This window comes from Staurois parvus, unplaced genomic scaffold (genome assembly GCF_062004578.1).
Source record: "Staurois parvus isolate SC_StPar_1 unplaced genomic scaffold, SC_StPar_1.0 ptg000104l, whole genome shotgun sequence".
In the NCBI taxonomy this organism is placed as follows: domain Eukaryota; kingdom Metazoa; phylum Chordata; class Amphibia; order Anura; family Ranidae; genus Staurois; species Staurois parvus.
The window spans coordinates 1,225,522-1,297,610 of NW_028317900.1; the positions used below are offsets into that span (position 1 = coordinate 1,225,522).

The window sequence follows — 72,089 nt, forward strand, 5'->3', positions numbered from 1 at the left end:
ATGCATGTATTGGTATATTTTCATAGCTTCCCAAGATTAAAGTGATTATAAAGTCTTACATTTTATTTTTGTAAAATAACAAACAGGTTTATATTTACTGTACCTGCCCTGTGCAATGGAATTTCACATAGTGGCCCTAAACCTCCTCGTCCTTGCTGGCTCACCTAACTCTTCCTCTTCTCAAGGTGTGTTCGATCCCAAGCCCCACTGCCTGTGTCCATTGACACAAACAGAGAGGCTTGACTCCACCCCACCATCAAAAGATTTGACTGACAGTAGCTGGAACCAATGGCTCCCGTTGCTCTCAGCAAAGCTTATGAGAGTGGAGAGAAGAGGAGAGAGACACTTAGATAGGCACAGCACTGGATGGAGTGAGGACTCAGGAAAGTATTGGGGAAGTGAGAGAGCAATACTTTAACCTAAAATGTTTTTCCCTAATGCAAAGAATGCATTAAGGTAAAAAATGTTTAGTCTTTAGAACCATTTTAACAGATTGAAGATTTTCCAAGTAAAGGTAGCTTGAAGGCACCCTGCCCTTTTAAATCACAGAATAATATTATTGGCTTGGCTATAGCAGGTGTGCCTCCTTTACCCTGTATTGGCTGATAAAGTTATTCATCTTGAAATTTTCAGGAAAGGGAAGACATGACTGTTTACACATTGAGAATTTCTTTTTAAAATATTAATTTGATATTATTGATTGGAGGGTATAAAGTGTCAGGGCAGAATGTAGCAAGTGGAAAGGTTTGGGAACCTATTTGGTATTTGTCTGATACTAGCCTTCTTTAACATGCTTCCATCTTCTTGGTCTTTGTTACCCTTATATATTTTATTTGATTGTTTGTACAGAGGATTATTACGACCACCAGTGCAAAAACTCAAAACTTCAGAATTGTCTTTATTACCTTCCATGGACATGGAAAACAAGCTTCTCAACTGTATCTACAATAACTTTTAGAGATAGTGTTGATGGGCTTTTGTTCATGTCAGAATTGCTTCTCTCCCTATACAAATCTATGGGAATGCAAAAGCAGCTTGATGCAGGTCAAATTCTACTGCAATTCATGTTGAATAATCTCAGAATTGTCTCAAACAGATGTCAAAAGCAAGCTGCATTTGCCCATTGAAGCCCAAAGCCTCCAGCATTTATTATGGTGGACACAACTGGTTTTTCAGATGTTGGATGGGGTTTGATTATCCTGTAAATATTTCCACCCCTATATAATTTAGATTTGTGTTTTCTTGTGCAGTATTTTTTTATTGAGTTATCAATATGAGAAAAAACAGGGGTCTCTTGGTACAAACATTATCATCATAGGGAGACATCATATAATGTAAGTACAATGACACACAGCAATCATATGTAAAACATAATATGGCAAAAAGAGTTAGAAAACAGGTCCTGCAACCATATCAAGAAAATAGTAACAATAACTCCCAACTGGGTTGGGACAGTAGACATGGGTCGGGAAACAAGGAAGAGAAAGATGTTGCTGTAGATTGATTATGCTTGTTATGTCATTAGGGGATAGATGAAGAGTCTCTATCACTTACCTTACATCCCATTCCAGCCAGCTCCTGGGATTTCCTTCTTCACTAATAGTTCCAGTCGGTATGCTCAGCCTTAGCATCATCATGCAAATACAGGGGCATTAACCCTTTATGGTATCCTGAGGCATCTGGACTGCGGCCATAGCCAATTGCAGCTTACAGAGCAGCTTCGGCAGGGATGGTCACAGTACTGGAGGGAACCTGCTGGAATGAGGAGTAAAGGTAAGTATTTACTCCTCAATCCCCTGCCCCTAGAATAAATGGGCAGTGCCCCCACCACTACACTGCAAGGGGGAATTTTTTAATTTTACTGCAGATTGAACAGCTTCTCATCAAACTCCAATATGTGGCCACATGTATTCTTTAGTGATTGTAGAATAACAAAGAAAGATTTGTATATTGCGATCACATTCTCCAGGGGAATATGTTTACTATGTTTAATTTTTGTAGTCATTCCTAATAACTGAGGCCCCCCCCACCAGCCCCTTTTAAAGCTTTGATGCCCTTCTATGGACTCTCTCCTTCCTGCGGACTGGTGACCAGAACTGGACGGCATACTCAAGATGTGACCAAAGCAGAGTCTTGTAAAGCAGTAGAATTGAAACATTATCTCTGGAATAAATACCATTTTTTAATACATATTTGTAATTTGGTAGTCTTGGTTGCTGCAGCTTGCTGTGCTGAGACTATGATCTACAAGGACCCCAGATCTTTTTCCATTCTTTATTCCCCCAGAGGTCCCCCGCCCCAGTGAGCATTTTTCATGCAGATCTAGAAGCTGGGCTTCCTTTTTGTATGTTGATGAGAGGTAACTCAGTGAGGGGTATTTACTAAAACTGGAGAGCGCAAAATTTGGTGCAGCTCTGCATAGAAATTAATCAGCTTCCAGGTTTTATTGTCAAAGCTTAACCAAATAAGCTGCTCTGCATAGAAACCAATCAGCTTCCAGGTTTTATTGTCAAAGCTTAATTGAACAAGCTGAAGTTAGAAGCTGATTGGTTACCATGCAAAGCTGCACCAGATGCTGAGTGCACCAGTTTTAGTAAATCTCCTTCAGTGTGCCCCTTTTTGTTAGTGGAGACAGAGTTTCCTTTTCTTTCATGCTGTTCAGTGTGACTTGCAGTTTGCCTGAGGCCTGCTTCAAGAAAAAAAAAATAAAAAGGTAAGAATTTTTTTTGTAAATATGCTATATGAATGCGAGAGGCAATCGGTTATTTCCTGGATCAACTTTACCTATAAATGTTAGTATCCAGTTATATTCTGTGTATCTAAGAAACAATCCAGGCCTTTTTTAAAGCAATCCACTGAGCTGGCCAGAACCAACTCTTGAGGGAGTTTATTCCACAAGTTCTTATTCACGATTTTTTGGGGCAATGCATCCAAAAATTGGTACTTCCTGCCATTTGCCATGCAGAGAGGGGAGGGCAATGAAATGAGCGGCTGTACAGTAAGCATTCTTTTAAAAAATGGAGCACTGTTGGGGGCTGCGTTCCCCTTGTCTGCATAGAAATGTACCTACTATGTTATTATGATTACTGATTTCTGACTGCCAATACTCTTTTATCCCATATTCCCTGTTTGACAAAAAAAAGAAAATATGTGAACAAGAAAGAAAAAAGGAGAACTGCATACAGGGGCATATTTACCGCGAGGCAAACAAGGGGTTTGTCTTAGGTGGCATTTTTCTGGGGGCCAGGGGATGTCAGGAGCTGTGGAGTTCAGTCTGTCTCTCTCTTTCGGGCCGAGTGGGTGGGTGATTGGTGCTGGAGGGGGACATCCGATTTTTGTGTTGCCTAGGGCAGCACAAAACCTTAATACACCACTGTATGAATGGGAACACATAACACACATATAGTGAGGGGGTTTTCTCAAAGCTGACTTCAAAAGTTGAAATACACTTTAGGAAATGGCACTTATTAAAAAAAAATACTGTCAGTGTTTTGCCAACTTCTAGATTTCCAGGTTTCTTTCACAAAGCTCGAGGTGATTGTAGCCGTATTAGTGCACTTGCGACAGAAACAAGTACTGACGTGATACTTTTTTTATTTGCACTAACATACAATTTTGAGGACAAGCTTTCAGGGTATGTCCCCTTCTTCGTGGTCCAGGCAGTACTGCTACAAAGTTTTAAACTTTGTAGTAGTACTGCCTGGACCTTGAAGAAGGGGACATACCCCGAAAGCTTGTCCTCAAAATTGTATGTTAGTGCAAATAAAAAAAGTATCACATCAGTACTCAATTGTTTCTTTCACAAAGCTCATAAGACAATGTCAACGTTTGTGCACAAGAGCCAGACTGCCACTGCAGGTAAGATAGATGCAAAGAGAATATGATTAGATACTAAGGAGTCACGCAATGATTTTCTGTTCTTAAAGTGCATGTTAAGCCAAAATATATGCATTCCTACTTACATCCTTAGAAATATATTGTTGCTATTTATTACATCCATATCTGCTACAACTGCAGGACAGTGAGGACATTACTGAAACCGGAGAGTACAAAATCTGGTGCAGCTCTGCATAGAAACCAATCAGCTTCCAGTTTTTTTTGTCAAAGATTAACTGAAAGCGGAGTTCCACTCACGCTGTCAAAAAATAAAAGCCAGCAGCTACAAAAACTGTAGCTGCTGACTTTTAAAAAACAGACACTTACCTGTCCCTCGGTCCCGTGATATGTCCCCCACAGCCCATCTCACCGGCCTGTATTCCAGGAGGCCAGCATCTTCAGTGTGGGTATCCGGGTGTGATAACTTGCGGCTTCATAGCCGGGTACCCACTGCGCATGCACGAGTAGCACTGCGCTTCATGAATGGTTCTTTAGTCTTTTGGAACCTGTCACGTGTCCCAAAAGACTACAGGGAGGCAGAGAAGGAGGACACCTTCCGCTTCTGGTCGCCTAGGCGATCTGACCGGAAGTGGGAGCAGGTACCTGTGAAATTTGGCTACTTGCTCCCCCCTGGCCCCCCAAAGGTGCGAATCCTTAATGGGGAGCGGGGGAGCAGTCCTTAAAGCGGAACTTTCCCTTTTGGGTGGAGCTCCGCTTGAACAAGCTGAAGTTAGAAGCTGATTGACTACCATGCACAGCTGCACCAGATTTTGCACTTTCAAGTTTTAGTAAATCAACCTCCATGTTCGTTTGAAAAACAACAGACTGACTAGCCAGATCACCAGGTGAAAGGAAAGACAGCCTAAACAAGAAAAATACAGCCATCACATCTATGAATTGATAAGTTGCAATATAATAAATGTTTGCTTTTGAGTTTAGCGCTGTTAGGGTAAGTCCAACCTTTAGGGTTGATAAAAGGGGGACGTCAAGGACTAAGTTAGGGGTCGTGTTTTACAGTACTATAATTGTTTGGTTTGTTTAGGTTAGTTAGGTTGAAATGTAAGTGAATAGGTTGATAGGTAAGAAAAATGTTAAACTATCAAGTTTAGCTGGAAGAGGAGAAAGAAGTAAAAGAAAAGATAAGTATGATAGTTGATACCACGTGTGGTAAGAGTGAAAGTCACATTTGATTTCAGCACTGAAAGTTCTGCACCCAAATGTCCTTCGGCAAGCTGACAACGCCAGCGAGTAACATACTGTGCTGATTAACCTTTGAACAACCAACAATCACAGATCTGTGCCCTGATGAGCTAGACCTTGAAATATTAGAAGCATGCTATATTTAAAGAGATGTATATTTACTTCGAGCTCAGTATCTAGGCATGTCTGGTAACGTGCATGTGAAAGAACAATGTCCAGGAATGTGCATATGATCACAGACTCCATTCTCGTGGATTACAGTGTGCCCATGGTCAGCCTGTTTCTGACATTTATGGCCATGGTGTAGAATATAACCTACTCACAGTCCAAAAAAAAAAATCACATTGGCCTTACACAAATAAATTCTTTATTTCAAGCCGAAACTTGATTATAAGATGTAAGCGTTCTTCGAGGAAAACAATAATAATACTGGTGATCGGTCTGCAGCTACATGACTTTCTGATTTGTATGTTTCTGGGGTTTGGAGGGTTGTTATTGTCACTACACCTAATAAAATAGCAGAAATAAAAGTCTATAATGCTTGCCACTCAAATGTTTTCAGTTAGCCGATGAAAGGGATCACCTATAATTTCACCTTTCTGTTTCTACCAATGGCTAGCACAATACAGCTCTTTACCGCACCAGTACTTTATTAACTATGGACAATGAGGAATGGTTATAGTAACATCAGTAACTGCATTATTTTCTCTCACATTAATAAGGTGATGTTGCAAAGCATGCTGTGTGGTTGCTGAATCGTTTCTCATTTCCTTGTGAATTAACAAAGCTTGCGCAGCTCTAGGAGAGCAGGAGAAATAAATTTTACTATGTCAGCTGTGAACACCTCTCTCTCACGCTTCTTTTAAAAAAAAAGAGATGCCATTTATATCTGCGATGGTTGCTCGCCTTCATCATTAATGAATGGATGGAGGTTGGAGAACCGTTAAGAATAAATTTTCTCCTTACCCACATTTGATAAACGGATGAAATATCTTATGCCTCACACTTCTATAAAAACTCTGTGAAGCTGTTGAGGCAAAGCCGCCAGAGGAAGCATAAAGACTGTAGGCGGAGACAAAGCAGGAAGTGTCTGCCAGATGTCACTTCCTGTTCTATTCACAAAATGGGAATCCAATTATTTTTATGAAATGGTTCTAGAGAAAATTACAAAATACCCATTCGTTCCATTTTTAAAGCATGGTGGTATTTTTGTAAGCCGCAGCTTGAGACTGCGAGCTTGCAGAACTTTTGCCGAGTGTTTCCAGTTGAACATCATGCTCGTGTCATACTGAGCGCGAAACTCAGCTTGATCATTTAGATTTGTTTGTTTGTTTTTTGCTTGGCGCCTGCAAAATGTCATTGAGAAAATAATAATTCATGAGGCAGCTGTGGTGAATTAGAATTTCTGATGTTGGAAAGGACCCGTAGGCTGCTTACTTAACGCATGCACGTGTAGCACGAAAACACGGTTTTACAATGAGCAACGCTGGATCCCAGTTTTCCCCTCAATTTGCCTCTACGCTGAGTTTAGCTTCTCCGTATTTCTACACCTCTGTCAATTAGTCCCTTAAAAACACAGGCGTCTTTTCACTTTACTTGGAACATCAAACTAAATTGTGTATTTAGTACTAATGATGAGAGCTGTTGCTTCGTGATCATGTATATAGCTGTCTAATGACCTGAACAGGAGTCTGTAGGGCTGCAGGCTTCTCCTATAAGGGGAATTCCCCCAAGAAATGCAATGTTTGAATAAATATGAATTATTTTACTTTGAATATATGGAATGTCTATACTTGCTGGAACAGGTCAGGTCCATTGTCTCTCACCTGGGCCAACTGTCCTGTTATACTCAAAAGACCACTGATCCAAACATACATATTGTTTCAATGAGAAAAGTTATTTATATATATGTGAATGTGTAAAGTTCTTGGAATAACCTTGGAATAAGGTTACCCAACGCCTTGGAATTCTGCAACCAATCATCTGGAGTTCCAGAGTGGCCTAATTAATTTATTTTACCTAAAGTTAGATAAACAATAATCACGGCATGTTGGTACAAAGATAATTTGTCACATCTGATAGGTCATAATATCAGTAAAGTGTCTTTTAATGATTCCTTGAAATTAGTTTACAATATACAATACAAGGTTACATGGGAGCCATTGCAGTTGACCTTGCAAGGTGTAATTGGTTCTCTATTGCAAGTTTTCTAAAAACTGTGATACAAAGAACAACAATTGTTCTCAGCAAATCACTACTTTATCTATATAATGTTTTTTTCAAATTCATGAAAAGTAATCCCCAATATACAAAAGTCAGCTTTTAGCTGCAGAACAAGATCCTGGTCCCATTAGAGCATTCATGGCAGTGGGAAATGTCAGCAGTGCACAAATATTGCTGTGCTTTAACAATGGCATGTGCATGGAGAGGGCATGAAGGAAGTAGGATCCTTCATCTTTTTTTCCATAAAACGTGCGTAGACCATTACTCTAAATTTAGTTTAAATTTGGATGTTTTTTTTTAACCTTGAGCTTCGTGAAGTAAAAGACAAAAGATGTTTTTTAGAAGATCTGACCAATAAGCAATCATTCTGAGCAGAGATTATGGTACACCCAAGTTAGTTTCAATGCAGTTTACATGCTGTAGACTCAGCTTTGATGAAGGCCTTATCTTAGAAAGAAAATGTATAGACCAAGAAAACCTTGTCATATCGACCAATTCTACACAAGACTGAAATGTCTATAAATGTATTATCTGGCCATAACAAGCATGAAAATCTCCATGCCAGGCATTTCTGTTGGGCAAATGTTCATTCAGCTGGAGCCATTAGCACAAAACCTACAATACAGTCAATGAAGAGACTAGAGCCCAGAATGTTATATCTGATGCTATATTTGCCACCACTCAGCCTTCATTCATTCTTTTTTCTAGATCCATATTCATTAGAATCAGGTGAAGACCATCTCTTTTCTATAGGTAGCCTTATAGTTAGCATATCTGTAAATGCATGTTATCAAAAAGCAGAATGATTATGAATGCTGGACACAATGGAGCCTTAAAGAAGAACTATAGGTAAAACTTTTTTTTTTCATTTTGGATAGAGTTGGAGAGGGGGTTATAGGCCTTGTCAGATTTTTTTCCAATGATAATGGTAAACAGGACAAATAGAGAGGGTGCATCTCCTTAATGGAGACACAGACAGCAATAAAAACTGACCAGTGTTCTAATCCATCTCCATTCTATCCAAAACTAAACAAAAAGTGTTGCTTTTAGTTATACTTTATTGCATTTAAGTTTTTGTGCTATACATATAACTACTAAGCTAAGCACCATCGGTGCAAGGCACCAAAAGGCAATTGTAAAATCTGTTCCTCTCAGATATGGTGCGTAGACTTGACTCCCTCCATGTGACAACGCTTAGTAACTGAGCAACCTATTAACAGACCTGAGAACCATTACATAAAGGTGGAGGCGTTGAGCTCTATGCACATATTGACAATCAGAAAATCAGTATTTGATCTTGTGGGTTACAGGAGCGTTTGACAGAGGAGACATTATATAAATATGCTTTCTTGTACATTATGAAGCCTTGCAGGGCCTAGTTTATTAGCTATAGTAATAGTAAACGCTTACATAAATATGGACAAATAGCACAAAATATTGTAAAGTATAATGTATGTATAATTCAACAGGATTTTTCTTTTTCATCTTCTGTAATGTGACAGAGACCTTTATTGAAATAATTAAGCCTGAATGCATAGATTTTTTGGGCAGTTGTGCTCCTTATGACTTCTTGTATAGACATTCCCATTTGTTGGCACTGTCAGCAGTGAGGTATGACTAAGAGGGGGAACTATAAATATAGACACCAAGCAGACCATTCATAGCTATTTCTATCACTGGGGCTGTTCACATAGTTAAAGCTATGGAATGAAATGCAACCCATACAGGTTTTTATACAAAGACATTGAGTGAGACATAATGACTATACCATACACATTTACCAGATTGTGAGCAGAGGATCTTTTGCAAATAAATCCACCTGCAATGACTCATACAACGAGGTGATGTAGAGATTATTTTCAGTATAAAAATGATGACATGTAACTCCTCTTATCATTTTATATCTCTTATTTAGGAATTCAGAGAAGCCATTATGACATTAAGAGAAGACATTATGACCTGGATATGTTTTGCTGTATTTTCTTAACAATCTGAACTGATATAAAAAAAACAATAGAAAATGGACTGCCTTCCCCATAAATTTTAATTTTCAACAGCAAGAAAAAATTTTGTAGAGTAACAAAGTGAGGGCAGCCTGCTTCTACATATAAAGCTGTATTTCAAGCAGCTGAATATATAGAATACTGTACATATACATAAACTGTTTTACCTGCTTATAAATTAGTTATTCTGTTCAGCCAGTCTGGTGATCCATACATTAATGCCAGAAGACACCACCAAATCTTAAACCTCCTTGCATGCTACACTACAGATAAGTAATCCAGCCCGGTCCAGGACCTTTCCCAGGCTAAGATTGCACAATTAAGAAGCAGCATTATACTGAATGTTGCTTTAAACCAACAGAATCACAGCACTATGCAACACAATGGAGTCCTGAGTGGCTCAGAGTGCTGTCACTTTAGAATCAGCTATGCATGGACGATATGAATGGATTTACAAAATTATATCGAGACATTTATATGTTTAGACTAGTTCTGTAGATAACTTTATTGATCTTCCCTAAAGTGGTGGTAAACTCTTACCTATAACCAGTGAATTGACTATCCTCAGGTGATACACAGAGATGCAAAATATCCTCCTACATAAGATGTACCTGTTTATTTGCAGCCATTTGTCCTGTATATCCTTGTACAACTCAGAGATGAAAAAGTTTTTTTCACAGACTCACAAAGCCTCAGAGATAGACTCCGGTTTGCTTGGCATGCCTCATGGACCGGGCCCCTATGTAACGTATGTAGTGACGTCACGCGCATGTGCAGTACAGCAGGCACCATCTAAAGACAAAAAAATGCCCAGAGATAACAAAAGATAACACTGTTCAACAAATGTTTATTTTTTGCCAGTTTTGGAAACAAAAGGATCCATTTCTTAATGAATTTCACATTCTGAGTTCAAAAATAACAATGAAATTTGTCAATTGGCTCTAGTTTTTCTGTAAACGGAAAGTTTTCTACTATAAGCGTAATGACTACATAATGCACAATAATTATATAGATAGATGTCTTTCCACAAATATAAAGCAAGTGATATTGACTACATAACAAAGCCTAAATGGCATAATATATTGCATAGGATTACCAAGAAAAATTATAGCCATAAGCTAAGTTGAATCATTTTAATACTTAGGATTCTCACTAGTTTTGTCTTCAGTTTGTGTCGGTTTTGCTTCTCTTGGCTTTTCTCTTGTATTCGAGGAAAGGGCTATCTCTTACAACTGCACGTGACTACACGCTTCAGGTTCTTCCTCACTTGACTCAACCACGAAGGATTCTGGTGCTTTAGGAATTGGTAGCCCCTCTCCATGAGGAACTGGACGTATTGCCGATGGAATATTTGGATAGTGCACAGATAACTTTTTCTTCTTATTTAGCCCTTTTACAATTGGAGGCACCATACAAAAGTAACAATTACTAACATGATCTGTTGGCTCTCTCCAAATCATTGGCACAGCGAAAGTTCAACCATTGCTCCAGTGCCGTCCCACAAGAATTGCAGCATATATGTGGTCTTGTGGACCAGCTCTTGTCCTGGTCTCCTATCTTGCAGCCAAAATACAAGTTGTAGGCTTTCTTAATCATTCCTGTTATCCTCCTTTTTTGTGAGATAAAAGTTATTTCACCGCAGATATAGCAGAAATTATCTGCTTTATTCACACAAGTTCGAGGCATTACTGAGTAGCCTATATAAGCATAAAACGAAATGTAAAGACGCTGTCGAACTACAATCAGCTACAGATACTGCAGCTTTTATGCAGTGAAGTGATGCAATTAAAGGCTAATATTGCATCATCTCAGTATACATGCAATTTTCTATTGGTCACCAGTATCAATTGCGCAATATGCAGCTGAAGTTGCATCATAATTTTGAATGGCTTACGTCATTAGATGGGTGAATATATCATGGAAACTAGAGCCAATCAACATTTTTTAGGGTCATTTTCGTTTTCAGCACCCCAAAATTATGTAAGATTAGCTAATTTTATGCCCAAAACTTTTTACCTGTTAAACAGTGAAGCTAAAGTAGCAAAAACCTCTCGGGTTCCATCTAGTGGCCGCTACAATATCCACATTTATAATTACTATAAAACATAGAACATTTCACATTATAGGACCTATTCAATTATGGAATGTAATGAGTGTCAATTATTGGGCCCCAATTCATGGCAAGCCAATCAAAGAACTAAAATCAGTCATAAGGAACAAACAAGGGTAGTTCCAAATATGTGAAAAGACCTATTAACTTTATATTACACTTAATCCAAACCATATGTATACAAAAAAAAGAAAACATAAACCCCATTGGACTAAGCCATGGGTAACCCACATATTATAAATGTTAGAGAAAAAAATATTGAAATAATAAAAATAAATAAATAAAAAATTAAAAAAGAGGAGGATAAAGACACATCAAGTTGTTAAGAATGGGACAAAGCTTAGGCTATCATTAAGCCCGAGGGGTTTGGTGGCTTCGAGCTCCCATATCCACCTTGCTTCATGTTGGAGTACAAATTTATTGAACCCCCCCTCCCCCCTCAAGTGTCTTGGGGGATAACTTCCAAAACCCAGAATTTAAGGGATTTGGGGCTTCTATTATGTTCCAGACATACATGTATTGCCAATGGAAACTTAAAGTGGTTGTAAACCTTGCACAGCAGCAGAAGTCTTATGTTCCTACGAAAGGAGGCCAGGAAAGGAGCAGCCAGTCATCCTCTCTGCATTCCTACAGTGAAAAAACCCAACACATGAAAAACAATTGTGTCGCCACACCCCCTCTCCTGTGACTGACGGACTAATTAGGAGTCTGATGCATGAACATGAGAGAAGGGGGCGTGTGTCCTTCAGCCATCCACACAGATTGCTCCCAAATTAACTGGGCACTCTTACTGTATAACTAGTAGGCACTACTTGAAAGTAGGGCATTACAGTATGTGTCCGGCTCTTGAGGGGTTAATTGTGATCCTCCTGCTTGGCTCTCTTCCCGGCAGCTGTGGGGTTAAATCTGTGTGAAGCTATTTGGCTCCCCTCCATTGATAATGATGACCTGATGTATCCCCCTCCTCTTTTCTTCTCTGAATAATTCCCAACAGTTGCTCAGCTCCCTCCAGCCTATGAAAGTTTGCAGTCTCCTGTGCCTAAAATGCCGCCCAGTGCTTAAGGAGTTAACTGCTTTCAAAATCTCCTCAGGCTGGAGCTGAGCTTGACTGTTTCAGGAGTGATCTGTGTGGATGGCTGCTGGACACACGCCCCCTTCTCTCATGTTCATGCATGAGACTCCTAATTCATCTGTCAGTCACAGGAGAGGGGCAACACAATTTTTTTTCATGTTTCCAGTTTTTTCACTGTAGGAAAGCAGAGAGGATTTCAGATGACTGGCTGCTCCTTTCCTGGCCAGACTAGGGACAGATTACTTCTGCTGCTATGCTGTGTGAGGTAGACTGGTCATTTAAATTTTGATTGTTTTGGGTGTACAACCACTTTAAGATGATATGTGGAGATCTTATATAAATGATCCTGAAATCTCTTCCAGATTGTTTGAATGGTCTTGCCGATGTAGAAGGACCTGCAGGCTCAGAGGATAACATATGCGACCCCTGCTGTGCTGCATTTGGCTCTCTCTCTGCACCTGAGGGTCCTTCCCGTTAGCAAGACCAGTCTTTCCCCCTCAACCAAAAAGGGGCCAAAGACGTGGTCTTTCTATAGATTATATTGGGGTAATCCCTCACATACTTTTTAAGGGTCTTCCTTTAGTAAATGCCAATGTTCGGCACAAATATTTTTTACACTTTCTGACATTTCGGTATACTGTATATTCAGCGTAATCACCTCCTGAGATTCAAAAGTTCTTTCCTTGTGGCCAAAAATTAATTTCTCACTGTCGGGATTCCTTGCTCTTTGATATGCCTTAGTAAGCCATTTCTTTTTATATCCCCATTGTGAAAATCTCTCACATAATTTAGATGCCTCTTCTTCAAAAATCTGAGGGATCCAAGCAATTTCTTCGCGCCCTCAGATATTAACCAACCAGGATATCCTAGACTAACAGGAGGGGATGAAAACTCATGGCATCCAATAAATTGTTTGTAGCTGTGGGCTTCATGTACAGTTTTGTTTTGACACCTCCATTGCCATCCAGTTCAACCTCAAAATCCAAAAATTGCACTTCCTTGATGTTATACTCATTAGTGAGTTTTGGATTATAAGGATTGAGGATGAGCCCACTCACAAACTGTTGGGCCTGTTCCACTGTCCCAGTCCAAAGTATAAGAACGTCGTCAATGTACCTGTGCCAGGATAAAATTCTGGACAGGCACACCGATGATAACCCCCCTCCAAAAAGCCATGATTCCCAGTCCCCCAGATATATATTTGCATATGCTGGGGCACATTTAGTGCCCATAGCCATGCCTTGGGCCTGGAAGAATGCTTTATCGCCAAATTGGATCTTATTATGGGTCAACAAAATTCCAAAAAATCAATGATAAACTGACTTTGTTTCTGTTTGTCCATTGCTCTACTGCCCAGCGTCTTTTTAATGACATGGAGTCCCTTAGAGTGTGGAATTGAAGAATAAAGGGCTTCAATATCAAGGGTAAGAAGAATGGTATCCAAGGGAATGGTCAAGTCATGTAAAAGTGTCAAGAGGTGCAACGTGTCCCTCACGTAGGAAAGTGGATTTATTACAAAGGGCTGGATAGTTTTATCTATATATTCACAAGATTTTTTTAGTCAAGGATCCTATCCCTGAATTTGTAGGACAGCTGTGGTGGGTCTTTAATTGAATTATGAATCTTTGGGAGGGCATAAAACACTAGAATTCAGGGATGCATAACCCTCAAACCTTTTCCTTATTAATAATATGATGTGATAGGCCTGATCTATACTGGCAAATAGACGTGCATTCTCTCTTTCTAAATTTATACCAGGGATGGGAATATACCAATCTTTGTTATTTAAAATGCATTTACACATTCCCATATATTTAATCCTATCCATGATTACAATATCCTCCCACCCCTGTAGCAGAAGTAGACAGCAGAGAGAAATGGCACTTAGTGCTTTGGAGAGAGGCGGGTAAACACTACAGAAATGCGTGCTTTGTTCAGATTACATGTCCGAGATTTACAACCACTTTGATGTAAAATACATAACTGGTTGAATTTGCATTTTATATTTGCCTGGAGATCTGTTTTAAATTATGCTTCTGTAGACCAGGGCAGAGCCTAATTAAAGACAAATAGGGATACAGGCAAAGTATCAGCTTCGAACCCCTTTAGTTCAACCATTGATTTCAATGTTACTTGGGCACATGACCGACTCAAATATCACTTTTTCAGACTAGCAATAACTCTTAAAGCAGGCACTAAAGATGCTGAAAGTCCATTTATATATTAGCTGCCCTGAAACACCACGGTGTCCTCTTAAATCCTGCACTTCAATACGGTGCTCCAGCTTTCCTAACAGGTGAGACTACTCACAAGACCCAGGGAATGCCATGGAAACCCACCAGAAAATGATAGGAAGTTTGGGACAAAAGAATTGGGACCAATATACAACATAGTCATATATGTGAATCACTGTTTAACCTTCCAGAAATGCCAATTCTTCTTCATTTCAAATATAAAAGAATTAAAGATTCAATTTAGGGAAAAATAAATTTTAGCTCTACAGATCTAACTTACCTGTAATGAAGTTTGTCGCACATTATGCAGGCAGCTGGATGGAAATCCTCAATGTAGAGATGCCCCACCCTCTTCTTGTCTCTGAACTTCCAGAACACAGAAAAGATGTTTCATTATTTTCTATATATTGCAGAGAGTTTGATGAGTCACAAAATTCTCCCCCCTATTCACAGATCATGTTGCAGGCAGTAAAAGCAATGAAAGAACATTTCTCAATAGAGGAGGAGGTCGTTGTCAGGAACTATTTTTTATTGAATTTAGCCCAGATCCCAAAGCTAATAACTATATTTTTATTCAGAGCTGTCAGTCTGTGTGCATGTGTTTTACACAACCCCCAGGCACAATTGAACTCTGAATGGTCTAGGGTTGTTAATGGTCTACCTCAAGGTTTAGTGCTGGGACCCTTACTTTTTAATATATTTATAAATGATATAGGGTCTGGGATTAAAAGTAATATTTCAGTCTTTGCAAATGACACCAAGCTGTGCAGTTGAATAATGTACTTACAAGATGTCTCCAACTTACAAGCCAACCCCAATACACTGTTTAATTGGGCAACTATGTGGTAAAAGAGGTTTAATGTTGGGAAATGTATAGTTATGCAATCGGGGGTTAAGAATATGCATGCATCATACATACTAGGGGAAGTACACATGGGGGAATCAATGGTGGAGAAGGATCTGGGTATTCTGGTAGATCATAAACATAGCCTCCCTAGCGGTCTGATTATGTCAGTATTTCTGTTCTCAAAGCGGTACATTTTTTTGCATGGAAATATGTATTTTTTTTATTGTAGGCCTGTAATTTTTAGGAATAACTTACTGAAATCTGTCCGAACAAGAGTCTAGTAAACATCCCGGGTATGTTAAAATTTGAAACACGAAATCATAAATTATATTTTAATAAATAATCATAAAAATAATAATTTAATAATAATAAATGTAATTAAATAATATAATCAAATCAAAAACACTGAAATTTGAAATATAGCTCAAAGTTCGCACATCACTGAGCAAAGTCACAAAATCGTTTTCAGTGTCCGATGACAAATTTCCCCACGAATCATTATCACTCAATTCTGCAAGTGGTTCTAATTTACTATCGCTGTTCTCTAGCTGGTCTAAAACTGCTTTTGACTTAAAGGGACGCTTTTTGGATGCCATGGACTTTTCTCAGTTTCCAGGCAGAAAGAACAGTAAAAATGCAGCCAGGACACAGGACAAAGCACTAGGGACAAAATATATGTGAAATGGTTTGCTACAGTAATGTTTAACTATGTGATCTTAGTGAAATTAGTGAATGTCAGTTTTACAACTTTCAAATTTCCCGCCAGTTCTGTCCCCCTTACGTCCTGACGTTACAGGGGACAGAACCCAGAAGACAGATGCCGGCATCCGCCGGAGGACATTACAGGGGACACTGCAAGAGGGACATCGTGGGAGCGCAGGACAAGGTAAGTGAAGAACAGATCCTGGAGCAGCACTGCAGGGTATTCCTGAGTGTAGCTAGAGGTTACCGCTTGTGGTACTGAAACTTTACCCCAAGCTACACTCAGGAATACCGCCAGGGAGGTTAATAATGGCATGCAATGCCAAGCTGCGTCTTCTAAAGCAAGCAAAATCCCCTTTTGTTTTAAAAGAGGTATAGACTCCAGAGAGCAAGATACATTATATTGCCAAAAGTATTGGGACACCCCTCCAAATCATTAAATTCAAGTGTTCTAATCACCTCCATGGCAACAGGTGTATAAAATAAAGCACTTAGGCATGCAGACCACTTCTACAAACATTTGTGAAAGAATGGGTTGCTCTCTAGAGCTCAGTGAACTCAAGCATGGTACCAAGATAGGTTGCCACCTGTGCAATAAGCCCATCAGTGACATTTCCTGGCTACTAAATATTCCAAGGTCAACTGTTAGTGTTATTATAACAAAGTGGAAGTAACCAGGAACAATAGCAAATCATCCACGAAGTGGTAGGCCACGTAAAATGACAGAGCGGGGTCAGCACCTGCTGAAGCGCAAAGTGCGCAGAAGTCGCCAACTGTCTGCAGATTCAATAGCTAAAAACCTCTAAACTTTGTGTGGCCTTCAAATTAGCACAACAACAGTGCACAGAGAGCTTAATGGAATGGGTTTCCATGGTCGAGCAGCTGCATCCAAGCCTTACATCACCAAGTTCAACGCAAAGCGTCAGAGGCAGTGGTGTAAAGCATGCTGCCACTGGACTCTAGAGCAGTGGAGACATGTTCTCTGGAGTGATGAATCACACTTCTCTGTCTGGTAATCCGATAGACGTGTCTGGGTTTGGCGGTTGTAGGAGAACAGTACTTGCCTGACTGGATTGTGCCAAGTTTAAAGTTTGGTGGAGTTGGGATTATGATGTGGTGTTGCTTTTCAGGGGTTGGGCTTGGCCCCTTAGTTCCAGTGAAGGTAACTCTTAAGGCATCAACATTCCAAGACATTTTGGACAATTTCATGCTCTCAACTTTGTGGCAACAGTTTGGGGATGGCCCCTTCCTGTTCCAACATGGCTGTACACCGGTGCACAAAGCAAGGCACCACAAAGCGGTACATAAATACATGGATGAGCGGGTTTGGGGTGCAGGAACTTGACTGGCCTGCACAGAGTCCTGACCTCAACCCAATAGAACACCTTTGGGATGAATTAGAGCGGAGACTGCGAGTCAGGCCTTCTCGCCCGACATCGGTGCCTGACTTCACAAATGCGCTTCTGGAAGAATGGTCAGACATTCCCATAGACACACTCCTAAACCTTGTGGACATCTTTCCCAGAAGAGTTGAAGTTGTTATATTTGCAAAGGGTGGGCCAACTCAATACTGAACACTATGGACTAAGACTGGGATGTCATTAAAATTCATGTGTGTGTAAAAGAAGGCATCCCAATACTTTTGGCAAAAGAGTATATACCTGTAATTTTACCCCTAATGTACAAATCATTAGTAATACCTCATCTGGAATATGCAGTTCAGCTTTGGGCAACAATTCCCAAAAAGCATACTGGGGAACTGGAGAAAATGCAGAGAAGGGCAACCAAACTGATAAGAGGCATGTAGGAGCTCAGCAGGAAAGATTAGAGGAACTGAATTTATTCTCTCTTGAGAAGAGGAGATTAAGGGGGGATATGATCAACATGTATAAATTCATAAGTGGTCCATATAGTGAACTCGATGTAGAGTTATTCACCTTAAGGTCATCACAGAGGACAAGGGGGCACTCTTTATGCCTGAAGGAAAAGAGATTTAATCTCCAAATACAGAAATGTTTCTTCATAGTAAGAACTGTGAAAATGTGGAATAGATTGACTCTAAAGCTGGTTCTGGCCAGGTCAGTAGATTGCTTTAAAAAAATGCCTGGATTCTTTCCTAGATACACATAATATAACTGGATACTAGCATTTATAGGTAAAGTTAATCCAGGGAATATCCGATTGAATCTTGGGGGATCATGAAGGATTTTTTTCCCCTGCAGAGGCAAATTGGACCATTTTTTGCTGGGTTTTTTTTGCCTTCCTCTGGATCAACTGTGGGTATAGGATATAAATTTCCTTTCCCCTTTTACGGTTGAACCAAATGTACTTGAGTCTTTTTTTTCAGCCAGACTTACTATGTAACTGTATATTGCTGCATCTTCTATGTTGGCAACACCCTTGACCTTGTATTCACCCACCTATGCACTCCCTATAACCTCTCTAACACCCCTTTTCCTCTCTCTGATCACAACTTTATCAGCTTCACACTCTCCCTGCCTCCTACCTCCCATGCCTCCAACCAGCAAACCGTTACCTGTAGAAACCTCCATCACCTTAGCACCAACCTTCTTCACTCTGCTACTGAGTGCCTCTATGATGAAATTGCACCCCTGTCCTGCCCAGAACTGGCCACATCTGCCTACAACAATTAACTATCATCCTCCCTGGACGCTCTTGCTCCTCTTTCTACACGCAGAATCAGGCCTTACCTGTCACAACCCTGGCAAACAGATGACACCAGAAGTCTCAAGGGAAGCAGCAGCACTCTTGAGCGAGCATGGCGAAAAACTAAATCCCTGAAAGACTTTACCCTCTACAAATCCTCTCTTCTCAAATACAACTCCAGCCTCCACGCTGCTAAGCAAAAATACTATAACAATCTCATCAAGACCCTCTCATCTAATCCTCGTCAACTCTTCTCTACCCTTAATTCCTTACTCCACCCTCCACTGCCTCCACCCACCAACTTACTTACTGCACAGGAGATTGCCAGTCACTTCAAGAATATCGATACAATTCGTGATGAGATCTCCAGTGTCAAGCTTCCTCCTCTAACCAACATACCAGGCCCAACACCAAACTCAACACTCTCCTCCTTTGACCCTGTTACCACCAAGGAAGTTACCGAACTCCTTTCCAAGGCCCACTTCACCACCTGTCCCCTGGATCCTGTCCCCTCACGACTGTTGCAGCCTCCGTCCTGCTCTATCCTAAACTCTCTAACCCACATCTTCAATCTCTCACTCTCCATGGGCACCTTTCCCTCCCCACTCAAACATGCACTGGTTAGCCCCATCCTCAAAAAAGCCTCACTGGACCCCACCTGTTTGAATAACTTAAGACCCCTCTCCCTGCTCCCGTTTGCCTCCAAGCTTCTCGAGCGCCTTGTTCACAACCGTATGAACTGCTACCTCACTGACAACAACCTTCTTGATCCCCGACAGTCTGGCTTCTGCCCACAGCATTCCACAGAAACTGCCCTACTAAAACTCACTAATGACCTACTAACTGCTAAAACCAACGGCCATTACTCTATACTCCTTGACCTTTCCGCTGCCTTTGATACAGTTGACCACCCGCTCCTCCTCAGCAAAATTTACTCCATCGGCCTCCGTGACTCTGCTCTCTCCTGGTTCTCCTCTTACCTTTCTCAGCGCACTTTCAGTGTCACATACAACGCCTCCTCCTCCGCTCCACTTCCTCTTTCTGTTGGGGTACCCCAAGGTTCTGTTCTTGGGCCCCTCCTTTTCTCTCTCTATACCTCCTCCCTGGGCCAACTGATAACCTCCCATGGCTTCCAATACCACCTCTATGCTGATGACACCCAGATCTATCTCTCCACTCCCAAGCTCACCCTGACAATCTCCTCACATATCACAAATCTACTAAGCGACATATCAGCATGGATGTCACATCACTACCTTAAACTCAATCTTTCAAAAACTGAGCTTGTAATATTTCCTCCTCCTCGGTCCCCCACTCATGACTTGACCATTAAGATCAACAGCACAAACATTGGTCCTTCCCCTCATGCCAGGGTGCTAGGCGTAATCCTAGACTCTGATCTCTCCTTTGGGCCTTACATCCACTCACTGGCTAAATCCTGCCGCCTCAACCTCCGGAACATTTCCAAAATCCGCCCCTTCCTGACCAATTACACTAGCAAACAACTTATCCACACCTTGGTTATATCCCGCCTCGATTACTGCAACTCCCTCCTCACTGGTCTACCGTTACACAGGCTATCCCCCCTTCAGTCTTATGAATGCTGCTGTTAGACTCATACACCTTACCAACCGATCAGTGACTGCTGCCCCTCTCTGCCAATCCCTTCACTGGCTTCCACTAACCCAATGTATAAAATTCAAAATATTAACCACAGCTTACAAAGCCATCCACAATACTGCCCCTAGCTACATCGCCAACCTCATCCACAGATACCGCCCAAATTGCCCACTCCGTTCCTCCCATGATTTCCTCCTCTCTAGCTCCCTCATCACCTCCTCCCACACTCGCCTCCAGGACTACTCCAGAGCCTCTCCCATCCTCTGGAACTCTCTACCATAGCATGTACGGTCAGCCCTCACCCTGTCTGCCTTTAGGCAATCTTTGAAAACTCACTTCTTCAGGGAAGCCTACCCCACCTCCACCTAAGAACTGTACTTGAATCACCTCCACCAGATCATCCCCTGCAGCTATCACCTTTTGTATCACCTCCCCTAGATTGTAAGCTCCAAGAGTAGGGCCCTCACATTCCTTCTGTACTGAAAGTATTGTAATTGTACTGTCTCCCTTATATTGTAAAGCGCTGCACAAACTGTTGGCACTATGTAAATCCTGTATAATAATAATAATGTTATCTCAATTGACAGCTGTCTAGGGGCTCCGGGTTCCAGGAGAGAAAATATGCAGGCTCTGCACACTGTATGACTTCCAGGCTCTGCACACTGTATGACTTCTGTATGGCCATGTGCATGAAGCCTATTAGCTCCATTTACAAATTGGCATTATGGATGCCCTAAACTCAAAAAGAATTACCTCCAGTTTGTGGAAAAATTTGGAGATAGCTGAGACCCACTCTAGGTTGGTATTCATAAACAGTCAGAGTGCCTGTCTCTGCTTGATATATAGCAGAGCAGCATATTTGCTGCCACTACCCCCTACCCTGCCCAAGTGCCACTGGTTTTCAAGGATCTTGTTGGTTTGACTGCTGACAGACTGCTAGCAACCATGCTGACTGTTCATGGAGCCTAATAGTGAAACTGAGGGACTAGTTCCCCATCAGGTCCATTATCTGCCTGTGATTGAAAGCAAATTCTCTATTGGCTGAGGAATTCACCCACTGCCTGATGTCAGTCACAAAGGGAGTGGACCTGATAGGGATCTAAATCTTCATTAGGCTCTACCCACCCAGCTACAAAACTCCTGGTCCCCTGTGCTGTCTGCGAGACAGGTACAGCAGTGGGAGAGAGCTCACTGGACTGAGGATGGAGTGTCCAATAGGTATACAAATCTACATTTGTTGTGTTGAGGCAAGATGGAATTCTAGTGTTCTGGACATTTTCTTTATAAAAAAAAAGGAACAAAATTAATAAGACAAAAAAGATATCGCTTTCTGAATTAAATTTTCAACTTCCAAGGGAGAGTATATTGTACTATTTCCAGTAAATCAAGGACATTTCGAGTAAATCGAGGACATTTCCAAAATTCTAAAACCAAGAAATATCTTGAAATCTTTAAAGTAAAAAGGGTGAAAACTAGTCATTGGCATACAATATATGAGAACTTAAAGTGTAAGTTCAGCTTTTTATCAAAAATTAAAAGGTAAACTAATGCCCTACACCGTCCCCACCCCTCCATTCCTCACTCCATGGGTAATGAGCTGTCATTGCTCATGCAGCTGGTTCAGTGGTTCGGGGATTTTTGAAAGAAGGGGGAGAAGAGTGGGGACTTCAAATCACTGGACTGCTGCACTGGCTGCGTGGACACTGGCAGCTCATCAGCCACAGAGATGGGACTGGGGGGGGGGGAGTTTAGGCTGTTTAGCATTGAACCTTCTTTTTTTTCTTCCTGCAGCAGATTTATGGCATCATCTCAACCTAGGAATAGTGACAAAGTCACTTGCCTGGAGCTCAAGGTTAGCACTTGAAACTTGGATTTCGGAATTTGGAACCCAAAATTCAGAACCTGGAATTTGGAATTTTTGATTCAGGACTCCAAACTCAAAATTTGTAATTCAAAGTCAGAATTTGGAATGTAGAACTCAGAATTTGGAATTTGAAACACTGAATTAATTATTCAGCAATCAGAACCTAAAATTTGGAATTCTGAACTCAGAATTTGGAACTTGGAAATTAGATTTCAGAACTTTAAACTTGCAATTTGAAATTTAGAATTTGAAAATCCAAACTCAGGAATTCTGGACTTGCAATTTTGAAATCAGAATTTGGAATTCAAAACTCTAAATTTGAAATGTGGAACTCAGCTTCTGGAATTTGGAATTCAGAATTCAGAATTTGGAATTCAGAATTCCGAACTCTGTATTTAGAATTTGAAATTTAAAATGTGGAAATCAAAATTCAGAACTTGGAATTTGGAAACAGGAACTTGAAATTCAGAGCTTTTAATTTATGAACTAGAACTTGGAATTCAGAGCTTGGAAATTAAGAACTGGAACTCGGAATTAGGAATTCATAGCAGTGAATTTGGAACTGAATTCAGAATTTGGAACTTTGAATTTGGAATATGAAACTCAGAATTCAAAACTTGGGATTTTAGACCTCGCATCTTGGAATTCAGAATTTAGAATTTGGAACTTGAAATGTGGAGTTTAGACCGTGGAATTCCGAGATTGGAATTTGAAATTCTGAACTCAGAACTCAGAATCATGGAATTGAAAACTCAGAATTTGGAACTCAGAACTGGGAACATGGAATTTTGAACTTGAACTCACAATTTAAAATGCTGACCTGGAATTTGAAACTCTGAATTTTGAATGATGATATCAGAATTTGAAATTTGTAACTCAGAATTTGAGAATCAGAACCAGGAAAATGGAATTTGGAGCTCTGAACTTGAAATTTGGAGCAGTGAATTTGTAAATTGGTATTCTTAATTTGAAATCTGGAATTCGATATTCATAAAGAGGATTTTGAATTCAAAATTCAGAACTTATATTTGGAACACAGCATTTGGCATTCTGAACTCAGAATTTGGATCTGAAAACTCAGCTTTTGGAGTTTAGAACTTAGAACTTGGAATTTGGAATTGGGGAACTTTGAATTTGAATTAGGAAACTGAATTTTGGAACTTGGAATTTGGAACTCAAAATTTGGAATTCAGAATTTGGAACTTTGAATTGGGAATTTATAAATGGGAATTTGGTGTTTAGAATCTGAAATCTGGAACTTAGTGTTTGGAACACGGCATTTGGATTTCTAAACTGAAAATTTGGAAGTTGAATTGAGAACTTTGAAATTGGGAACTGCAGTAAAAAAATTTAAAGAAGGACTTTTAAGGGGAACCCCACCTCCCAAAAATGGGGGGGAGTGCGTGGGGTTCCCCCTAAAAGCCTTACCAGCCTGGTAGGAGTTTTAAGGAAAACTCCACCTCCAAAAATGGGGAAAAAAGCGTGGGGTCCCCCTAAATTACTACCAAACCCTTGATCCGAGTACAAGCCTCGCAGGGCCTCCCTTCGGCTTACCAGGCCATGTGCCTTCGGCATGGGGATGGTATCCCCATGCCAAAGGGGACAAAGGCCTCTTCCCCACAACCCTGTTTGTGGGGGTCTGTGGGCAGGGGGTTATCAGTGTACCCCTTTAAAAAAGGGGGAACCCTGATGCTGCTCCCTTTGTGAATGAGTAAGGGGTTAAAAAAAAAGCAAAAAAAAGGGTAACATCGAGTAATCCATTGTCAATCATGGCGTCCAGTGTTGTCCCCACGATGTCGACTCACCAAAAATAAAAACCTGTGCCCGCTGACTCCTCTGCACCTGTCGCAATATGACAGGTCTGACAGTTGCTGGTCACATGTAAACAATTGGGCGGAGCAAGCGGTGGCATGGGCCTGTTCTCAGATCTAGGATCCAGTAGGAATTTGGAGGGAACCCCACGTTTTTGCCCCCCATTTTTTGGTGGAGCAATTCACCTTAAAAGCCCTATCAGGCCTAAAGGCGGTCCCTCCTAACTTTCCTACCATACCTAAAGGGTGTGGTAAGGATTAAGGGGGATCCCACACTGCAGCAGGTTCTATACATTGCAAAAATGTGCAACTTTGCAGTTGTTTAAGGGGGCACCCCAGGCATGATATTTAAAGAAATGTTTCATATTTTTTTACTTTAAGCAATGAAAAATGACTAACAGAAGATAATTGCGAGCGCACTTAAAAGTATAAATAGCCACTGAGCACTTAAGGTAACCAATAAACCTCAAACAGACAAGATAAAATAAAGTGCAGCACTAAAAATAGATACATAAACGTATCAAAATCAATCAAATATAAATTAAATTAAATTAAAATATATAAATAGTTCATAAAGTGACTGTTGGTACAAATAGGAATCCTGCGTTCATCTAGAATTCTGTGCTTGTGTAATCAGGTATGGGAGAAATGCGTACTCACCGGAACGCATAATGAAATGCGCATTTGTATATTAAAATCCTGATGTCATCAAGGTCATCCAAATCTGGGCAGGAATAGGGTTAAATCCCTCACTGGATAGGTATGGATCCTAGGGCTTCTGATGTGAACCGGAAGGGTGCCAGAGATCCCTTTAAGGGATTGGCGGGTCAGCTCACCAGGTATACAGGGGCTCCCTCTCTGGAGACTGGATGCTGGGTTATCTGTAAATTAATCCTCCCCAGGGGAGTTAAAGTAGAGAAATCCTCATAGTGTAGTAAGGCTTGTTTATTTAGGGTAAAAGCATCCAGGTAATGATAACAGGTATCCAGGTAAAATAACATACATCCAAAGTAAAGTGACTGTGTGTAGCATAGGTATTGGGACTAACCGTCCTGAATTAAAGATGGCCGCCGGAGCTCCACGTTGCTCCGGCGGCGTGACGTCACGGCGTTATTGGAGGAGCCATACTTGATTACACAAGCACCGAATTCTAGATGAACGCAGCATTCCTATTTGTACTAACAATGAAAAATGACTGCTGCTTTAAAACCAGTACTTTTCTAAAACATTTTTTCACTGATTCATGTCCCTCAGAGCAGTACCCGAGTCCCCATACCCCTTTTATGGCCAATAACTTAAAAGCAGAGTTTTGCACTAAGAATATAAAGTGCAAATAAATGTAGCAGCTGAACACTAATACCCTGATGTTAGGCAGTTCAAAAATACTGTGCATAAAGAGCAGCACGTACATAAATTCTGAAATACATAAATAGTGGTAATACAAAAAAATGTCCAAAGTGGAAAACGAATCAGAAGAAGATAGTTCCCAAAGGCTGTGATGAAACAGAAATTTCCAAGGATAGCTGATTTGTCACCAACCACTCGCATGCAAGGTTTACCAAAAAGACATGACCCCCTGTGAAGAATGGTCAATCTCGTTTTTGTTGTATAACAACCAGGATTCCTCTGAATCCCCCAAGAGAGATAAGTAGAAGGTCCTCCTACAGCAATCCCCTATTGGTTTGACTTTATCCACTACAGATAGGTATAGGGCCAAGACTCGTATTAATAATAGGAGTAAATTGCTCCACATAGTGTAAAATCCTTAATAAAAGATCCTTTATTCAAATAAAATGAACCGAGCAGTTGGAAAGCTGGTGTGTTTCGGGGATGACCCCCTTTCTCAGAGCTAACCACTCAGTTCATGAATAGATGACGTTACCTACGGCAGGAGTTGTAGTTCGATACACCTGTTTTTACATGTGCTTGTGAGTATGCAATTGTTTTAGATCCAATAAATGCTGATGGTGGTTTGCACCCTTCTGTGTGTGTTTTTTTTTTTTAAGATTAGCCCATCTGATGAGGGCTTCAATGCACTAAGCATTACTTGCAAGGTATTGCATCTTTGAGCACTAGAATTTCGGATATCTTCTATTCAATACTGGTAACTTGTTTTTTGCCCCATGCCTGCTTTTTTAGGAACAGCTTTCAGAGTTCCATTCCTTTTCATAAGGTACAGCTTGTTTTGAAAATGTTTACTATATTGTGGCATGCCAGGAACATATCCATGCACATTTGTAAAGTTGCTAAAACATCTACTTTTAGTACTGTATCAAAAATACATTTTAATGATGTATATTTTATTTTCATCTGAGGCTTTACTCTAATTCCCTTGAATCAGGTTGTTTTCGACCTTACATAAAACCCAGCAATTCCAACTGCATAATACATGTAGTTTAATTGGAGAGGTTTTTATTAATCCATATACTTACTGAACAATCGCTCCAAATTACAACTTCACAAAATTTGAAATCTTTTTTTTTTGGCACCAGTGTATCAGAAACTCTTTAATTATATTTGCAGCTCATCTTGGGCACTGATCCCTACCCAAGTGGGTTTAATCAAAGAAAAAGACAAGGTGAAATGGCTACAGGTTTTTGTAACCACTCTGCAAAACACAAGTGGCTCTAGCGGAAATTGGCTGCGTTTTGCCTCACTTCTAATGAAGTATATTTTTGGTTGCTTGCTGTATTACAATATATTCATAATGCCTGTACGTTGCTGGGTTGCTGGGAAGACTGGTGGCACAGAAAAGATGCTGGGAAAGAATAAGACATTTCACACTCACCTGGAAGCTACGATGTCCATTCAACACAGATGCAGAGGCACAAAGCTATTCTGAAAGGCGAAAATTCATAATCTGTAAGAAGGGAGGGTGCTTTCTGAAATTTTGCTTGATTAGGACAAAATTTTCTTGACATGATTAGCTTAGTTTGCAGCAGGAAAAGGGAGATGTAATCAGATACAATCACTGGAAATCATTAAACCCCCTATTTTATGGGACCTAGTCTACCAAATGGTTGTTTAAAACAGAAGAAAAGGGAAATTATTTTATTCAAGCATAGTAATGACTATGGTCTTTTGCCCCTCCTGCAATTCACACTCACTTTGTATGCATCAGTGGAAACTGTGTGATAATTATTGTAAATGAACATTAGATTCTTTATAGCTTTGTTTCTTACTATTATATGTTGTTGGTGCTGAAAAAAAGTAACAGTTTTTAATTCTGAAGTTTTTGAGAAGGTACAATGGGATTACTTCTCGAAAATTCCACAATGCAATAGCAGTTCTTTATGTAAATAAGACATATTTAAATATAAGTGGCACCTGTGCATATGAAAGGGATACACAATTATTACATAATACTGTAATAATACATACTTGCCCCAACGATTAATCTCACTAGGGGTCGAAACGCGTCTGAGGGACTTCTGTGGGTGGAGAGCAGAGCTGAAGCCATCTTACATTACTGGTTTAGTCTTGGTCGCAGTGAGCTGCTATCGGTTGCCATTTTTCTGTAGCATAATGTAGCCTGACAAGCTGTCTAATACGATCTGCACCAGTTCCTTACATGTCATGTTGATATCAGTAATAGGAGCATTAGAGTGTTTTTTTTTTCTTTTTAAAGAAAGAGCAAGGCTTACTTATGCGCTATCACCCAATTGATCTAAAATTAGTATCTAGGAAACAACTGCCAACACTCTATGTGTCCCCACATTTAATTAATGTATATCAGTGTGGTGCTATTATTCCAATTAAAAAAAACAAAAAACAATATTATATGAATAATGTTTGTGTGTATTCATATTACCTTCATAAAATGTACACAAATTGTGTAAGTATTAAAATAGTATCCCTTTACATCAACTAATGTGTAGCGCCACACTAATTTACATTAATATTATTTTTTTTTTGTTTACATAATGTTACAACATTTAAAGTAGAACTTTAGCCACAGCTTTTTTACCTAGTGTTTGACAGAATAGTGAAAGGATAAAGCCACTAAAACATTTTTATTGTAAATGAAAAGAAGAAAACGATGCAAATGTATCCAAAAATAAAATACTGAAAAAACCGAAGCTGCAGACACAAAGGGAGAGATCAACCTAAATACTAAAGTTACATTATACTGTGATGTATAGTTACATAGTTAGTCTGGCTGAAAAAAGACAAAAGTCCATTTAGCTCTTTTTTTATTATATCTTTTATTTAGTTTTCCAGTACAAAAAGAAGAAAAATGTATTTACAGAAAATATTTCACATATTTATACTTCCATTTTACTTCAACATCAACCTCCTCTCCCTCCCCCCAAAAACCTACCCACCTTCCTCCCAAGTCCATCTAGTTCAAGCACGCTAAAAAAATAATAAGTCAAATGTGCAATAATTAACTAATTCATAAATAACATAATTGATTAATAAATAAATCTATATATATTTCACAATCAATACACATAAATATAAAACCCCTAACCCTAACCAGACTATCAATGCAGTTGCGGCATAAAGGCTTCTCATATCCTGCGCCTAACTTGGCCGCACACACTGCACATCTCATCTTTGGGGCCTGTACCGGGGTCCTGTCCTGTGTTTTAGTCTAAAAAAAGAAATAACAAAACAAAACTAGGCACCTGAGAGGAACAATATCCCAGGACCCCCACTGCACCCAGGATGGGGAAAAAACTGCAGCGTGCCTTAACACCCGCAACCTTGGGGACTTAGGGGACCTCCTAAACCCCCCCCCTGGGATATAGCATAAAGGGGGGCCTCCCCAAGCTTACCTGGGAGGAGCCGGTACCGGGACCGGGGTCAGCCTGCGAAGGACCCGCGTCCATTGCCCCCCTGGCGTGGAGACAGCGCCGCCGCTCCGCACGCCCACCAGCTTTTAATTCCCCTGGTGGTGCCTCTGGAGATTGGAGACACGTCTGACGTCACTGGCGGACTTCCGGCCTGTGGAGCGCATCCCAGGACCCCCACTGCACCCAGGATGGGGAAAAAACTGCAGCGTGCCTTAACACCCGCAACCTTGGGGACTTAGGGGACCTCCTAAACCCCCCCCAGGGATATAACATAAAGGGGGGCCTCCCCAAGCTTACCTGGGAGGAGCCGGTACCGGGACCGGGGTCAGCCTGCGAAGGACCCGCTTCCATTGTCCCCCTGGTGTGGAGACAGCGCCGCCGCTCCGCACGCCCACCAGCTTTTAATTCCCCTGGTGGTGCCTCTGGAGATTGGAGACACGCCTGATGTCACTGGCGGACTTCCGGCCTGTGGAGCGCATCCGCCCTACTACTTCCGGTCCCTGGAACGCAAGGCCGCGCCCAAACGGAAGTCCCTCCTCTCCCCTGCACATTCCACTGAATGCCGGGTCAGAGGAGAGGAAACAATCGGGGCAAGCCCCAGTGACACGCGGCAGCGCTGGTTACCCACCTGGGCCTGAAGGACACCACCAGATGCCAGCCCCACCACGTGGAAGGCACCGGGGACGGAGGTACAGACCAACAACACCCTTCCAGGCCAGCCTTCCTGAGGGTGCGAGGATCACCCTGGCTCCTACGGCGTGCATCCTTCCGGCTCAGGAAACACAAAAAACTGGATGTGAGGCCTGGAGGCCCGCCTTTTAAAGGCATGGGGGATGGTGTGTTTCCTGATCCGGAGGGAGGAGCCCTAGGTCTCAGATGGCTGTCCTGGAAGACGTAGGGAGAAAGTGTTCATACAGTGCGTGTGCAAGAAAGACTCTAAAATGTGCAATAATAACTAATTCATAAATAACATCATTGATTAATAAATAAATATATATATACATTTCACAATCAATACACATAAATATTAAAAAAGTGTTCATACAGTGCTTGTGCAAGAAAGACTCTAAACTGTCCCGAATCCCAAAGACAGAAGAAGTCCCTTTTAATGTGCAAATAAATGTTTTGGATTTCTTCCTCAAGGTGGTGCCAGATATATCCAACCATCACCTGGGTAGTGGCAAAATGCAGACTTACCAGACATCACCCCCTTAATAAAGAGCAGTCATGAAAAGCATAGCTAGTACATTCAGGCATCAATTGCGTCCCTTTATCTATTCGGCAGAGCCATCACCAAACATAAAAGTTATAGCTGGTACACTCAGGTATCAATGGCTTTCCTCTATCTATCCAGCAGAGCCATCACCAAACATAAAAGTTATAGCTGGTACTAGAGATGAGCGAATCGAACCAGGCGAACCGGAATTCGAGTCGAATTTCAGGAAATATTCGATTCGCGGCGAAACCGAAATTTTGCCTACTTCGGGTGCGCGAATCGAACATTTCCCGATCAGCCGGCAAACGTGTCCCTGCAGTGAGCTCCGCTATTTCTGACAGTTCTCTGACAGAAGGAACACATGTTTAGCGGTTGAAACATTGTATCTATTAGTTTACATTTAGGATACAGATGTTTCAACCACTGTACATGTGAAGAAGCTGTGAGAGAACTGTCAGAAATAGAGGAACTCTGCACATACACTTTTTGCCGGCTTGGAATTATTCTTCTTTTCATCCTACTTCTTCTTCTTCTTCATCTTCATCCTCAGAAGAAGAGGATGAGGATGAGGATGAGGATGAAGAAGAAGAAGAAGAAGAAGTAGGATGAAAAGAAGAATAATTCCAAGCCGGCAAAAAGTGTATGTGCAGAGTTCCTCTATTTCTGACAGTTCTCTCACAGCTTCTTCACATGTACAGCGGTTGAAACATCTGTATCCTAAATGGAAACTAATAGATACAATTTGTATCTATTAGTTTCCATTTAGGATACAGATGTTTCAACCGCTGTACATGTGAAGAAGCTGTGAGAGAACTGTCAGAAATAGAGGAACTCTGCACATACACTTTTTGCCGGCTTGGAATTATTCTTCTTTTCATCCTACTTCTTCTTCTTCTTCTTCTTCTTCATCCTCATCCTCATCCTCTTCTTCTGAGGATGAGGATGAAGAAGAAGAAGAAGAAGTAGGATGAAAATAAGAATAATTCCAAGCCGGCAAAAAGTGTATGTGCAGAGTTCCTCTATTCTGCAGATACACTTAGAGGAGCTCTGCAGATACACTTAGAGGAGCTCTGCACATACACTTTTTGCCTGTTTGGAATTAATCTTATTTTCATCCTACTTCTTCTTCTTCTTCTTTATCCTCATCCTCAGAAGAAGAAGAAGAGGATGAAGAAGAAGAAGAAGAAGAAGAAGTAGGATGAAAATAAGAATAATTGCAAGCCGGCAAAAAGTGTATGTGCAGAGTTCCTCTATTCTGCAGATACACTTAGAGGAGCTCTGCAGATACACTTAGAGGAGCTCTGCACATACACTTTTTGCCGGCTTGGAATTAATCTTATTTTCATCCTACTTCTTCTTCTTCTTCATCCTCATCCTCATCCTCAGAAGAAGAAGAAGAGGATGAGGATGAGGATGAAGAAGAAGAAGAAGAAGAAGAAGAAGTAGGATGAAAATAAGAATAATTCCAAGCCGGCAAAAAGTGTATGTGCAGAGCTCCTCTAAGTGTATCTGCAGAGCTCCTCTAAGTGTATCTGCAGAATAGAGGAACTCTGCACATACACTTTTTGCCGGAAACCGCTGTATGGAGGGAATGTCCCAGAACTGTCATAAATAGACTATTTCTGACAGTTCTGGGACAATCACTCCATACAGCTGTTTCAACCGCTGTATGGAGGGAATGTCATGGAACTGTCAGAAATAGACTATTAATGACAGTTCTGGGACTGTCCTTCCATACAGCGGTTGAAACATTGTATGTATTTGTTTCCATAAATGGATCCATTTATGGAAACAAATACATACAATGTTTCAACCGCTGTATGGAAGGACAGTCCCAGAACTGTCATAAATAGTCTATTTCTGACAGTTCTGGGACATTCACTCCATACAGCTGTTTCAACCGCTGTATGGAGGGAATGTCATAGAACTGTCAGAAATAGACTATTAATGACAGTTCTGGGACTGTCCTTCCATACAGCGGTTGAAACATTGTATCTATTTGTTTCCATAAATGGATCCATTTATGGAAACAAATAGATACAATGTTTCAACCGCTGTATGGAAGGACAGTCCCAGAACTGTCATTAATAGTCTATTTCTGACAGTTCTATGACATTCCCTCCATACAGCGGTTGAAACAGCTGTATGGAGTGAATGTCCCAGAACTGTCAGAAATAGACTATTTATGGCAGTTCTGGGACATTCACTCCATACAGCGGTTGAAACATTGTATCTATTTTTTTCCATAAATGACATTCTGCAAATACACTTAGAGGAGCGCTGCAGATACACTTTTTGCCGGCTTGGAATTAATCTTATTTTCATCCTACTTCTTCTTCTTCATCCTCATCCTCATCCTCATAAGAAGAAAAAGAAGAAGTAGGATGAAAATAAGAATAATTCCAAGCCGGCAAAAAGTGTATCTGCAGCGCTCCTCTAAGTGTATCTGCAGAATGTCATTTATGGAAAAAAAATAGATACAATGTTTCAACCGCTGTATGGAGTGAATGTCCCAGAACTGTCAGAAATAGACAGAAACTGTCACAGAACTGTCCTTCTTCTCATCCTTCTCCTTCTTCTCATCCTTCTTCTCATCCTTCTTCTCATCCTTCTTCTCATCCTTCTCCTTCTTCTCATCCTTCTCCTTCTTCTCATCCTTCTCCTTCTCCTTCTTCTCATCCTTCTCCTTCTTCTCATCCTTCTTCTCATCCTTCTCCTTCTTCTCATCCTTCTCCTTCTCCTTCTTCTCATCCTTCTCCTTCTCCTTCTTCTCATCCTTCTCCTTCTCCTTCTTCTCATCCTTCTCCTTCTCCTTCTTCTCATCCTTCTCTTTCTCCATCTTCTCATCCTTCTCCTTTTCCTTCTTCTCATCCTTCTCCTTCTGCTTCTCCTTCTCCTTCTCCTTCTTCTCATCCTTCTCCTTCTTCTCATCCTTCTCCTTCTTCTCATCCTTCTCCTTCTTCTCATCCTTCTCCTTCTTCTCATCCTTCTCCTTCTCCTCATCCTTCTCCTTCTTCTCATCCTTCTTCTTCTCCTTCTTCTCATCCTTCTCCTTCTCCTTCTTCTCATCCTTCTCCTTCTCCATCTTCTCATCCTTCTCCTTCTCCTTCTTCTCATCCTTCTCCTTCTTCTCATCCTTCTCCTTCTCCTTCTTCTCATCCTTCTCCTTCTTCTCATCCTTCTCCTTCTCCTCATCCTTCTCCTTCTCCTTCTTCTCATCCTTCTCCTTCTCCTTCTTCTCATCCTTCTCCTTCTTCTCATCCTTCTCCTTCTCCTCATCCTTCTCCTTCTCCTTCTTCTCATCCTTCTCCTTCTCCTCATCCTTCTCCTTCTCCTTCTTCTCATCCTTCTCCTTCTCCTTCTTCTCATCCTTCTCCTTCTTCTCATCCTTCTCCTTCTTCTCATCCTTCTCCTTCTCCTTCTTCTCATCCTTCTCCTTCTTCTCATCCTTCTCCTTCTTCTCATCCTTCTCCTTCTTCTCATCCTTCTCCTTCTTCTTCTCATCCTTCTCCTTCTTCTCATCCTTCTCCTTCTTCTCATCCTTCTTCTCATCCTTCTCCTTCTTCTCATCCTTCTCCTTCTCCTTCTTCTCATCCTTCTCCTTCTTCTCATCCTTCTCCTTCTCCTTCTTCTCATCCTTCTCCTTCTCCATCTTCTCATCCTTCTCCTTTTCCTTCTTCTCATCCTTCTCCTTCTGCTTCTCCTTCTCCTTCTTCTCATCCTTCTCCTTCTCATCCTTCTCCTTCTTCTCATCCTTCTCCTTCTTCTCATCCTTCTCATCCTTCTTCTCATCCTTCTCCTTCTTCTCATCCTTCTCCTTCTTCTCATCCTTCTCCTTCTCCTTCTTCTCATCCTTCTCCTTCTTCTCATCCTTCTTCTCATCCTTCTCCTTCTTCTCATCCTTCTCCTTCTCCTTCTTCTCATCCTTCTCCTTCTCCTTCTTCTCATCCTTCTCCTTCTCCTTCTTCTCATCCTTCTCCTTCTTCTCATCCTTCTTCTCCTCATCCTTCTCCTTCTCCTTCTTCTCATCCTTCTCCTTCTCCTTCTTCTCATCCTTCTCCTTCTCCTTCTTCTCATCCTTCTCCTTCTCATCCTTCTCTTTCTTCTCATCCTTCTCCTTCTTCTCATCCTTCTCCTTCTCCTTCTTCTCATCCTTCTTCTCCTCATCCTTCTCCTTCTCCTTCTTCTCATCCTTCTCCTTCTCCTTCTTCTCATCCTTCTCCTTCTCATCCTTCTCCTTCTCCTTCTTCTCATCCTTCTCCTTCTCCTTCTTCTCATCCTTCTCCTTCTCCTTCTTCTCATCCTTCTCCTTCTTCTCATCCTTCTCCTTCTCCTTCTTCTCATCCTTCTCCTTCTCCTTCTTCTCATCCTTCTCCTTCTCATCCTTCTCCTTCTCCTTCTTCTCATCCTTCTCCTTCTCCTTCTTCTCATCCTTCTCCTTCTCCTTCTTCTCATCCTTCTCCTTCTTCTCATCCTTCTCCTTCTCCTTCTCCTTCTCCTTCTCTTTCCTCATCTCCAAGGGCATTTAAATTAAAGGTACAGTGTTCTGCACTAATTTAAAGGCTCTCTGAAGCCTAGAAACCCTTTTTATAAGTCATCTTTGTAGCGAAGAAATTCGCATCGAATCGAATTTCACACTGGAATTCGCCGAATCAGCCGAATCGAATTTTTGAGAAATTCGCTCATCTCTAGCTGGTACACTCAGGCATCAATGGCTTTCCTCCATCTATTTGGCAGAGCCATCACCAAACATAAAAGTTATAGCTGGTACACTCAGGCATCAATGGCTTTCCTCCATCTATTTGGCAGAGCCATCACCAAACATAAAAGTTATAGCTGGTACACTCAGGTATCAATGGCGTCCCTCTATCTATTCAGCAGAACCATCACCAAACATAAACAGCATAGCCAGTACACTCAGGCATCAATGGCTTCCCTCCATCTATTCCTTAGAGCCATCACCAAATACATTAATACATTTTTATTGTTTCCTGTGTCTCCATTGGGAAGATTTACCTTTGTTTCCTGGTCTGTAAAGCTGAAGTGTAACGTACCTGGTGGTAGAACCTGAAGTGCAGAGGAAGGCCTCCCATACAGCTCTGGCTCAGGGGCCCTTGTAGAGTAACAGGGAGTGCCAGAGCATAGGGGTGCACGAGTGCCTGGTAGGACTTTTGCAGATGGATGTTGATGTGCATTTGGGATGCAGAAGCAGACTGGCAGGTGGTATGCTGGCAGAGTGTAGAAGCAGATGGCAGATGGCATGCTGGCAGTGCAGGAGCTGGATACTGGCAAGGATCAGCTGGTTCAGGTGCAGGAGGCAGAGTAAGGCAATGTCAGAGACTCCGGGTCATCAACTAGCAGACAGGGCAAATATAAACAGAAGGCAGAAGAATAGTCAAAGGGCAGGCCAGGGGTCGGTACAGGCAGCATTCAGGCAGGGTCAATAGCATATCAGATCGGCAACAGAATCACAGATAACAGCATGCATGGGTGTTGAAATGTAATAGACCAACCGGCACTAATGGCTTAAATAGCCCATTGGCACCAATGCGCTGTCGCGCATGTGTGCTCACACCTGCATTTGCTAATCGGCCATGAGCAGGGCTTACAAGGGTTCTGCGCCTACACATAGACATGCACATTCCCTGACACAAAGGGAAGTAGTGTTGTCAATGGAACTGGTGTCTTCTCAGGGAATTTTATTCTTGCCTGCTGTTCTGGCGATAGCTGTCAAAGTTTAGAATTCTGTTCACCTTCTATTCTTGTTTGGAACAATCATCAGAACAAATTGGGCTGTTAATTTTTCTGGCTAGGATCTCTTTTGGGAAGACAAGATACAACCAAAGGTGGCAGCCTGTGTCTCTAAATGACAAGTGATCTAAAGATGAGTGTGGAAGAGAAACTTGTTGATGGAGAGTGTGTTCAAGCTGAGACATTATGGGTGGAGTTAAAAATAACTTTAACAAATTCAATACTATTCACATGTAGTGCCGCCATGTGTACATTTAAAAGTGAGAACAAAAAGAAACAAGTCCTGCTACAATTAAAGTGTTTTTGTGTAAATCTTTTGTTTTCCATTAACTCTTCAATATCAGATGATTGCCTCCCCATCTGCATCCACCACCAATTACACTAAACTCTGACTTTGTCCTTGGACTTATGACCGCGATAGGTCAAGTATGCACCTTCCCCTTTAATTAGGTATTACATACATATTTGGTTGTGTGTGGGAACAGATAATATTGCAATTAACATTAGTGGTTATACAAGGATATTGTACAAACATTGTGCAAGGGTTTTTCATTTTATTATAGGTGGAATTGCAAAGGAATGCAAATGCTGCATAATTTTTTGAGTTTTTTACAGCCCCCGGAAGAGGTAGTGTTACAGCTCCTAACACAGGTCTAAAGGGCTGCAAGGGCTGGGACAGTGGTAATAATTGGAGATTTTAAAGCAATATGAAACCCCAAACCAGAAATGTATTATATTACAGCTTACCAATCATTAGATGTGGTGCTGCATCCATCTTATTTTCTTTGGTCTTGTCCCCTCTGTTTTTCACCTGGTAATCTGGCCAATAACACAGCTCCTGTATTAGTGACACACAACTCTGGATGAATGGGCACTGGAGGCACAGCAAACAGCAGCATTGTCAGTCTGAGGGGAGGGTAGTGTCATATATATTAGCATGTTTAAATACACTGACAAATTGAAGCCATACTCCAGCTCACACTTTATAATCAGTTACAGCAAACATTTTTTTTTCCTTTTGGGATAAAAGTTTTACATGAATAAATAAAAGCTGATTATTCAATGTTGTGTTAAATGGTATGTCTCATCCATATAACATTCTGCTGTAGAGCTTGTGCTTTTGAAAGCTGCAATATAATAATGTTTTGCTTTTGGGTTTAATACCACTTGCAAAGCAGGCAAGCGAGAATTAGAAGGAGGTGAACAATGTCCCCTGATGAAATAACATATCTTTGTGTGTTGCTGTTATCCATTCCTGTTGGATTTTCTCTTTAAGAATGCAAAACTCCATACCACTGAATTGTGATGTCACATCAAATCTATGGGGGAATGTTGAAGTGATACCAAGTTTGCTATTGGTCTAGATTTTTTTTATGTCTATGTGGAAGTGATAGGTCTTTTGTGGATGATTCACAAATCACATGCTTTCCTGACTTGTGTGGGTGTTGAAAGAGAAACATTCCATCACTATATTAGCTTTGATTCCTGACACCATGAAGAAAGATTACGATTGCAATTTTTTTTACAGAAACTAGAAAAATTAGTTTTTCAAAGGTTTTGGTATTTTTTTGCTTTTATAGCAAAAAATGAAAAACCCAGTGGTGATTAATTACCACCAAATGAAAGTGCTATCTCAAAAAATGATAACAATTTCATTTGGCTACAGTGTCGCATGACTGAATAATTGCCATTCAAAGTGTGACAGCGCTGAAAGATGAAAATTGGCCTGGGAAGGAAGGGTGTGAAAGTGTCCAGTCAGTACTGAAGTGGTTAAAAGACTCACTGTGCCCTGGAGCGTTTTCTTGTCAAAATGTGGTCATCTTGTGGGTGCTTCTCCAGTCCTTTTACTTCTGGGACTCAAGAAATACGATAGGTAGTCAGGAAATTAGACAAGTATGTTATGTTCCTTGAAAGCCAAAAGGCGCTCCTTATATTTTGGGCCCCTCTATGCATCTATTCTGTGAAAAGGTATCACACATGTGGTATCCCCATACTCAAGAGGCATAACGGAATGTCCTTTAGGTTGTAATTGTAAGTATTCCTATGCTGTGTGTGAGAAATATCTCTTTAATTGACAACTTATTTAAATTCTTAATTTTCCATAAAATTGTGACAAAAAATTACAACTCCAAAAACCTCACCCTTCACACTGATATTATTTTACCAAAGAAATGTATTAGAATACATCTTGACCTAAATTTATGAAAAAATAATTATTTATTTGCAAAATTGTATAACAAGAACAAATAAAAAGGTTTTTTATTTTCAGAGATTCAGTCTTTTTTCCTTTATATAACAAAATTTAAAAAACCCAGTGGTGATTAAATACCAGCAAAATAAGACTCTATTTGTTTCAAAAAAATAATGTAAGATTTCTTTAGGCACAGTGTTGCATAACTGAGTAATCCTATTAAAAATGTGCAGCACTTTAAATTATTACATCATATTTTCCATAAGAGTGCAGAAATCAAAAAAAGTAAAAGATTAAAAAAAATGATTCTCATAAGTGTCCAAATGTGCTAAAAAAATATATAAACATAGATATTCGCATGTGCCAATCAGTCTATTGTGATATCTTAATCATCATATAGTGTCCCAAAAGAGTCCACATAGAAAAGACCTAATGCATATCATTTCAATCTTCCAAACAGTAACCACCTGTGTGCAGATTAAAAGCAAAACAGTGCACCCAGAACTAAAACCACAGTCCAGCTTCTCACCAGATCCTATTAACTATTGCTGTTATATATGGTCAATCAATGTCAATGTCTCCTGGCAGATAATATGCCTCCTCCGCAAGCCAAATGTGAAAAAACAGCCACAGTAACTCAAAAATAAGGAATAAAGAGCAATCCTCTAGCGTAACACTGGACAGACTGTTTTATTTACAAGTGTATAGTGTTCGCTGACAGAAATGATGAGCATCAAAGCATATCTCAAATGGTGGCATTCCTATTGGCGAACAGAGAGGACCCAGCTGCCTCTTAACTTGGTGTGCGTGATGACGTCACACCTGTAGGCTCCATCCTACGTGTTTCATCATAGATGTAGTAGTCAGGAGCACGGGTCCATTGTGCATTCTTTTTCGGCGCAGTACAATGCACATGACGTGACCAAAATACGATTGTTGTAAATGGTCCCTAAACCTAGGTGACTCTTGGATCCCTAGAAATGCCCTTTAAATTTGCCAAGTGGTCTGGTTTTTAGGACCCTCTAAAAGCTGGTGACATTTGCCAAGTAGTCTATACACAGAGAATTTTACTAATTTTAAATAACTGGAAAATGTGAAACAGCTAGCGAAACACAATGATTAACAAGGTTTTCAAGTGCATATTTTTGTTTTTTTATGTAACCTCTGGCTTTCTAACACAAGGACCATCTGAAGCTAATATCATTCCTTGGTACGAAAACTAAAAGCACTTTAATATATACAGCGCAGTTCATCCGACAGGCAGTGGTAATATGCACACTCACTCCTCAAATATTTGGTATGCTGCAAGTAACTTGCTTTCTGAGTGTTTCGCTCATAAAGAAGATAGGTTTACTGATATTTCCATTAATAACCCTGACAGCGATTCCCCATTCTGAAAGCGTACGATCCATTTTCCCATCTCAAAGTCATAATTATTTTCTAAAAAAGAAATAGCATCGCTCAAAGTTTAACAGCTGTTAAAACCAATTTGCATGTTTCTCGCAATTGTTAAAATCTTTAGCTAACGCTTGTCAGGGAAAAAAAAAATCTATGCACTGGACTGTAATTATGATAATTAGTCAGAAAATTATGTTATCTAATACTACATTGAAGCCATGTGTTACTAGCATATACAGTCTTCTTTGGATAAAAGTAATTACTTTATTTACTGTACCAACTGTAGTTGCTGTTAACAGGGCAATAGGCAAAGTGTTCAATGATGAATGATACCGGTCATCGGTAAAATGAATAGATGCCTATTGAGAAATATGGGAAGGCTTTGCATATTTTTATTTAGCTTTAAATAATCATTCATTTGATGCTTGTGCACAGTCAATAAACAGGTTTCAGCAAATAATGTGTACAAAATTGTTGGGAAAGGGACACAATCAGATCAGTGGAGTGTAGACCTGCCCATAGATGGATCAGAATTCAGCCAGTTCATCAGGAACCAGCTTGACTTCATCTATGGCTATTCCTGCTAGAGAGAAGCCAGTCTAACCATTGACAACTCTGGAACAAAAATGTTGGTATATTTTCATTTGATTGGCACATGCAGCCAATTGGCTGCAGCATTGGTCAGTAGCAAAGCCAGGAGAAGAGGACACTTTCTTCATCCACCTTGAATGTGTACATGGAGAAATCTGTTTGTCTTTTTAATCAGCCAGCCAACTGTTGAAAAAAAAGAAGATCCATCTATAGCCAGCTTAAACCTGGCAACACGTGGATCAAAATTTGTCCAGTTCAACAGGATCCTGATGAATTTCAATCTGTGTAGCTCCCAGGACTGCTGGAAAAGTTTGTTTGATTAGTGGGTTTCACCCAAATGGCTGCAGAGCTGATTAGAGTATTTTGACCGCAAAGAGCCCCCTTTGACAACTTACAATGTTCCAGCGGTGGATGGGGGGATTCCTGCATCAACATTGCTTGTGTGGATGCAAGAATCTATCTGGTTTTCTTTTCATTCAGCTTTAGCGAGTTGACACTGCAGTCAATCAGATGTCCATCAGCTTCATTGACAGTTTTCCCAATTCATCCACACAATTCAGTTTGGAGTTTGAATATCTGGTAATATTTGTATATTTGTCGCAGTCTGGGTTTTTAGGCTTAGAATTAATCTTTTTTTGTTTTACTAACATATAAACATAGTCAGACATCAGCTGCATCAGAAGATACAGTGTCTTCTTCCCCAAAATGTGTAGACTAAGTAGGACTAAACATAAGCAAAATTCACCTTTTTGTTAATAGTTGACAGCTAAGCCTTTATCTCCATCTGTAACTAGCCATCATGTGTCACAGTAATCGTGGCCCCTCTGTATCTACACCAGACAAATGTAGGTCCTTATAAGGGCTGAGACCCAAAACCTAAGGAGCTTGGCAGATTTCACTAAAGCACCCTGGAATTGCTCAGGTAATTCCAAATTGCAATTTTACATTTCTTAAATGACTTCAGAGGAAGTGCACAAGTGAACTCAATACAGGGCCATCTTTAAAAGTGGTTGTAGAGGCTAAAGGTTTTCTATCTTCATGCATTCTATGCATGAAGGTAAAAAACCTTCTGTGTGCAGTAGCCCCCCCCCCCCCCCCCACAGCCCCTTCAATACTTACCTGAGCCTCATTGCGATCCAGCAATGTGCACGACAGCCTTGGCTGTCCCGGGTCTCTCTCTCCTCATTGGCTGAGATAGCAAACAGGAGCCATTGGCTCCCGCTGATGTCAATTACAGCCAGTCAGCCAATGAGAGGGGGTGGGGTCAAGCCGCAGCTCCATGTGTGAATGGACACACAGAGCAGTGGATGCCTCCATAACAGGCTGCTTGCTGTGGGGGTACCTGACAGACAGGAGGAGCCAGGAGAGCCTGCGGGGGACCTGAGAAGAGGAGGATCCGGTCTTCTCTGTGTTAAACCACTGCACACAGTAGGTGACTATAGACATGTTTGTTATTTTACAAAAACAAATTAACCTTTAGAATCCCTTTATATTGATTGGACCCTGGGCAAACGTTTTCTTGGGCCTCACCCCCATGCAATTTCACTTTCCGCCTTCTCTGAGACATGCAACAAATAGCAGCTAGACTCAAAATCAGTTTACTGCAGCAGATCAGACAGTGATTGCGATTGGTTGCCAGAGGCTACAGCAAACCATTACTGCTCATTGGTTATTAGAGGTTACAGCACATCATTACTGCTAACTGATTGGTTGCTAGAAATTATTGTGCATCATTACCACTTATTGGTTGTACTGCACCTACCTCCTCTGTACTGCACCTAGTACCTCCATACTGCACCCACCTCTTCCATGCTGTACCAACAGTACATCCTCCATGCTGCACCTACAGTACATCCTCCATGCTGCACCTACAGTACATCCTACATGCTGCACCTACAGTACATTCTCCATTCTGCACCTACAGTACAACATCCATGCTGCACAACAGTACATCCTCCATGCAGCACCTACAGTACATCCTCCATGCTGCACCTACAGTACATCCTACATGCTGTACCTGCAGTACATCCTACATGCTGCACCTACAGTACACTCTCCAAGCTACACCTACAGTACATCCTTCAAGCTGAACCTAAAGTACATCCTCCATGCTGCACCTACAGTACATCCTCCAAGCTACACCTACAGTACATCCTCCATGCTGCACCTACAGTACATCCTTCAAGCTGAACCTAAAGTACATCCTCCATGCTGCACCTACAGTACATCCTTCAAGCTGAACCTAAAGTACATCCTCCATGCTGCACCTACAGTACATCCTTCAAGCTGAACCTACAGGACATCCTCCATGCTGCACCTACAGTACATGCTCCAAGCTACACCTACAGTACATCCTCCAAGCTGCAGCTAATTATTCATCACTCAACTGCCACAGAACTAATTTACCTCCCAACTTCTCACAGTCTGCAGCCTCACATGTGCACCAGCAGTACCAAAGCCGGCCACAGCCTCTCCGCAAGTCTCTCCGATGAGAGTGCCTGAGCATCAGCTGCTGGGGAAGAGGTAGGGGATCTTTCCCAGATAATCTCTTCTGTTTCTTGTAGACAGCACACCTGAGCTCCTGTCATGCTAGCCACGATGTGACACAGCCAGACATGTGTACAGCACCCGCAGCACTGTCCATTATTGGTCTGGACAAGGTCATATCAGGACAGCTTTTTTCAAATCTGTGATAGCGCAGGCTCAAGGGGCAGCTGCTTTGGGCACCACAACAACGACTGGGCCCTGGGCAGCTGCCCCCTTGCCCTACATTAAAGATAGCCCTGGCTCATTATAAATCAGCACTAGGAGAGGGAGAATGTCTAACATCTTTGAGTTTCATATGAGCTGAATAGTTCATATTTGGCATGGTGGCTTATATATTACTACCCTCATGTATTGGAACTGTATTTGTTTGCTGCCTTGCTGAATAAAAGTGTAGCACAAACCTGTTTGGACTGTTCCTAGGTGTCCATGTCTCGTTCATGGTTTACAGCCAATAATAGCTGAGCTTGTCCCCTTACTACCTGATGTGGGCTCCACCTTAAAGAGGCAGACACCTATTGTGTAACAAAGTGGAGGAGCTTGTAAAATAGCTCATATTGGCAAATGTGAAGCAAGAGGTAAATTGCTGAAATGTCCAGCAAGTGCAACAGCTAACTGCAGCCCACCAGGCCTCCTTAGAGTGACAGATGCAAGTGAGATTGTCTCCATAGCAGCATATGCAGGTCTTAGTAGATAGGCAGATGGTGACAGAGAGGATGACTTGTACACCTTGAAAACTGGTTACGAAAATTGTCCCTGGAGGGTGATTTTGAAAGCTGCCTAGGTATTTCTGAGAGAGTGCTGAACATGAGGAGCTACCCTAGGAGCGGTGGGCAGATGTGCTAACACCCTTTTAAATGAGGGAGCCCCAAATAGCTTAATTTGACCTACAACCAAAGGATGCCAAGGAGTAACTTAAACTCAAAGGAGAACCATTCTCCAGAATACCATGTCCTCCCAAGCACAGTGAAGGGTTTATTTACTAAAGCTTGCTCACTCAGAATCTGGTGCACCTATGCATGGTATCCACTCAGCATCTAGCCTCAGCTTGTTCAATTAAGCTTTAGCAATAAAACCTGGAAGCTGATTCTGAGTGAACCAGCTTTAGTAAATAAACGCCTATGTGTTTATATGGGAATATGACCCTGAAAAGCCAGCAAGAGCCCAGATGTATGATTTATTCCAACTTAAAAATGAGTGGTTATGACTGGAGGTGCTCCAGCCTGCTCAGATTATGGAGTAAATGGTCTGCAACGGCTACATCAGAGCCTTGCCTGTTACAGCAGTGCACTAGCCATATGCCAAGCAGTCTTCCACAGTGTGGATGAGCTGGTGTAGAATGAAATACTGCTATCACTAGAATCTGCCCTGTAAGCCAAAAATCCTTGGAAACAGGAAAACATTGGGTAAGACAGTTAATTTTTTTCAAGTGGGTAAACAGACTCTTAAGTAAGGCAGTTAAATTTCTATGGGTTCCATCTGTTAATGGCCTCCTAGCTCAAAAGAAGAATTTTGGTGGACTGAGACATGACATATTAGGTGCATATGGTGTCAAGAACTGGTATATATGCATGCCAATTGCCCCATAGTATACTGTATATGCCTGTGGAATGTGACCTGGGGAGGTGTATATACACTGTCTGACCAGCCTATTCTTGCAGCACACCTAGGAACTGAGACCAGAAGGCAGATATGTCCTTCTACCATGGATGGAAGGACATCCAGTGGAGGCATTATTAGACTCTTGGAACCTGGTGCAGCCATGCATGGTTGCCAATCATCTTCTAACTTCTGCTTGTTCAATTAAAGTGATTCTAAAGGTTGAATTTTTTTTAAAAAAAACAAGCGTGTCATACTTACCTGCTCTATGTAATGGTTTTGAACAGAGCAGCCCCGATCCTCTTCTTTTTGGGTTCCCCGCCTGCTGTCCTGGCTCCCCCCCCACCAATTGAGTGCCTCAATAGCAAGCTTCTTGCTTTGGGGGCTCTCGAGCTGGACTGCTCCCAAGCCGCGCACCTGTGAACAGACATTGTCCATTCACACGGACAGAGCGCAACTCAGCCCTACCTCCTCTCTCTCCTCATTGGCTATGATTGACAGCAGCAGGAGTCAATGAGGAGAGAGAAGCCTGGGAGAGCCAAAGCTCTCATGCACATCATTGGAGGGAAACTGGGCTCAGGTGAGTATCGGGGAGGGGGGGAGCTGAGGGGAGAGCTGCACCCAGAAGGTTTTTTACAAATCTGTCCCCTATGCTCCTTCATCCACAGTGGGGGCACTCTAATACAAGAGGTATGTTACTAGCCAGATCACCAGATGAAAAAATAGGGGGTAAAAGCCTGAAAAAAAAAGAAACCGAATGCAGCCACTACATTTAAGCTCCAATATATCACAATTTTGGTTTTGGGTTTAGCACCACTTCAACGATATTGGTATTTTTCAATCAATTGTGACAAAATAAGATCAAGCCTATCCTCTGGATTCTAGAGTCTTAATCACACTGATTGTTATAGCATGAACAAAGCTAGCAGGAAACTTGAATATCCAAACTATCCTAATTGTACTACCTACTCCTGACTCTCAGTGATCAGTGATAAACAAGCCCTTAAACAGATCCTGTTTGCCTCTGTGTCAAATTGTGACAACAACCTTTATTTGTGCAATTATCACACATTTGAATGAAAACTACTGATAGCTAACAGTAAACACTGTCAGATAGCAGATACATTACAACTGTGATTATTCGTGATATAATGGAAGCCTTCAAAAATTGGGGGTTGATCAATTAAAGGATTATATGCTATTCACTTACTTGCCTTAGTAAGTTAGGGTAAAACAGTGTTCACTTTGTATACCCAATTATGTGCAAGGGAAATTTTAAAAAAATTATATTTTGTTTGGATATGAGTGGTTGATTGAAGTGATCCTGGCTCCCCCTTATTCAATAGGCTAAGTGAACATGCACTTTACATGATGAGTGAATGGTACTGAATGAAAGGGTCCATTACCAGTGCACTGATTGCAGCATCTGGGCTTCTGATGTGATTCTGTGAGTCCAACTGGCTGTGGAAATGGGTATGGCTACCCATACACTTTTAGAACCCCCCCCCCCTCCATTTCCGTTCATATGTTTATGAATGAATGTGTACTGCAGACTATTGTATTCAGACTGCCACAGCACCCTCAGGTGCCTTCAAACCCAAATAGTGACTGCATCTAATATTGTGCAGAGCTGTCCTCCTCTTTTGTGGTCTTCTGCATTCCCCACTCCTCGTCTTCATGTGCCGCCATAGCAAGCCGTGTGGGCACTCCTTGGGGAGCACTCCTGAGCCAGACTGGGCTGTGTGCATCTGGGCCCTGCCTCCGTTCCCTTCTCCTTGGCTTTGTGAGAGCAAGGAGAAGGGAGAGAAGACCTTCAGCCGGGCACAGTGTTGGATTGATAGAGGACTCTGATGGGGATGGGGAGGGGTGAGTTAGGGTTTTTTTTTATGTTAATGCAGGAACTACATTAAATCAGCTTTTTTCAAGCTGGGTGTTGCCGAGAGGGCCATTTAGCAGGAATCAGCCACAATACAAGCCATGTATTGCTAGCTTACGTCAAGCAGACACAGGGAGGTAAGACCTGGAAGACAATATGAAAAAGTCCACCAAAGCAGAGAAAGAGCAGAAATGGTGTGATATTAATTTGCACAAACCACAATAAATTTATGTGAACACAGACTTCACATGCAAGTCATACTGCATCTATAAGTCTGGGCAATGTTTTTATCCTCCTGGGAGCCAGTGGTGTTTGCAATACTGAACATGTACCAGCCAACAGGGCCGTGGAGAAGGTACCACCTGTCCTCCTGTACAGGGCCCAAGCCAGCAGGGGGGCCCAGGTACCTGGGTGAATTGGATGTAGGCAGGGAGGGTGATCAGCCCTGGGGGGGAGGGGGGGGGGGAATTACTGGAGCCAATCCCCTTTACTTCTTTCTCTGCAGCAGCTGAAAACTGGCATCTATTCCTCTCCCTCCCGCTGGCTTTCAGCTGCTGCAGAGAGAGTCATACAGGGGATCGGTTCCAGTAATTACCCAATCCCCCCCCACTGCACCCATCACCCTCCCTGTGCACCATATGTTTCCCCCCGCTGCCCAGGCCTCCCCTGTGTGCCCCCAACCCCGCAGTGCTGCAGGCTTTCCTCCTCTCCTCACCAGCAGCTGCAAGCACAAAAGTATCCTTCAGGATTGTGAGTGGGGGAAGGGTCCGATAAATATGTCACATTTACAAGCCCCTTCCTTTCCTGAATTAACACAATGAGTGATTGGTACTGATCACTTACTGTGTTCATTCATAACTGAACCATAGTCGTGCTGAATGAAGTTCTGCAGAGGTTGTAAAGAGAGTGAGGGCTCCTTCACACCACCTGCGGTTTTCTGCACAAGAAATCCAAAGGTCTCTGCAAGACACAGAGAAAACATTTGTTTCCTGTGCGTCTTGTTCACACCAAAATGCAGGTGTGATGTTCGGTGCGGAGCTGTGCAGTATTATGCAGCATGTCTGCAGTTTTCCTCACAGCTCTGCACTGGAACACAGGCAAAACAGACAGCACCGCTCTGTGTTCACTCCATGTAACAGGAAGTGGGAGGGAAAGCAGAGCAGTGCTTTGTGTGTGTGCTGCGTACTTCCTGTTGGATGCTGAAAGGAATCATGCTTCTGCTTGGGTCAGTGATGGAAGGGGAAGAAGGGATGTTGCTGACACTGATGGCAAGGGACAGATGAGAGGACACTGATGGTGAAGGACAGATGAAAGGACACTGATGGTGGGGGACAGATGAGGGGTCACTGATGGTGAAGGACAGATGAGAGGACACTGATGGTGGGGGACAGATGAGGGGTCACTGATGGCGAAGGACAGATGAAAAGCCACTGATGGTGGGGGACAGATGAGGGGTCACTGATGGCGAAGGACAGATGAGAGGACACTGATGTGGGAGACAGATGAGGGGTCACTGATGGCGAAGGACAGATGAAAGGACACTGATGGTAGGGGACAGATGAGGGGTCACTGATGGCGAAGGACAGATGAGAGGACACTGATGGTGGGGGACAGATGAGAGGACACTGATGGTGAAGGACAGATGAGAGGACACTGATGTGGGGGATAGATGAGACGACACTGATGGCGAAGAACAGATGAAAGGACACTGATGGTGGGGGACAGATGAGGGCTCACTGATGGCGAAGGACAGATGATAGGACACTGATGGTGGGGTACAGATGAGAGGACACTGATGGTAGGGGACAGACAAGGGGTCACTGATGGTGAAGGACAGATGAGAGGACACTGATGGTTGGGGACAGATGAGGGGGTCACTGATGATGAGGGATACATGAGGGGTAATTGATGATGGGGATAGATGAGGGGTCACTGACGGTGGGGTACAGATGAGGGGTAACTAATGAAGGGGGGCAGATAAGGGGGCACTAACGGTGGGAGATACTGATGGTGGGGGACAGATCAGGGGTAACTGAAAGTGGGGAAAGATAAGGGGGCACTAATGTGAGATCTGCAGCTAGGCCCACCATTTGTTAAATAAGTAGTGTTCCCACTCCTGGATGAAATTGGGTCAGGTACGCACAGGAACTTTCAATGTCCTAAGAGATTTAATTGCAATAAGCAACTATATGGCAAGATTTTAAAGCCTTGCTGCCTGTCTGTAGCACAACCAGTAAAAAAAAATATATATATTTTTGCTTTTACATGATTGGAGGGTAGAAAAGACATCCAGAATTATGTAGAAATCACTAGGTAGTGCCAGCTAATGCTGGGACTGTGATCTAGTTTCACAGAGCCATTGAGCACTACAGGTAAAGATGGGACAAGACCAGGGGTGGACTGACCATTCGGGCACTCGGGCACTGCCCAAGGGCCCAGGGTCAGTAGGGGCCCCATGAGATGCCCCTGGTACCTTTCATAGGCTTTTTTGGGTGTGGTTTGAGTGTGGGCAAGGACACAGGGGCCCCATGATCCCCTATTGCCCAGGGGCCCCATGAGTTCCCAGTCCACCCCTAGACAAGACTAACTGAGTTCCTTAGCTTTAACAGTCTTCTTCAGAGATGTGACAAATGTAAAGGACGGCCAAAAGTCACAGGAAAAAGGGAAAATATTGAAATACACATAAGCAATGATTCTCCTACAGTTCACCTCCTGTTTTCTTAGATATCCTTGGGAAGTTACAGATATTTCTGAAATAGTTGACCCTTTACTGCCAACAATCTGATTTAAACTTATACACAATTTCAAATGCCCACTGAGAGGCTAACGGACCTACTGATGGTTGAAAATACCTTAAGAAGAGTGAAATAGGCATCCTACAAATTTGACACAAAGTGCCAACCTAATGACAGCCATTACCCTAACTGATCTTTCAACTTCTCCCACCTTGACCCACCTCTCTGCTTCACAGGCTGCTTCTCAATACTAAAACATTTAGAAGGGAGGGGGGAACCCATTCAGTTTATGCTTTCTGTGGATGGCAGTAAAGCTGTTTATAGGTTCAGATGGGATTTTTTGGATGATAGGAGACCTACCAATATCACAACAATTGCACGTGATATGACAATGATATTAAATACATAGGGCAATAGTATTAAAATAAATCAAACTATGATCCCTCCTACACATGATGCAAATATAGTAATACCCATACAATTACATATTAATCCTCCATAGTGTAGTAATTAATATGTAATTAATATGTTAATTACATATTAATTGTATGGGTATTTTATTAGCACCTTATCTAGATTTATTTATATATTTTTTTTTTTTGGGTGAGGTCCCTGGTAGTATTACTATATTTGCATCATGTGTAGGAGGGGTCATAGTTTGATTTATTTTAATACTATTGCCCTATATATTTAATATCATTGTGCAGTGTTATAGGATTTTAATTAATTAATAAAAGTTTTTTTTAGTTAGTTTAATGAGTGTTCAATAATAGTTTCTCATTGATGATTGTGGGCTCTGTTAATATGGCTGACGGGGAATAGATAGTATCATAATTGCAGCGCTAAAAATAACGATAATAGCAATATAAAGTGATAAGTGACAAAAGCGCTAATAAAGATCTCAATAAAGTGATAATAGTGCGTCGTCCTATATGGACGAAAAGTAGTGACATAAACGCACAACATAAATGTATCATCCACAAAAATTTTCTTCCTTAGAGAAGGTGCTAATATCATCCAGTGTGTGCTGGTATTAGTTGCTCCTTACAAGATTCAAACAAATAAGGTGCTCATGACTCCTTGTGGATAGGGGAAAAATGAGGTGTGCTTGCACTCACCAGACACACACTCAAAATGTGCATGTAAATGGTATTCTGTAGGGCACTAGTGGTCATCTAGGAACCGATGGGGATAAGGCACTCCTCGGGTACTTGTTACACCCTGAAACGGACTCCAGACCTCTCCTTGGGACACTCACAGCGAAAAGGACAGCTCCTCGATAATAACTCCACCCGACTTCACAGCAACTTAGCAATACTGGATATCCACCTTATAGTAGCTCCAAGAATAAGCCACCAGAAAAAAGCTAATATTGTGTAGTATTTTTATTTTAGCCAATGGTAAAGCATATAAGACAGCTCAGTCCAATAAGCATATTAATAAAAGTGGTAAGCCAGCAACATGTAAATATATACTAAAATTAGCAAAGATTCCTGCTGGGAAATGAGTCTTGAAGAAATAGCCAAAAAAATCACTATATAGTGTAAAGATGGCTGCCAGCCCTGCACATGGACCTGGCAGCATGTGACGTCAGCACGGCAAGCTCCTCCCTGACGTGTTTCGTGCACCAGCACGTTGTCAAATTGATCTTGGTGGTGCACCAATAGCGATTCCCTGAGGAACTCACGTGGTTTAGTGATGCAACGCGTAGGTACATGGTGACGCAGCTTCAGGTATGTGGTGACACACATCTGGCGTGGATGCCATCTTTGAACACCTAATTATCACTAACCCATGCCGTACACCCAGGCATGAGGTTGGAATGCGATTGTATCATCTTTTAAACGTGAGTGGGCATTTTATCAAATAAAGGAGTTGGTATATTTAAATACTACACTGTGGAGGATCTTTTTTTCTCTCACCATGGTCTGTGGTGAGGAGTATATTATTTAGCAGATGCACCTATCGTGAGAGGTCTGGAGTATCATATTTCCAACCTGAGAGGGAGACCACAGGTGGAGTACTACTGATACCAGCCACTATCTGAGAAGGATCCAGGAGTGATCCTGAAAACGAAGTGGCCCATTGGGTCGCTGAAAGGAGGTGAGGGGGCAATTTAGCAACTGAGGATAAGTGTCCCGACACTATCACAGTTACCACCAAGATTTCCACTTTGCATGAAAAATTGTGTTTGTTTTGAAGCACTATTGATTTTGAAAACCTCTGGACTATTAGAGACTTTATCATTTATAAGTAAGCGTTTGCATTTTTGTTTGGTCACTTGATTGCACTTATCAGAGGCCGTGCGTATGGCCTCAGAATACACTGTTTTGAGCACTTTATGCACAGTATATAGATGTTTGATTTGATTTTTTTCACTCATTTGTGGTATGTTTTTACTGCATGTTTTTGGATTATATTATTGATCTTATTATTTTTAGCGCTGCACTAATTTAGTAGTTGAGTATATCATTGTTAAGGTATCAGTTCAGAGTATTGGCTGCTTTAATATATAGGTACCACTTCCTATAAGCGCAGGAGGAATTCTTTTATTTGATGTCTGGAATAATGGTGGTGTAAATAAGGAAAAGACCACATTCATCCACCTCATACAAATCGGTCCTATCCACCCGAAGAACTATCAGCTTGTTTTTCCAAACTCTAGTCATCAATGGTATGGAATGCACTGAACATCTATACAAGTAAGCAAGTAAGCACAAATATTGCCAACAAGTCTTTAATCATACCTTCATACAGTATAGCACTTTCTAAAAAAAAAAGTTTCAGCAAGTACTGTCAATTAATTGTATCAGTACCCATATTACAGAAGCATGAAAGGGTCTGTAGTATGAAAAAGGAAAAAAAATGGACATCAACAGTACAACATTGTGGAGGAATGAAGATGTTTTTTAAAAGGTGCTTGTAAAAAGCCCTTCAGCTTGGAATGGTGTAGGTATGATGGTAATCAGTAGCATGACCCAAAGTAAAGTTCCCTGATACTGGATCTCAGAAGTCAGATTAAAAGATGTGCCTATTTCACACCTCCAAATGAATAACTTACGTGAAGTTAAATATATCATCTGTACTTATGAAGAGGCTTAGGAGGAATCTGAAGTACTATTTTCCCCTTCAAAGTCCTCCTTGCATGCACAGTAGGTGCGATCATTATATTGATTAGTACAGCATTTTTCCTGACTCAACCGGGTTGGTGTACTGCATTTACGAAACAAACAGCACGTATGTTCATGACCTCAACCAAGTAATAACTGGAGATATTTTAAGTGGAAAAGAAATGGCATATATATATATATATATATATATATATATATATATATATATATTCATTCATTCATTTGTGGGAGCCGTGTTTAAATTCATACACTTTGATCAGAGTCTGTATAAACTGAAGTTGATGACTACTTATGAACAGGTCTGGTATTTGCAGTATTCATGCTCTATTGGAGTACTAGGTCCTAGGCACACCGTAAATCATCCCAACTTTCTTCCACTCCACTTTGTACTGTGCAAGGCATTAGTAGAGTGTGTATACATTTATGTTAATCACACACGCCATCCAGGATTCTTCTATCAATATGAAATGTTATGTGCTCGCTGGGTTGGCGCATCTCGTATTGTTATGTGCAATATACAAAATAATGTGTCTAACTATGCCATTTATGCCTTTGAAAGAAAAAGCAAATTACTTACCGAAAAGAATGGCATTTGCATGGCTGTGTGTCAGCTTTTCAAGCCTTTCCGTACTACAAAACATTGCTTTCCTCACTTAGAAAATGCATCCTCCCATCACTCATAAACCATTTCAAAGCACTTTATGAGTCTACGGAGCGAAATGTACTTATCTTGCATTGGCAGTGTCCCAGCTGTTACAAAATTGCTATTGTCCTAATACTTACAAGGCAATTTTAGCATCAGTTAATAATTTTACAGGATAGATAACTTCTTCGTTTTTTTTTTAAATGACAGACATTAAACAATAGCAGCTTGGCATTTCTTGAAGCAGCAGATGACAGCTCAGAGATTAAAGTGATTTTAATGTATAGTCTATGCGGTTTTATTCTCTCAGTGACAATTCTTATGCAAGAGGGTGGAAAAAAATCCTTTTAAACACTTGGACTAGAGAACACAACACATTTACCATTCTAAGAGACATTTTGTAGAAATCTTGTTTAGGAAGTAATGTCATAAATTTGCATTTACAGATACCAGCTAACAGGAAAGGAAATTTATCACACATACAAATATATATATTTATATGAGTACCCTCTAATAACAGTGTAATGGGTTTGGAAAAGGAGGAAAATAAAGAAAGAATAAATGTAGACTGTAATAATGTGGACATATATTAATGATGTGCTCAGGTATTTGTGTAATATATATATATATATATATATATATATATATATATATATATATGTAATCTTTCTATCCAATTTCAGTTCTTATCTATATAAACCTAAGCTTTATAGGACATATCTAGCTCTATATCTGCATATACAGTGTGTGTGTTCATGTGTTAGTCTGTCAGAAGGTGGCTGATCTGACTGAGTACATTAGGCTGAATTCACCAAGTTATGCCACAAGGATAAAATAACTTAAAATATCTTTCACTTTTTTTGAAAATAAGTATCTATTCTTTGTCACAAAAAAATGCAATCTGGATTTTTTTTTACATTTATTTAAAGTAAAAGCTTCTTACTTCACTGTTCTCAATCTTACACATTCTTCTTGGACATTGATCTATGCATTTGCCTGGATAAATTGCTGTGCTCATGAGTTATATCAAACCGGAACACCCAATCAAAAAGGCCCAAGATGCCAATCCTGGAGAAACAAGGGCCAAGACATCAGGGCTAGCAATGGGACAAATCTACCAATAGTTCAACCGCGAACTTTGAACAGAGGCAATTTACTGAGTGGTATCTTATTGTATCTGAGTATGTGGTAAGATACAGCTCAGCTACAAAAATACTGCATGAGTTATATTATTAAGTCATGAGGTATTTTAGTAGTGAAACATTCTTTAATGTTTCAGCTGTCAGCAGGGTTCCCAGCTGACAGCTGAATGTAAAAGAATTGCTGACAATTAAACAATTTCTTAAAAAACAGTGTGGGGTCCCCCCTCATCCATACCAACCCCCACTACAAATTTTTGTTTAAACCTTTACCCTTAGACCCTTATCCAAGCATGCAGCCCGGCAGGTCAGGAAAGGACCACCTCCCCCTGAACCTTACAAGGCCACATTCCCTCAACATGCGGGGATGCTTTGGGGCAGGGTGGCTCCCCCCAAGCACCTTATCCCCATGTTGAGGGGGACAAGGACCTTTTCCCCACAACCCTGGCTGGGGGTTGTGGGGGTCTGCTGGTGGGGGGCTTATCGGAATCTGGAAGCCCCCTTTAACAAGGAGGCCCCCAGATCCCGCCCCCCCATGTAAATGAGTATGCGGTACATAGTCAGTGGTGTATTTAGGTTTTGTGCTGCCCTAGGCAACACAAAAATTATGCACCCCCCCCCCCAATGAGAGAGCGAGAGAGTTCAATGAGTGTGTGTGTATATATGATTCTCTTTCTTTCCTCTCTCTCTCTCTTCCCCCTCTTTCTTTCTCCCTCTTCTCTCTCTCTTCCCTCTCCCTCTTCTCTCTCTTCCCTCTCTCTTCTCTCTCTCTTCCCTCTTTCTTCTCTCTCTCTTTCTCTCTCTTCCCTCACTCTCTTTTCTCTCTCTTCTCTCTTTCCTCTCTCTTCTCTCTTTCCTCTCTCTTCACTCTCTCTCTCTTCCTTCTCTCTCTCTTCCCTCTCTATTCTCTTTCTCTCTTCCCTCTCTCTTCCCTCTCTCTTCTCTCTCTGCCCCCTCTCTCTTCTCTCTCTCTCTTCCCTCTCTCTTCTCTCTTCCCTCTCTCTTCTCTCTCTCTTCCCTCTCTCTTCTCTCCCTCTTCCCTCTCTCGTTCTCTCTCTTCCCTCTCTCTTTCTCTCCTCTCTCTTTTCCCTCTCTCTATCTTTCCCACTCTTCTCTCTCTCTTTCTGTTTTCCCCCTCTCTTCTCTCTCCCCCCTACTAGCACACATTTCCCCATTCCTCCTAGCAAATACCACCCCCCTTTCCCAAAATCCACATTACACTTCCTAGAGCCAAGACCAGGGGAAAGCCTGGATCAGGGAGAGGAGAAATGGTGGAGAGGAAAGAGCTGGGAGGAGGCGAGCTATATTGTGTTCTCTGGGCTCTCCCTCCTGTCGTCCATCCAGCATATGATACACAATCACTGATAGATCGTATGGGACTGTATACACACACACAGTATTATTACCCCTACCTCCTCCAAGGACTGTTAATCTCCGGGCAGTAGGAAACGTGGGCAGGGGGTGGTAATTACACTGTGTGTGTGCAGTCACATACGATCTATCAGTGATCGTGTATCATATGCTGGGTGGACGACAGGAGGGAGAGCCCATAGAACACAATATAGCTCACCTCCTCCCGGCTCTTTCCTCTCCGCCATTTCTCTTCTCCCTGCTCCAGGCTTTCCCCTGTTCCTGAGGGAAGGAGCTCAGTGGAGAGCAGCCACTCAGGTACACCAGGGGACACCCCCCATCTGGCCAGGTCTGTCTCTCCCTCCAGCAGCAGAGAACTGACGGGGGGGAGAGGGGGAAAAACTGGCTTTCAGTTGCTGGAGGGAGAGACACATCCTTCTACAACTGCCCTCCCCCGCCACACCGATCCTCCTGCTGTCCGGGCCACCTACAGGAGTACCGGTGGTACCTCTCAGATGGCGGCCCTGCATGGGTCTGTCCGCTGCTGCTCACCAGGTCCCTTCTTCCGGGGGGGCAGTGCCGCACTATGAAAAAGCCTTGTTCGCCTTGCGGTAGGTACACCCCTGTACATAGTACCACTACCCATTCACAAAAAAAGTGTAGTAAAAAATGACAGGAGGCAATCATTGACAAGTTCTTTATTAAAAACAAAAATAAAAAAATTATCCAATGTCCAATGCAGCCACCACCAACCCGAAAAAAGAAGAAAACAAATGCTCCGCTCTTGACTCTGGCTCCTGCCATCTGACAACTGCGCTGAGATGGCAGTTCTTAAATACTGTGATGACATCACAAGGTGCCTTGTGACACCATCATGCGCTGTGATTGGCCAAAGCAAAGCACCTGTGGTCAGGTGCACTGCTTTGGCCAATCACAATGCACTGTCAGGGTGCAGTGCATTGTGGTGCACGGTGGGCAAACAGCTCGCCGAATGCCCTTACCATTCATTTGTATGGCACATGTTCGAGTCGAATTTACGTTCGACTGGAACATGAAGCCCATCACTAACCAAAGCTGGTGGAAGAGCTTCCAGATGTTAACTTAATGGAACGGAGAAAAGTATAACAGAGCTTAGTTCTGTTTTAAAGGAAATCTACAGTACAGTAGTAATATAAAGATTGGCAAATATAGCCTTTCCATTTATAAATAATATTTTCTAGGGTGACTTGTTGGTCGTTTGGCTTCAACACTTTCTGGGGGAGATTTACTAAAACTAGTGCCCTCAGAAACTGGTGCCAGTCTGAAAGCCAATCAGCTTCTAACTTCAGCTTGTTCAGTTAAGCTTTTGACAATACAACTTGGAAGCTGATTGGCTTCTATGCAGAGCTGCTCCAGATTTTGTACCATTCAGTTTTAATAAATAAACCCCCTAGTCACAAACCCAGAACAAATATGCCGATCAGGAGTTTTGATGTCACTTTCCTGATCTCTATGCTTGTTTAGTGTCTGCATGTCAGAAGTAATTAATGTCACAGACAGCCAGGCAATGGCATTCTCAGAATGTCAGGAATGATAGCCTCGTTATTCCTATCATTATAGATTTCCTTTATGGCTAATCTCCAAACAAAACCTTTTTAGTTTTAGATAGGATAAAGAACTTTAATACCTTCTGTCAGGTTTGTCAGTATTGCTGTTTGTAGCTTCATTAAGAAAATTGCTTCTTATTTCCTGTTTAATTGAGAGGGTGTCACAGGGACAGGAAGTGATAAAAAAAATTTCCAAAATGCAGCAATTCTTCCTCCACTCTGTCCATAGCTAAGGGTTGCCTGAGATTGACTTTACAGGATCACACCATTTAAACCTGGTATTTCAGTTCTTGGTAGATTAAGGCACATTAAATTATTGCCATTTTTGAAGGGTACATTTCTTCATTTTGTGTGGTCCTGCCCAAATATCCAGGGTTTTTGGATTGCGGTAGTGGCAGATATTAATTCAGTGGGAGGACCGACTATTCCGATGAATCTGTTGACACCATTACTTGGGGTCTGAGACAAACTAACTTTTACTACCCACAAAAAGCTGTTTGTGTTCTATGCTGCCTTCTATGCCAAAAAAGCTATTTTTTTGAAATGGAAAGTTTTACCCTCCTATGGGCTTCCAATGGAGATCCATGGTGGACTCTGCCCTGCCCCTCTACAAGATTACTTATATGAGTCATAAGTGTCCCAACAAATTTGATAAGATCTGGGCTACTTGGGTGAAGGCTAGATCTCTATCCCTATGAGGTGGAGATCCTGAGGAACCGTGACCTGTGTATGACCATCTGGAAGTGATGCTATACTATGCTGGTTATGTCACGACATGGAAGTTGTTTCCTGTCCCCCCCGACCTTCCCCCTCTATTCCCCTCTCCCGCCCCCCATCTTCTACCCTGGGATAGGACTAACTTAGCCCTGTGTGTATATGTAAGATTTCTGTATTGCAATCAGAAGTTACATGCTGAGCTTTCATTGTTTCTCCAGAAACATAGTACTGTGCAGTGTAATGACAATATTGTTCACTTACACTGTTCAGTCGATGCCTTAGGATGATTTATTCTCTGCCCTAATACTTAATGTTACCTTGTTGTACGTGTCTTTTTTTGAAGTGAATAAAAACGTTTCTGTTAAAAAAATATATATTACTATTTGATGGGTAACTAAACCCAAGAACACACAAATGATTAGGGGCATTCAGCAGGGCTGCTCTTCCTCCGAGCGCCCAACAATGCACTGTGCTCCTACAGTGCATTATGAGAACCATGATTGACCAAAGCAATGCTCCTGTCCACAGGTCAGATGCAGTGCTTTGGACAATCACAGCACAATTGGGCAGAGCTAGCGGTGACATCACCATTAGCTCAGCCCAATTGTTTACATTGGAAAATGTCAGATTGCAGCGAGTGCTCGGCGAATGCAGAGGGTCGGAGGGCGTCATTTTAAAAAAAATTTCAGCAAGTTGGTGTGACAACGCTGAATGCCATGACTGATGATGGATTATAATGATGGAACCCTTTTTGTTTTGTCTTTTTTTTTTTAATTAAAGAACTTATTCAATTAAAGGAATTTTTCAAAAGTCTGGTGTCTTTATTTGTTCTAAATGTAACCCTTTAGTGAATGGGTAGGGGTACCCCTACTCATTTGCAAGGGAGAGCAGCATCAGGGCGCTAATGCTAATGAACCCCCCTGCCCACAGACCCCCAACCACCGGGCCAGGGTTGTGAGGAAGAGGCCCTTGTCCCCATCGGCATGAGAATACCGTCCCCATGCCGAGGGCATGTGACCTGGTAAGCTGCAAGGAGGGGGGGTGCTCAATCTCCCCCCCTCCTTTCCTGCAAGGGTCTGATAGAAATTTACAGGAGACCCCACGCTTTTCCCCCCAATTTTTGGCATTGAAAAATGACTGACCCTTTAAAAATGGTACTTTTTTTTCACTAATTCATGTCCCTTAGGGCAGTACCCGAGTCCCCATACCCCATTTATGGCCAATAACTTCCATAAAAGCTTTTAAAATGGACACTGAATTTACAAGTTCAAGTCCCATAGACTTGCATTGAGTTCAGAGTTTGCGGTGAAACGTTCATTAGGTGCGAATGTTCAACTGCAAACTGAACACGGGGTGTTTGGCCCATAACAAACAAGCAGATCACTGGTGCCATGCAGGACTCCCGTGAACTGTCAGTGTATCTGTTTGTTCATACCTCGAATAGGCAAGTAGATACTCAGTGACAGAAAGAATCAATGGATTGCCAGAGTGTTCAAAAGCACCGCGTGTTGTTCACTGAGAACCATAGGCAACACATGGAAAACTAATGGACTGTAACACCCCTTAACCCCCAAAAGTTTTAGTCATGCTGAATTTATTTGTAGTGTACAGCAATGCACAAGCATGAGAAAGTGGGAGCAGAATAAGCCTCATTTTTGGTGTCAGTGGTAGTAATAGCAACTTTCAGCACTGTCAATAGATTCAAAATTAACCCCCCAGTATTGGTATCAGTGGGTGCAGTAAGAAAACTCCAGCATTAGAGTCAATGACTGCAATAATAACCTACAGAATTGGTGTCAGTGGTCACAATAATAACACCAGCGCAGGGGCGGACTGACAACTCATGGGGCCCCCGGGCAATAGGGGATCATGGGGCCCCTGTGTCCTTGCCCAAACTTAAAAAAGCCTATGAAAAAGGTACCAGGGGCATCTCAAGAGGCCCCATACTGACCCAGAGCCCTCGGGAAGTGCCTGAGTTTCCAAAGGGTCAGTCCACCCCTGCGACCAGCGTTGGCATCAGTGGCAGTACTATTAAATCCACCCCAGCATTTGTGGTCAATGGCAATTCTGTTAAACCCTTCTTGTATTTTCAGTGTCAGTGGCATTGCTTTTTATCCCCCATATTTGGTGGTCAGTGGCAGTAATATTTACCCGCCCCTCCCTCATTAGTAGTTAGTGGGAGTCATTTTTAACCCCAATGACAATGCTGTTAACCCTTTTTTGTATTAGCAGTCAGTGGCATTGCTTTTTACTCCCTGTATTTGGTAGTCAGTAGCAGTATTATTTAACCTCCCTCCCCACATTGGGGGGTCAGTGGGACTCATTTTTAAGTCCATCATCATTGATTAAGAGCAGTATTATGTAAACTCTCCCCCCTCATTGGTGGTCAGTAGCAGAATTATAAACCCAGTCATTGGTGGTCAGTTGAATGGGTTTTTTTTTTCAAATTAACCCTTCCCCCATCATTGGTAGTCAGTGCCTGTAAAATTTAACCCCCCCCCCCCCCCACATGGGTGGTCACATGCATCAACATGCATCCTTGCACTCTCTTTCTCTCCCCCCCGTCCGGAACTATAAATGTACCATTTGTCTGATAGCACAAGCTTTGCTTCAGTGCAGGGTGCTAGAACACAGAGAACGTATCAGCCCCTGGCACCCTGCTGCCAAGGTGCCCAACAGGTGGTGGACCCAGTTCAGAACATGGGGGCCCACACACAGATCATTCCACAGCTTCTCTGATTTGTGACCTACAATAGTATATTTTATAAATGATACTACTGTAAGAATAAGAAAACTCAAATAGACACAAACACAAATATATTTGTTAATATTGAGTGACCCTGATAATGCCGACAGTATTTTAACTCCAGTTTCACAGATTGTTCAGACAATTACAAGTTTAGCGTCTAACTGAACATTATGTTCACATAATTTATTAAACATAATTTCAAACTTGCCTTCCACATTAGATTTGCTGCAATGAAATCATTCTGTGCCTTGATGAAGAGGAGTGGAAGTAAAGCTGCTGGTGTTAACCTGTTAAGGAGAGGCCAAGTGCTGGTATAGTGCAGCAAGTATGCCTCTGTGTTTCTCTTATTGCACGTATATAATCAAGAAATTCCTACATACGGCAGCAATTAGAGAATTCACTTTTATGTTGGAGTGGGTGTGGGATAAAGGGAACACTGGCACATATATGGTGGGACTGCCCCAAGATACATGAGTATTGGGAGGAAATAATATACCAAATACACGAGATCATGGGGATGAATATTCCAAGGGACCCATGGGTTTGTTTATTTCATTACACCAAGTTCTCAGTGAAACAATATAAGAATATGATGATATTCCACCAAATAAATACAACAAAAGTTTGATACCTAAATTCTGGCAGATCCAGGAGATACCATGAACAAAAGACTGGATATATAGAGTGGATTACTTATATAGGATGGAGGAACTATACCATATTGTAGAGGATAACATGGAGAAATTAAAAAAAAAAACATAAAAAACTTGGAAAGAGTTTAACATTTCAAAGAGATATGTAGAGCTGGGAGCCTTGAATGAAGTGAAGAAAGAATAATTTCATAAAATGTAGAGAAAAGATAGGTAGGAAAAAAGATACTCAGCGAAGGAAGTCGCACGGAGTAACAAGGAACAGGAAGATCAGGAAGAAATAGGAAAAAGAAAAATGGGGATAGAAAATGGGGGGGGTTAAATATGGGTTTGGGAGGGGGGGGCATATTTGGGGAGGGTTAGGGGGAAAAATATGTATTAGAAAATGTATTTGTAGTGTTACATATTATCTTGGCTTTTGTAAGGTGAAATTAATTAATTAAAAAAAAATCCTGCATATCTTTAGTACATGTAAATGGTTGTGTGCATATGTATACACAGTGGTATACAGGTAACATACAATTACTGTCATAATTTTGGAAGCAGTTTTCCATATTTCTCTTTTCTAAATCACTGATCCAGCATTGGTATCCTTACTGTTGTGATGTTGATAGTAGTGGGGCTAACTCCTTGAACTTGGCACAAAAATGTAAATGTAAACCCTAACTGAAGGGTGTAATATTAATAAACAGCAAAAAGCCGGTGATAAGTCATTACACTCTGCACCACTCATCACAGTAAAAAGTCCCTAGTGAGGCGTTTAATAAACCAAGATGAGTCAGATAAGATCTGAAAAACAGGGGATGTCTGGTCACTTTCTTTCAACAAAAATTATCATGATAAGTACATGATAAAACAATAGGAATGGACCTGATTAATAAATAGTGAAAGACACAAAAATGCTTTATCACTTTGATAAATGTGGAGATAAGCCCTTGGATTTATCAACATGTCAAACATGGTGCCATGAGTGTGGTAACAAAGTAGAGCAATGAAAGAGATTATAGCTAAAATTGGTAGGCCCAAAATGATCCCGCCTTAGTCCAAAAAACATGGCAGGTGGGTTTAGAATTTAGAGTCTCCAAGCAAAGGTATGCCTATGACCAGTCTCTTAGGATCATAGGTTTTGTTCCACAAATGGCTGTGTGCACCTATCTAAATCCATTTCTGCTCTCCTCTCTATGCTTTTCTTATTACATCTCAATATTTTATTGCTGTTTATCATGGCATATCACTGTGATAGTTCAGCTGCTAAAACAGACTGAAACTTTTCTCTAGCAGTAATAAAATATCACCATGATGTATGGAGAAAAGATAAAATTGTTAAATTTCAGACATTATCTCATTTTTTAAAACACCCCAGTGTGATAAAGCACTGTATTTCATAAAAAATTGCAGTGTATTTGTTCTAATAAATATTTCCACCTATATTTTCATTTTTTTGCATCTCAGTGCTTTTTGCAGTCACTCCTTGGCTACAGGCATGCACTCCAGGGAGTACATGGAATTTCTCAGGGTAGGTTTCCAGATGATACAACATTAGACCATGCCTATGTAGTGTCTGTTGTAGTCAGTTGTAGTCTCTATCAGAAGCTCCTGTGACAGGGCGGCAATAGTGAAGAACAACTGGCAGAATGTTGCCACCTCCTAACAGGAAGTGTCTGAACACAGACCTCCATGGCAAGATTATCTAGGATTATTACTCAAGGCATGGAGTCAACTAGATCTCTGAAGGTATACTATGGTATCTGGCACCAAATTCTTAGTAGCAGATCCTTTAAATCCTGCAAGTTGCAAGGTGGGGCCTCTATGGTTTGGACTTCTCTTTCCAGCACATCCCACAGATGTTCGATTGGATTGAGATATGGAGAATTTGTCAACACCTCAAACTAATCGTTGTTTTCCTCAAACCATTTTTGAATTCACTAGGCAAGGCCACCTTCTTCCATTGCTCCATGGTCCAGTTCTGATGCTCACATGACCTTTTTAAGTGCATTTTGCTGTAGACACGGGTCAGCATGGGCACACTTATCGGTCTACGGCTACACAGCCCTATACACAATAAACTGAGATGCACTTTTTGTTTTGACACCTTTCTATAAGAGCCAGAGATAACTTTTTCAGCAACCTGAGATAGAGTAGCATTTCTATTGGATCAGACTACACAGGCCAGCCTTTGCTCCCCAGGTGCATCATTGAGCCTCGGCCCCCCATGACCCTGTTGCTTGTTTACTATTTTTCCTTCCTATGGTAGGTCCTGACTACTGCAGACTAGGAACATCCCACAAGAGCTGCAATTTTTGATTTCCATTACAATTTGGTCCTTCCTAAAGTCGCTCAAATCCTTATGCTTGCCCATTTTTTCTGATTTTAGGGTTTACTTGCTGCCCAGTGTATCCCACCCACTTTCAGGTGCCATTGTAAGGATATAATCAATACTATCCACTTTGCCTCTCAGTAGTCATAATGTTATGGCTGACTGCTGTATATTTTAGGTTGGTTGTAAACCTGAAACATAAAATATGAACAAAGCATATCTCTCTATAGTGTGTACTTGTCTCAATTAAGAGTGCTAAGTGTCTCTTCTGTCTGAAGATTTGTTCCTCTGCTATCAGCATAAATCACTTCTGACAAATTTTCCTGGCGCCAAGAGAAAAATGATGACAGGGGAGGGACCTCCAGAAGATTGACAGCCTCAACTCAGTTTCATGTAAGCTGTGTGGAGATGGGTGTGCCTCTTTTCTCCAATCAACTCTCAAAACTCTACTCACTGAGAGTGTAATTTCCGCTCTCTATCCCCTTTTTCAGAAATCTCAGACAAGCTGTAAAAAGTTTGGAATTTAAACAGATGCAGAGAAGAGAAGACGTCAGATAAACAGGTACAACTTATGTAGGAAGATTTTTTTTTTCATCTCTCTGTATCTTCTGAGACCAGTCACTTCACTGGGTATATAAAAGGGTTTACAACAACTTTAAGGTTCAATTGAACGGTCAGTTTAAATTATCAAAATACATTCCTGGCTCATCAAAAGATGGGCAAAGTATAGCCTAAATCATAGAAGAGAAAAGCCTGTACCCTGCCAGTGTGCTGATGATTGAAACACTTTGTGGGTAAGCAGTGATTTATTGCAGATGTCAGCCACAACCTACTAAGTCAGAGACAGAGCTTTCAGTAAAAGGAAAATGACAGGGGCATGGTGCGGTAATCCATGTAAATGGTACGAAGTTCAATGGGCAGGTAAAGTCAAGCAGGCACTGAGGGCAAGCTGTGATGGAGCAAAGCGTACTCTGCTGTAAAAGGAACAAAGGAACACAGCACCTCTAAGTGTGTACTATAGTAGTATTTAATAAAAAGATAAGTAGTAACTCACATCTTAGAAATTAAAAGCAGGCTCAAGTGGTGAAGAGGAAGAAATGTCTTATGCCAGATGTTTCGTACGGTCACACCAAACATCTGGCATAAGACATTTTTCCTCTTCACCACTTGAGCCTGCTTTTAATTTCTAAGATGTGAGTTACTACCAGGGGTGGATTGACAACTCATGGGGCCCCTGGGCAACAGGGGATCATGGGGCCCCTGTGTCCTTGCCCACACCCAGAAAAGCCTATGAAAAAGCCAATGAAAGGTACCAGGGGCATCTCATTGGGCCCCCTACTGAGCCCCGGCCCTCAGGCAGTGCCCGAGTGCTTGTATGGTCAGTCCGCCCCTGGTTACTACTTATCTTTTTATTAAATACTACTACAGTACACACTTAGAGGCTCTATGTTCCTTTGTTCCTAGAGCCAGAGCTTTCCAATGAGCAGGAGGCAAGACTTTTGCTGGTTTTGGAGCTATAGGTCTGACTCAGTAAGGTGTCTCACCTCGGCAGGGAAACCATTGCTTCCTCACAGAGATCAAGGTTCCCACTTTGCAACTGATGGCAGCGAATGCTTTAGAAAAGAAATGAACTGTAAGACATTTATCATGTTTTGTTTTATTGCATCAGAAATGTATTTAGCTGATTTAAATGGAGAGTCTAAATGAGTTTTAAGCAATAGCTGTATTTAATTTTCATTAGAAATCAAATGTATGTATTCAAGGCCAGTGTGTTCAACCCTGAACGTGATACCGAAACATACCTGATTGCATGCACTCATTTCATTTTATTATATATTTATTATTATTAGATTATTCTTCAAACAAGGTATTATAGCACAGCGAAATTAGTTAAATAAACTTTCCAAGTATCCCTTTAGAAGGTCTGTATTTCTTGTATGCTCTGTAAAGATCACACACCTAAGATGCGGTGACTGCATACAAACTTTTGTTCTACTTCATTGTTCGGTTTGACCTTTCCTTAGAAAGGACCTTATTAATTCCTGTTGTTTCAGGAATTGTCACACTGAGCAGTTAATAGACCACATCATAGTAGTAATGTGAAAAGCAATGTCCCTCAGAGCCTCATTACTGCGTTCACCCTCAGAAATGGTGCGTCACTGAGCACTGCTGATATACTGGATATTAAAATGGAATAAGTAAAGAACCAATTGCTTCATGTCCTGAACAACACACAACTCTGAACAAAGAACACAACACATTCCTTCAACACCTATACAAAGATGGACACCTCTCACATTTCACACACATTTACTTAGCCACAATAAAAGTACATGGACCTCTCAGAAGCCTTTATAGAAGTGGTCTAAAAACTGAGGCCCGTGTGCCCAATGTGGCCCTTTTGTTGCCTTCATGTGCCCCTTGGGGCACTATTCCTACCACTACTACAAGACACTATTTCTCATACTGGATACCAACAGTTGGGCATAATTACTGCCACTGATACCAACAATGGGACACTATTTCTCCTACCAGTACCAATTATGGGGCACAATTCCTCCTATTGATACCAATGATGGGGCATGATTCTTCCCATTGATGTCAATGATGGGGTACAATTCCTCCTATTGATGCCAATTTTGGGGCACATTTCTTCCCATTGATACCAATGATAGGCCACTATTTCTCTCGCTAATACCAATGATAGGCCACTATTTCTCCTCCTATTGATACCATTCAAGGGGAATTATTTCTCCTCATATTGACCACAGGTGCTATGTAATTGCTTTACTGATAGCAATGATGGGACACAATTCCTCCGATTGATACCAGTGATGGGACATGATTCTTCCCATTGATATCATTGATGGGGCACAATTCATCCCATTGATACCAATGATGGGCATGTTTCCTCCCATTAATACCAATCATGGACCACTCTTTCTCCTCGTGTTGATACCATTCCTGGGGCACTATTTCTCCTCCTATTGACCACCGGTGCTTTGTAATTGCTTTACTACCATTGACCAACAAGCCTGAGGCATAGTTTACTTCCACTGATGCTGGGAAATTATCTACTCCAACTGGCCACAATTCGGCTCTACTAAAGTCTGAAGGAAAGTAAACTAGCCCTTTGTTTGGAAAGTTTGGTGACTCCTGCTTTATAGCGACACTTATGGTTAGGTTATGCAATAAGATAAGTAGTTGGATAAGGTCATTATCATTGTGCCACTTTAAGTCCCTGGTCTTGATTGGGCATTCTTGTCCTCTCTGTCTACCATCTTTGGCCCACCCTGGGCTTGCCTGTCCTTTCCCAAAGTCCACTGGGAAGGTTTGTCTCCTAAGATACAATGTGTATGTAAAACATTGCAAAGGTTCATGGAAGTCCTTTTCTGGTGCTGGATGCTCCCCCTTACTGTCTGGTCACTTAGAGTCACTTTATTTCATTTGAAATTCAGTTATTACATGATGGCAATATCATTTGCTCTCACGACTATGTGTTCATCTTTCCAAAACAGATTTGAACGCTTTTTCGACTAGTGTATGGCTGGCATAAGCCATCAAGGTCCTGAGGGACCAGAGTGGCCCAAAATCATTATACTCCCACCAGCCCTCTAACAATTTCTTATTTGGGAGAAGAATCGGAGGTTGGTATATAGTGTCTCTTTTTTTCTTTAAATATGCTATATACATTTTACATTTGTCAGAAAGTTTTATTGTTGTATGATATGTCCACAAAATATGTTTCCAATAGTCAATTACCTTGAAATCTGTTATAGTATTTCAAATAATCAATCAATTTTCTTCTAAGGTCCTCTGAAATCCTACTTGATCAGGTCATTGTGCATTCCAACAATATTTTGTTGTGAAGACCAAAAAAAAAAAACTGTGTTTTTGTGCATATCTGTCCTATAAACTGTATCCTATAAACTGACAAGATCTTCAAATGCTTGCTGGTCCATGCTGGCCACCATTATCTGCTTGATTGCACTAAAATGTAAACAGCTACTTGAGCTGACTAAATGTAATTTCCGCACACGAATAAAACATGCGAAACTTATTGATAGTCTTCATAGATTTAAAAAGAGAAACTGTTGGTAGGATGCACAGAACAAATTTGAAATAGATAATTATTACTTTTTATTTTTTAACCTTTTTGGCAACACTTTCATGCATTTTTTTTACCTGTATATTGTGAGATATCAGATTTTATCAGTTTAAAGAGGCAGCAAACATTATAAAAGAATCACTCTTACTCAGACTGGTTAAGGCTCCTTTCAAACGGCGTTCTGTTTTTTTTTTATTAACTCAGTCACATTTTTTCTAACTAAAAACAAATCAGTTTACATCAGTTTTTCATCAGTTCACATCCATTTTACATCAGTTTACATCAGTTTTTCACCTGTTTTTCATCAGTTTACATCCATTTTACATCAGTTTACATCAGTTTTTCACCTGTTTTTCATCAGTTTACATCCATTTTTCATCAGTTTTTTGTCCATTTTCAACCATTGACATCTGTTTTTCATCCATTTACAACCTCTTTTTGTCTGTTTATATCCATCAATATCCATTTTGCGTCCACTTACATCCGTTTTTCGTCCGTTTACATCCGTTTTTCATCCATTCAGGGGTTTTTTAACGGAAGAAAAATAGGGTTATCTTCCATTCAAAAAACGGATGTTAATGGATGCGAACATTAACAGATGTAAATAGATGATCATCCGTTTACATCCGCTAGTCCATAGGAATACATGGGTGTCCGTTTTTCATCTGTAAACAGACAGATGAAAAATGGACATACGGAACACCCGTGTGAAAGGGGCCTTACTGAATAATATTATTATCATTAGCTTTTTCTCTTCTCATCAGATGGCCACTATTGTTGATTGTTATGATATTGCTGATAGGTGATCTCTTTGTGATCTCTTTCCTTCTGTGAAGCCATATGTTGTAAGCAATTTGAAGTCAAAGGTCTCTGATGATTGATTGTTGTTTTATACTGTGTGCATGTACTATACATATATATATTTTTTTTTTTCTTATTATTATTATTTTTGTTTTTTTGTTTTTTTTTTGTTAGCAGGGTGCCCTCTAATGCAGTAGTAGGCTTTCCAAACAGACAGGCACCACAGGTGCCTTTTAGAAAGCTGTCAGCAGTCAACCTTCTCTACCAGCAGTAAGCTTTCACAGCAGAGAGAGTCTAATTGTGACCTAGGAATCAAGGTTTTCCCAAAGTACTACAAGGACTCTGGGCTCCAGGACCCAGAGATCTGAGTGAATCGGGAATGCTAGTATATATTAGGATGAGTAGCCTCCCTAGCGGTCTGATTATGTCAGTATTTCTGTGCTCAAAGCGGTACATTTTTTTGCATGGAAATATGTATTTTTTTTATTGTAGGCCTGTAATTTTTAGGAATAACTCACTGAAATCTGTCCAAAAAAGAGTCTAGTAAACATCCCGGATATGTTAAAATTTGAAACACGAAATCATAAATTATATAATAGTAAATAATCATAAAAAATTATAATATAATAATAAATTTAATTCAATAATATAATCAAACCAAAAACACAGAAATTTAATAAATCTTCCAACAGGGACACTTGTTGTTGTAACAGCTAAGAGGGGATGTCACAATTATCCAATCATGTGAAAAACAAATTTTTAATTATCTGTACATGATTGGATATTCAAAATCAACACCAATAAACTGTCTTGAGTAAAGATGCTTCACTGTCCAGTCACAGGCTGGGGTGGGATCAGTATGACCTGGGCTCAGTAAAAGTGGGTTAAATGAAACTGCCAATTAGACTGAAGACAACTGGTGACAGAAAAACAGTACTGTGATGGAAATCTTTAGGTTGAAAGTGAATATTTTAGCAAAAGCTGATTTCTATTATTTTATCTTTTTTAAAATGTAATCTTTATTTTAAGTTTAAATATTACAGAGAATAAAGTGAAGAAAAAAAATCAGCATCCATAAGAACACAACTCGTCCAAAGTTTACAGATGGAAACATTAATATCACAGCAACCACAAAGATTCCAATACTGCAAACTGTCGACCAAAGGAGGCACATGCCATCTACAATATGAAAATAAGAGTAAAGCAGCATGGTGGGATGACTTGAGACATAATACAAAAGATGTAAAGAGTAAAGAAATATTGTCACAAATACAATCAGTGCGTACAATGGCACCATCAGAGGTCCACGATTTAGACAAACAACCTAGGATTGATTCAGGAAGGTCTCTCCTGACCACCTGGCGGCTGAATGGCTGGGACAACTGCCCAGGCAGAGAGACCATGTGTGCCGTTTGAAGGCCATCAAGTTGCCCTTAAGTGGTAGCCCAGCAGCAGGTGGAAAGTTGACCTACACTGTAGTATAGATGAGACCAGTCACTGAGTCAAGCTGAGAAGAAAAGTGTAGCCAGCATCAGGCCATGACAAAAGAAATAAAACAATACAGGGTATATTTTCTAAGATAAAGGGTGCAAGGTTTGCTGAGGATCTGGAACACATCAACCACAAACAAATCATGAGCTGAACAAAAAAGCTATTAGGAAAAAGCTTGCTATGTAATAATCAAAAGAAACAAAGGTGGGAAAAAAGGAATCAGGATTGTTGCTGAGCCTGGACAAGTTGTTTAAATGAAGTATGTGCTAGGGCCAGCAAGGCAATGTCTAGGCTAGAGGAGACCATTGGCAATCCAGACATGTAGTGCCTCTATTTGGCCGAGGTGGAGTCAAAGCGGTACTGAGTACCCTTACATGAGTCAATCCACTCCTCAGCATCCATTATCTTCGTCACCTTCCAAATCCACTCTCCCTGTCTGCAGATATATGGGCTGTTCCAATGAATAGGTATAAGATGTTGAGCGGTATTGAGTTGATGAGCGACATGGAACAAGACGTGCTTCAGGGAAAAGGGAAGGTCTATGAGCAGGATCTGTGCTATGTGTTCCTGGCTATCCACCCATAAAGTCGATATCACAGGGCAATCTCACCACATGTGAAGAAATGTGCCTCTTTGGCCACAACCTCCCCAACATAAGTCAAAAACGGACAGATAAATCTGGGCAAGATGCGTAGACACACAGTACTATCTCATTGACAGCTTGTAACTATTCTCCTGTGTCTTAGTTATGACTGAGCTTATTGTTTGATCTTTTAATCGGCTATTCATTTTTTTTAGTAATTTTTTGGCTGGAGTTCTCATTGAAAGGGAACATTGTACAGTGATGAGCGCATTTTTCTGTCACTCTGCTTTCTCCTTCTATAAGCATGCTTTTTTGTCATCACACTGTAGCTCTGCTGTTAGGAACTGGAAGACATGATTACCAGGTCAGATTAGGCATGTACACTGCTTTCAATTAAAAAACAAACTTAATGATGTATTAATGAGTGCAGAGCTGAATGTTAGCCTTTTAGTAAATAGCCTACACCAGTCAGAAAAAGGACTACCATAATCATACATACAGTATATTTAAAAAAAATGGAAAACAAAAAGAGATTAAAAATATACCTGCAATGCTTAGCAATTTAAAATGTTAAAAAAATGTGCTAAAGGATGAAAGCCCTAAACCAGCAGCTAGCACGCCATAAGATAAAAAATGGTAATGGCAAATAAACCCAAACTCAAAATGCTTAGCAAATAAAGGAAATCTTACAGATGATGCCTCCTGCTCCCTATAGCAACAGATGCACCACTCCCTGCAAAGATCTTGTGTTTAGGATTAGGGATAACATTAAACTGCAGCTCATTTTATAGCCATTGACCACATCCATCATCATTGGTTTTGGAAAACATCAATTGCTATTCCACGTTTCATACAGCCATTGTCTCCATTGTTCCACTTTAAATTTCTTGACTCTATTCTATCACTTTTCTGATTTCAAGTTCTTATTTTTTTTTCACAATTCTGATCTTTACAGTTTTGATGACATCATCCCATAGTCATAAATATAGACTTGGAAAAGAATACTAACGCTCCCAGGTTTAAAAGATCTGTTTGTAGAATGTGATAATTTGATAGGAATATTACTACAGTGAGTTGCATTGTTTGCTATTTGTGTTACTTATGACAATCACATCCAACAGAATTCACACACTACAAAAGTGTAATGCCCTGCTGCTATGAAAATGTTTAAGGATCTTGGTTGTTTAGCCCTTGAGCTATTCTGGCTGCTCCTGGAGTTTGTTTCTTACTGTTATGACTGGTGTTAACAAGCTTCTGCTTGTTGTAATGATCTCCAGCTGGTGCTTGTTTTTACCATATTCTCCTAAAGTTTTCCTTATATATACCCAACACTTCCTCCTTCTCCATGCTGGTTCCTTTTAGATGAGTCCCTACAATAACTCCATCTAAATGTATTACACTCTTAGCTCTTCTGTTGGCTCTTCTATTGGCCAGACTTTGCCTTATGTTGAGCCATGGTCATTATCTCTTTATGTGCTTACACCTTCATTACAGTTTACAAAAATACCCAAAATATGGAGTTGACAGTATTAGATTGGATGAGTAGAGACACTCATTCAAATCAATCTTGATCCAAGACATAGTCAAGTTTTTACAATTCTATTAGTTTTATAGTATCCGAACTTAGTAACATCAAGTATTTAGTATCTGTGTAGTTTGTGACTGGATATTTCTTGGGCAGCCAGCAGAATGGCTTGGCTACTCATAAACCAGGATTACCCTGTGCCCAAAAAAAGGACTTTGGTGAAGACATGAGGTGCAAAAAAAGACGTGCCACAAAGGACGAATCATCAACTGGGTGCAAATGACCCAACAAAGCAAAAAATGACAACCATTCAAATCAATTTATAATTAACAAATGGAAAGGTGCACATACAGTATATAGGGCATTCCAG

The 72,089-nt window shown here is 41.2% G+C and overlaps 1 long non-coding RNA gene across 1 annotated transcript; it reads right to left on the reverse strand.

Moving 5' to 3' along the window:
- Positions 1-9,920: 9,920 nt before the first annotated feature.
- On the reverse strand, positions 9,921-27,090 carry LOC149467651 (uncharacterized). The gene is made up of 3 exons (XR_016311889.1): positions 27,018-27,090; positions 14,999-15,084; positions 9,921-10,094 (listed from the first exon to the last, which is right to left on the reverse strand). It is a non-coding gene; the product is annotated as an uncharacterized LOC149467651 (long non-coding RNA).
- Between the last annotated feature and the right edge of the window lie 44,999 nt (positions 27,091-72,089).